Here is a 72,089-nt window from a genome sequence, read left to right on the forward strand (position 1 = left end):
GTCCTTCTTTCTACTGCTTGCTCATTGTATTCGCACCTACGCCTGCTGTCGTGACACGGCTTGAATACATTGTTTGCTTGGGATTCGACCGGGCGTGCTCTAGCCAAGCGAGCTGAAGCCAAAAGAGCAGCAGCAGCAGCAATCAACAGCGGACGCCGTTCTTGAAGAAACTCAAGTTCCTCAAGGAACTGAAGAGGGAGAGAACAGCGCAGCCTGTTCAGGCAAGTCGACATCCACACTCTCAGCTGAACCCCGCAGGTCAGATAGGCCTCATATGAAGTCCAGACGGTACGCAGGGAAAGAATGGATCACATACTTAGTTAGGCAGGACAGAACCCACTTGTAAGAATTGTGTGTTGTGCTTTAATTTAGCTCTAGTTCTGTCGGGAGAGGCGTCTGGTGGATCGTTTGAAATGTTGAACCCTAGAAGGGGCGAACCTCTTTCTTCTTCTCCAAGTTGGAATCCGGATCTGTGGCTAACTTTGGCCAGACGAAGGAAAATCTTGTGATGTTCTTGAGAGATACAAGTAGGATCGTGACAATTGGTACTCATATCTTTGACCCTTCCCTTTTTGCTTCATACGCGTGGAAAATCTCTGATCAATTGCTTGATCCCTAAAATTCCTTCATTTTTGGTGAAAACAATGTATATCTAACACCATATCATTCAAAGATCAAAACAATATATATGTAAACTATGCCATGGCTATGTCTTTTGATCAGATTATGGGCATTCATGGTTAAAATAGGAATAAAATAATATATATCTAACACATCATTCAAGGCAATGGTATAGTTCATGAACTGGAAAATAATGCATTACATTATACATTCACCAAGTATGAGTAGTTGTGTGAAGTTCTTTTCTCCCTCTAGAAGCTACTACTTTATCCATCTTATTGCTACAGTAACACTGAAAATGCAATAAGAGTTTTCTTCTCATGTTTATCTTTCATTAGGGGAATACACAGTTATTACATGAAGGTAAGCAATGTAAAGCTTGCATGTTTCATCCTTAAATATGTTTTGAGTTTCGTAAAGGCATGTTATTGTGCACGTGTGAAAATTTGATATTGTAGTGTCCAGTTCTGAATAATTGTGTCGTGAGATTATCGTTGGGCGGAAAATTTATGACGTCAGTGGTGGTAATCTTGGATAATAAAAATCAAAGATCAGACTCATGCAAAAAAAATCTATGGTAAAGAAGCATTCATTTGCCCAACTACTTTTGGTATGACAGCTGCTAACTGGATATATTTGAATTTAGCTCATGTTGATATATGGACTATTTTTGGACTTGTATTGTCTTTGACTTATGGGTTATTTAATGCATCTAATGCAATATCCTGCTACTTGTGAGTTGCGTTGGGATTTTTCCCGAATAGAAGAGGAGATGCAATACAGTAGAGATAAGAATTTCCCTCAGTGAGAACCAAGGTTTATCGAACCAATAGGAGAATCACGCAAAGCATCGTGAACAACACCTACATGCACAAAAGTAAATATTTGCACCCAACGCGGGCAAGAGGGTTGTCAATCCCCTTGAACTCGTTACTTGCAAGGATTAAATCTTGTGTAGATAGATACATAAATTGCAAAGTAAAATAAAAATAAATAAATTGGAGCAAAGTATTTTTGGATTTTATGATATGATAAAACTAGACCCGGGAGTCATAATTTTCACTAGAGGCTTCTCTCTCGAACACATAGCATACAGCGGGTGAACAAATTACTGTTGGACAATTGATAGAAAAGTGCATAATTATGACATATTCATGGCAATGATCATGTATGTAGGCATCACGTCCGAGACAAGTAGACGGACTCCTGCTTGCATCTACTATTATTACTCCACCAGTCGACCGCTATCCAGCATTCATCTATGTCATTAAGTTCATGACATGATGTAGACAAAGTAAACCCAATCAATATGAATAAACCCCATCGTTTTACCCTTAATGGCAATAATACAAGTACGTGTCTTGTCCCCTACTTTGTCACTTGATTATAGAGCACCGCAAGATTGAACCCATTACAAAGCACCTCTTCCACTAAAAATAAATCAATCTAGTTGGTCAATCCAAACGGATAGATTGGAGAGAAATACAAAGCTATAACAATCATGCATAATATAGTTCAAAAAAGACTCAATTACTTTCAATGAATATATGATCATAAATCCACAGTTTACCGGATCCCAACAAACACACCGCAAAAGAAGATTACATCGAATAAAACTCCAAAAAGATCCAGGAGAACATTGTATTGAAGATTAAAGAAAAAGAACAAGCCATCTAGCTACTAGCCATGCACCCGTAGGTTTGTGGTCAACTACTCACGCATCATCGGAAGGCAGCAAGGATGATGTAGAAGCCGCCCGTGATCGATTCCCCCTCCGGCAGAGTACCGGAAAAGGCCTCCAAATGGGATCGCAGGAAGAACAGAAGCTTGCGGCGGCGGAAAAAGTGTTTCAAATGGCTCTCTGGGGTTTCCCAATATTTGAGAATTTATAGATGTGAAAATAGGTCATACAGAGGAACATGGGGCCCACAAGGCAACAGGGCACCCCCTGGGCGTGCCTGGTTGCCTTGTCGTCTCCTTGTTTGTCCTCTGGACTCCTCCCAAATCTTTTAGGGCATCTTATGTCCAGAAAAAAGGTCAAAAAATTTCGTAGCATTTGGACTTCGTCTGGTACTGATTTTCTGGAAAACCAAAACAAACAGAAAATAGCAACTGCCACTGGGCACTAGGTTAGTCCCCAAAGATGATATAAAATAACATAAAAATTGATATAAAGTATCCAAGATTGATAATATAACAGCATGAAACAATAAAAAATTATAGATATGTTGGATACATATCACATCATCTTATTATCTTTGACTTATGAATTATGTAATGATTCCGATGCAGCACTACCTCAGTAAACATGATTCATTGTTATAGTGCTATTTTTCTATATCCCTTATATGATATAGTGTATACAAGTAAAAGATAATAATATGGAAATGTAAAATCAAATGCTTTTTCCCCTTATGATGCTGCAACATAAGGTCCATATAAGCTAGAGACAAGGAAGGTTTTTTCCCGTTGCAAGGCACATGCATGTTTACTATACTAGTGAAAGCATACAAAGCAAAATAAACCATATCTCTCACGCTCATTCACCTCCGTTGTGCTCCTCCCTCAAAAACGTATCCCATGCAATGAATGAATGGTGCACCAGATGCATCAATGACTTATGTATTGTTTGATTGAAAAGGGAGGGACAAGATCTAGGTATGGGCAGGGCTGCTGGCACACTTGCAAAACAAACCCTGTGTTGCCCCTCAATTGAACAAACTAAGCGCTTCTATCTTCACCCTGGGGCCCAAACTCAAGCGTCTCTCTTCGCCACCTTGAGAGGTAGGGTTACCAAATTTCAGCGCGGCACCTCTCTCCCTCTTCTGTACATCTGGAGCTTCCCATCCCCCCTCCTTCCCTTCAGTATCAAAGCCGGTGATCGCCGATGTTGAAGCTCCAGCAGCCCCCACCTCCGACGAGGCCGTGCACGTCAAATTCATCCTTGGTTGTGTGGAGCTCATTCATACGTGTCAACGTAGTGACGCCGCGGTTTAACCTGTGGGACTTTGATAGTACCGCTGCATAGGAGTGAGACATCTGCCGCCACTCAAGATCCAACGTATTTTCTCTTCTTCCTTTGTACATAGGTCAAGTCGTCAAGCTCATGTCTTGATTTTGTTCTCTTAGTCTGAGCATTTATTTTTTCCTTCGTTTGGAACATGTGACCAGGAAATAGCTATCATCACTGCCCTTTCTGAATTAAAATCCTGTGTAAGTATTGCTTCGATGTATTTGAAAGCTTTTTTTGCGAGGAGATGTATTTGAAAACTTACAAACAAAACATGAAAGGCTTAGCACATAGAACACACATATGTTTTTCTTGATTAGAAATACGAGGTGGACCTTGGCCGCATGATAGGGTTAGAATTTGTTGAAGTGTAAATGCATAGCCCATCATTTCCCATTAATTTGAGTTTTTGGGTGAACCGACTGATCCGTACAGTTCTGCAGATTTAGCCATTATCTTCCTCAGACAACTCCATCCATAGATGTGACTCTGACCACCTCTCCTAGGCGGTCACCAAGGCGCACTCCTCCCCTCAGACAATTCCAGGTGTGGGCTGTTCATGGAGGCTAAATTTCGTGTTTTGACACTTTTTGTAAACAAAATCGGGATCTGACCCTAGTTCGGAAAAATTTTGGGATCTGGCCCTTTTGCCTACCGCCAGGCCCCCTGGTGGTAGGGTTGCGCACCCTACCGCCGTCCCCTCCGGCGGTAGGTCCTTTGACGGCGACTGACGGCCGTTGGCAGGTGCTGACGTGGAAAAGGGCCTACCGCCATCAGATACGGCGGTAGGGTACTGAAGCCTACTGCCACACCCTCCGGCGGTAGGTTCCTGTGTTGTGGATAAGGTGGGGAGGGGCTGGTTTGTGGGCCCACCACCACTCTTCTTCCCCACTCATCTTCTTCCCCGTGCTCAGCTCCTCTTCCCCCTCTCTCCCCCTCACAAACCCCCCTAGATCCACTCCATTTGCTTGAGATTTCATCGGTGGGTCCGGAGCATTTTCATCACCCAAGGTACCTCCCCTATTCCCCCTTCTTTTGATTGGTTGAGATCTTTGTTTTGTGTTGATTTGGTCAATTTATTGCAAACCCTAGGTGTTGATGTTGTTGTGTGCATTTATGATGCATTTATGGCTAGGGTTACGGTTATGTTAGGGGTTAGGGTTAGGGTTAGGGATGTTGGGGGTTATGTTGGGGGTTAGGGTTATAGTGGTTATGTTAGGGGTTATGGTTAGGGTTAGTGGTTAATGGTTAGGTTAACTTTATTATGAATAGTAGTTATGCAAAATTTCATTCATTTGTCCATTTATGTTGGTTGGATGACATATATGGATTGATTATATTGTTTCCAATTTCATAGATGCATAAGCTCGTAAACGTTCATTATTTGGACAAGTCAACATTTATGCCTGGAAATGACGATGAAAGGGAAGAGGCTATAGTTTTTGACACAAGTCCAAGCTTTGATGATCTTGTAGTTAAAGTGAGAAGCGTCTTACATTGGAATGACCCAAATGCCGAGGTTAAGCTTATTGGGAGGTATGACGTTGGATTGGGAGTAAAGTCCCGATTAAAGAGTATGCCCATCACCTCCCAATTGCATTGGAATGTGTACAAGGAAAAAGTAGACGCATCACAAGACAAGTCTCTTGAGATCTTTGCCACAAAGGTTGATCCTCCTCCTCCCTTGCAAATTGATCTCAACCGCAATGCATCCTCCCCCATACATGATGATAGTGCCGAGGTGTATGTCCCCAATTGTTCTAGCCAACCACCAAGTAGCCAACCCAATGAAGATCATATCAATGCTAGCGCCATAGTACTCCGTCATGATGCTATTCCTCATGTTGAAGAAGATGCTATTCCTCATGTTGAAGAAGATGCTAGTGGTCATGTTGATGATGATGCTATTGTTGCTCAAGAGGATGCTTACTCGGAGAATGAAGAGATCCATTACAATCCAATTGGTAACTTGGATGTCATTGTGCGGCAACAAGACATGGACCGTACCCTCCCTTATAACCGTATGTGTGGGTATAACTCGGATGACGAGGGTCCGGAGGAAGAGTTGGATGAGGATGGGTTGACTGCGCAAGAAAATGAAATCTACAAGAAGGTGACCGGCAAGGAGAGAGGGCCGCCGTTGTTTAGGGATGTGAGTCTTGCGGACAATGCCGTCGTTGACGGTGGGCTGAGATTCTGGTTGTCTGAGCCAACGCCGTGCCCCAAATTCAGTGATCCTCGACCAGAAAATGAGGATGAGAATGCTCATTTGAAGAAAGGCATCAAGTTTGGTTCTTTGGTAGAGTTCAAGATATGGTTGTGTGACTATGCCATTAGGAACCATAGGCCGTTTGTTGTTGGTCATTCAAATCAAAAACTTCGGTACACAGTCAAATGTGACCAAGAAGGTTGCAAATGGATGGTCCGCGGTAGAAAAATCAAAGAAACCGGGCAATGGGTGTTGAAGAGTCATGTTGGCACTCACACGTGCGTACCCCCGGACAAGGCCGACCGAAGCAAAGGACACCGTCAACTCACGTCTGAGTATCTAGGATACAAATTGTTGCATCAAATAGCACATGATCCAACCGTGAAGGTCAAGTTTCTCATGTCTTCGATTGAGGAACTTTCGGATACCCGGTCAAGTATGGGAAGGCATGGATGGCGAAGGCAAACGCTATTAGGATGTTGCATGGTGATTATGAGGCCGCATATAACATTCTTCCCAAGATGTTGGCAGCCATTGCTCATCGAAACCCGGGAATGCGCCATCGGGTGGAGTCAATTGACGGAGTGTTTCGTCGTGCCTTCTGGAGCTTTGGACAATGCATTGAGGCATTCACGTATTGTCGCCCGGTCTTGTCTATAGATGGTACATTCTTGACCGGCAAATACAAGGGCACATTGATGGTGGCGATGGCCCACTCTTCAAATGATAACGTGTTGCCGGTGGCATTTGCCTTGGTGCCTTCGGAGCACGATGATAATTGGGAGTGGTTCATGGGGCATGTGAGAACCAAGGTGATAGGCAAGCGAGAGGTATGCATTATATCGGATCGCCATCATGGGATTCTCAAAGCAATAGACGTTGATATTCCCGGTCTTCCAAAGCTTCAACACCGTTGGTGCATGAGACACTTTGTTGCAAACTTTTACCGGGCATGCAAGAGCAAGGAGTTTTGCAAAGACCTTACCCTTGTTTGCGTTGCATTCAACACCGACACATTCAAAAGCCGATATGATAAACTCCTCAAGGCTTTGGAGAAGAACAAAGGGGGGAAAGAATTCTTGCTTAGGCACGAGCCGGATAAAGAAAAGTGGTCACGCGCTTACGATGAAGGAGGTATGCGATATGGGGACATGACAAGCAACATGGTGGAATGCTTCAACAATGTGTTGAAGGGTGTCCGTTCCTTGCCGGTGACCGCAATACTCAAGTACACTTTCATCAAGCTCAATGAGTACTTCCTAAAGCATTCTGAAAGCACGGACCAAGTGGATTGGCGAAAAGATGGACTATCCATTAAAGGTTCATGATTGGTTGTTGCATCAAGCGCGCAAGTCTGCCAAACAACAAGTGATCAAATATAATGAAAAAGAAATGATCTATCAAATCGATGAGCCGGGTGGGACAACAAGGGACGGTAGGTCTTATGGTGGAGTTGCTTACGAGGTGCGCCTCAAAAACCGTTGGTGCCAGTGTGAGAGGCCACACAAGTATCATTGGCCTTGCTCGCATTTGATGACCGCAACACGGGCGAGAAACATGCCGTATCCGATGGCACAACGGTGCGGTTGCACGAGTTCACATTGGAACGAACAAGGTTGACATGGGCGCCTCGGTTCAATCCTTTCCTTGATGCCTCACAGTGGCCTGAGTATGTTGGGCCAGACATTGTGCCAGATCCCGCACTCATGGTGCCTATGAGGGGAAGAAGAAGAAAGAAGAGATTCCGGAGTGACATGGATGATCTAGCTGGATACACCGGAATGAAGCAATTTGGTAGTGGTCATTTCATGGAGCCACCGGAGAACAACAATTGTGGAGAATGCAACGACACAGGACACAACGTTAGGACATGCAAGAAACCTAGAACCAACACGGGCACTAGTCAAACACGTGGACGGAGGACTAGCCTTGGAGGTGGCCGTGGCCGTGGAGGAAGGGCTAGCCTTGGAGGGGGCCGTGGCCGTGGAGGAAGGACTAGCCTTGGAGGTGGCCGTGGCCGTGGAGGAAGGACTAGCCTTGGAGGGGGCCGTGGCCGTGGATCCGGTGGTTCTAGGACACGTCGGGTTGATAGGGGAAGGCCTATCGACGTGTTGCTCAATCCGGATGGTTGAAATAATGTGAATGGTACTACTTTTAATATGTTCATGCATGTGTTGATATATTTGCCTCTTTACATGTCAATGTGTTCATATTTTGACTTAACATCTTTATTTGTTGTAGGGCATGGCTTCATCCGGTTCCATGACGAGGCCACCGTGTGCTCACCAAGAAGACATGCCACACAAGTGGAAGGACGCATCTTTGGACAAGGTGAAGGAGAAAGATGTGAAGATTCCGCCATGTTGGTGTGGAGATGTTTGCAAGGTGAAGGAGTCCACCGACCGAAGAAGTCATGGACCGAAGGAAGGAGATATTTTGTTTGCCCCAATTATGCTTACGATCGTGCGCTTCCAACTAACGCCTATGACCTTCCACCGGTATGCTAGAGAAGTAACATGTTACTCTAAAATGTGTGTCAACACTAACATCCGTTTTATATGCAGTCACCGCCTCCTCTATGCAAGTACTTCAGCTGGATAGATCATGAAGTGCCAAAAGATATCCAAAAGGACCAATTAGAAGATTGTTTTAGGCGCCAGCGGCTGTTCGAAGAAAGGTTTCAAAGAGGCTTGGAGGAAGAGCGTCGTCAGAAAGAGAGGATGGAGCGGAAGCAACGCGAGGAGGAGAGGGCACGCCAAGCGAAGCTTGCTCGTGAGGAGGAGAGGGCAAGAAAGCTTGCAAGAGCTCGCAAGGCACGTGACAGGAAGGGGAAATGGCCCCGTATGACTCAGTAAAGCCTTCGCTTCGGTGGACTCGTCATGTAACCGGATGAAGCCATGCCAAATTTATCATGAACTATGTAGTACTAAGGCAAAAAGCCATGTGTCATCAACTTGTCGTGAATGAATTTGCCATTTGTATTGAATTTGGTGTGAAGATGTTTGCAAGGTGTTGTGAATGAATTTAGTTTGTCAGTATATTCTGGGATTTGTCATGATTCTTATTGAAAAACTGTTGTGCTGGGAAGAGAACTGGGATAGAACAGAACAGAGTGCTCTGTTTTCGGAGTTACAACCCTACCGCCACAGGCCATGGCGGTAAGCTGCTGGACCCTACCGCCAGGTTGCATGGCGGTAGGGGGGGCAAAGTTTCTGTGACGAAGAAACCAAAACCGTGGGCGGTAGGATCAAACCCTACCGCCGCAGGCCATGGCGGTAGGGTGCTGGACCTTACCGCCAGATGCCATGGCGGTAGGGGGGGCAAAGTTTCTGTGACAGTAAGCGCCAGCGCCCTGGAGGTAGGGTTGACCCTACCACCATTGGCTGTGGCGGTAGGGTCCCCCCTACCGCCAGGTTGCTGGTTTTTACCGTCACAGAAACTTTGCCCCCCCTACCGCCATGGTATCTGGCGGTAAGGTCCAGCATCGTACCGCCATGGCCTGGGGCGGTAGGGTTTGGTCCCTCCTCTCCCCTGTTTTGCTCCATATGTGTCGAATGTTAGCATAATATACCCAATTCTATCAAATATTAGAATGATCATCTCGCAAGCACATACATAACTCAACTCAACATAGTTCATTACATTCACGAATAACAAATGTTCAAACTTATTAAAACATGACCCGATTCGGATGACATCGGTTCAAACTAATAACTCATGCTCAATGGCACATTTTCTAAACAGGTAACATATTTCTCATACTTATCAGACGTTCAATTTGATCGTCACGTGCTTGATTACGCTTCAGTTGAAAGTCTGTGGATCCTGCCCAATGACCCAACACACCATTCGTTTCACGAAACCAAGCCCATGCAGCACGGCGAGCGGGATTCTCTGACATGCCCTGTTTGATTGCCCATCCTATGACCTGCCCGGGTTTCCTCAAGTCCATCTCACGGAATTCTTCTTTGCTTGCAGTGAACGCAATCTCAACTGCCAAAGCGTGTCTGCAAGCATATTCCCGGTCTTGCAGCTCATCAAGCATCCTCTCTTTCTCCTTCACAAGCTTTCGGAATGCTTTTTTCTCCTTAGCATCAGAAGGTTCCTCGATAAAGTGATACTTGCTGAAATCCTTCATGGCCGCATTTGCCTCATCACAACTCTTCAACAATGCTTCACATTCCTTCTTCAAGCAACGGTGTCGCTCCGCCATGATCTTCTCACACGCTATGTTCCATCGTACATGAATATACGGGTTTAAGATGACATAAACAAAAACATAAAATAAATTAAGTAGAGTACAACACTTGGTTACTTGATATGACATACAACACCAAGTTCTTAATGAGTTCAAATGTTAAGGGTACAAGTCATAGTAGTTCAAATGACGACCAAGCATAGGGTACATGTCATTACAGTCCAAATGACAAAGATTACATAGCCTCATGCAATTCTATGCGGCGTACGGTCCCGGGTTGCAACAAATAACATCATTTCTTTCTTTGACCCATGCCCAACGAGAAGCCCGGTTCTCGTCCGACGAGAATGGTTGGCGAACTAACCAATCAATGACCTGACCATGATTGCCCATGTCTATCTCAGCATATTCTCCCGTTGTCACACACAATGCAATTTGCATTGCAAGATCACGCCTACAATTTTTTTCCGCCGTCTTGAGCTTCTTCATCTGCCTCTCCTTTTTTTTATAAAATTTTTCGGAACGGTCTTTATTGAAATAATTATATGAAAAGGCCCTACACTCCGCATTCAACGCATCAATGGCTTCGATCCACAAGTTCATCTTTTCCTCAATCAATTCGCGTTCACGGTTCGCCGCCGCCTCAGCAGAAGTTTCAAAGAAAACGAACGGTGCCATCCTACAATTCGAAAAGTTGCTATTAAAGTAACTTAGCTTTAATTGCTTTCTTAAGCCTAACCTAACCCCAATTATGTACATTAAGACTAGCACTAGATCTAGGTACACAAACTATTCTACAAGCAATTCTAAGCACATCATACATAAGGAAATCACAAACATAAACCTAAATGGATCATAGTAATTGATTTGACCACACCAAAATGATGAGCTAGGGTTTGCAATCAAATGAGCAAATGCAAAGTAAACAAAGATATCAACCAATCAAAATGAGGGGAAATGAGAGAGCCACCTTGAGTGATGAAAATGGTAAGAATCCACCGGAGAAATCTCAAACAAATGAGAGAGATTTGGGAGGCTCTTGTGCTTCAAAGAAAGAGGGGGGAGAGTTGAGCTCGGTGGAGAGGTGAAGTGGCCTGAATGAGTGGTTGAGGAGGGGGGGAATATCCAGCCCCTCCCCACCTTATCCTCAACACAGGACCCTACCGCCAGAGGGTGTGGCGGTAGGCTTCAGTAACCTACCGACGTATCTGATGGCGGTAGGCCCTTTTCCACATCAGCACCTGCCAACGGCCGTCAGTCGCCGTCAAAGGACCTACCGCCGGAGGGGACGGCGGTAGGATGCGCAACCCTACCGCCAGGAGGGCTGGCGGTAGGCAAAAGGGTCGGATCCCGAAATTTTTCCGAACTGGGGTCAGATCCCGATTTTGTTTACAAAAAGGGTCAGAACACGAAATTTGGCCGTTCATGGACGCACGTCCATTGTTGTCCATGGTAGGGTCTTTCTAGCAAATTACATATTTTTCTTTTATCCTTACAGAGTGATTTTGGGCTCGAGTGCTTCAGGTGTAGCTGATATGTTTGGTACACCATATGTAAAAAATCTTTGTTTACGTACACTATCCTCGCTCATGATATTTGTTCATATGCTGTAAAATAATCTACTATGATATTTAAGGATGTTAAAATGGACCTGGAGACATGTAAATACACTATATACCAGCTACATTCAGCCAGCAACGAAAGATCTTTGGTAATTTTATTTGCCTATCTCTATTTTTCCTTTAATCTAGGAATGATTTCATTTTGACTGGAGATTTCTGTTTTAAGATAAAAAATACAAGTTATTAGCAAATATGATTTCAATTTTGCCGATATTTATCTGCAACAATAGACCCTGAAATTGTGTAAAATCCGCTGTGGATTAATATTTCACAATGCATCAAAGTTTTTCAAGGTGCAATAAAGAAATTTTAAAGTAGAATTTTATGTCAAAGAATATACAAATTAAAAACCAACAAAAAATCAAGTTACTAATTATAAATATATAAAATAAAAAGTTTGGTATAAATACTGTAGGTTTAGGGGATAAATTTTGACCTTAAAAGATGCTGACCAACTCCGCACCACAACCTTCACCCAGTTTGGGAGATTCCTGACTGTTGAATCTCAATATATTTGTCTCTTGCCTCTTATTGGTCATTAGATATTGTTGACTACTTGTTTTTACATTCTTATTACTTCTCTGCCTGTATGATGTTAGAGTAAATCACGGCGTCTACTCCAGTTCGGACATTATGATGTAGGTATAGGATTACTAGTGCTAGGTTTGTTACTATATATACTTAGATGTACCTCTTGTAATCTTATCAACAAAAACAATAAAGCAAATAAACAGGCACGAGATGTGTTTGTGTCGATCCATCAATTTGTGTTTTGTGTCTATCCCGTTATTGCCTAGAGGTTTCGTGAGAGAGCCGATCTTGTTCGAGTATAATGTCCGGCCCTCTTTCATAGATCGGTCTTTTGGTTGCACTTGTTAGAGCATGCACTTCTATATGGTATCGAGGTCAAGAGGTCTTGAGTTCAAGACACGATTAGCGCAATTAAATTGCAGCCCACTTTCGGTCCATGCTTAGGTCAGGTGGAGCCACACGTGAGGGGGTGTTGATGTATAAATGTATTGGCTTGTCTATTCTATCAGATTGGTCTGATGGGTGGACCGGTTAGGTGCATAAACTTGCAACTAAGAGTTTTAGGGTTCAAAACCCAATAAACACAATATATAATTGCGGCCCGCCCACGTTATAAACTCCAAATGGGCATACACGTGAGGGAGAGTGTTGAGTAGAATGTCCAATCCTCTCTCATAGATCCGTCTTTTTCTTCTTTTATAATATTTTTTCGACAAAAGGGCATTTTTATTGACTCATAATGTAGCATCAAGCAATACAAGCACAATGAGCACACACCCGCACTACTAGGGAAAAGCATATACACAGAATTTTACCAGTAGCGCTGTACAAAATCAAGCGCTGCTAAGTAGCAGCGCGCGTAAATAAACCGCGCTACTGCTATGACTTTAACAGTAGCGCGTACTAGCGAAAAGCGCTGCTGCTATGTTTGAACTGGGCGCACATGGCTAGCCCAACCTAGCAGTAGCGCGTATACTGGCCCAGCGCTACTGCTAATCTCCTTAGCTGTAGCGCGCCTACATGTAAAGCGCTGCTGCTAACGGAAATAAAATAAAGTGAAAAACAAGTAAAAAAGTAAATGAAAATGAAAGAAATAGAAAAAGGAGAAAGGGAAAAAAATAAAATGTAAAGAAAAATAAAAGAAAAAAGGGAAAAAAGAAGAAAGGAATAGCAGTAGCGGGTTTCAGGAAACGTGCTATAGCTAACTTAGCTATAGCGCGTTTCCGGAAACGCGCTACCGTTATGTTTCACTTAAACAGCGGTTTTCCCCCACCCCGCCCCCCGGCCACCAGTTCTTCCCCAAATCCCTCGCCCTCGCCGCCGTCTCCTCACCGCCGCCGCCCGAGGCCGCCCGAGGCCTCATCGCCGCCGCCCGAGGCCGCCCTCCACGTCACCGTCGGCGCCCTCCACCTCACCGCCGCCCGAGCCCGCCCAGGACCGCCCCTTGCCCGTGCCCGAGCCCGCCCTCTCCGCCCCTGCCTCCGTCACCGAGCACCTCCCCGCCACCGTCTCTCCCCTCTCTGTAAGTCCCCCACTCATCTCTCACCCCTCCCCCCCCACTCATCTCTCTCTGTATTTTAGAGAAAAAATTAGATGTTAATTAGATGTTTTTCAGTTAGGGCACTAGATTTTTGCTAGGTTAATTAGGTTAGTAGTGCTGCTAGTAGTAGTGATACAGTAGGTTAATTAGGTGATGTTAAATGAATAACCTAAATGAATGAAATTAGTAGTTAACTGAATTTTTTCCTTTCATCATTATAGAGCACTAAAGTTAATTGAATTTTGTTCTATTAGTAGTTAAATGAATTTTCTTCTACACTTTGTTTTTGAACTAGCTTGCGAAATTTGGACATGTGGTTGCTCGTGTATATTTGGACACTCACTACTCCTAGCATAGCACTTCTTCGACATCTATGATCTATGCACCTGCATCATCACATGAGTCGATGATATGCAACATATATAGTTGAGCAACAAAAAGAGACAGACTTGGCAAAAATAAAAACAACATATAATAAGCATAAATAACAAAGTTCATCGTACCCCAAAATGCCCTAACTAGAGTGATTTTCGCTAGTCAAGGAGGAGGACGGTTTAATTACATCACAAATAAAATTTCACCGTGCATAACTCAAAGTTTTGTCATACAGAAAGTATGGACTAAACGGACACATTGTCATATATCGACAATCACTCCAACATGTCGTTCCATCCATCCAAGTCAGGGAGATAGTCCCCGAGCCTAGTGAAAGGCTTCAGGTCGAGACGCTGAGAGGATATCCATATTCAGACGTCTTCCCGCGACATTTGTCCTTCTCCGTAGAACATCCCTGTTTTTCCGACGACCTCCTTCATGATGATTTGGGCAAGTTCGCGCTGGATGTTATAGAACTCAGCTTGAAGTCGATAATCCTCGATATCTCCTATGTCCTTTGCCCATTGCAGAATATGGTCATTCCCGGAAGAAGGTGCCATGCGAAGGTTCTGGTGATCCAGTCTGTACTCCAGCATGTGGTGTTGGACATAGAATCCATCACTAAGAGAATTGTCGGGTTGCTGGATGCAGCAGAAGTCGGTCTTATGGCCGAAGGCGACCCTGCCGCCCCTCATCTTCTTGTCCCTGACCTCTCCACCCAGTGATTGGTAGTGATACATAGCACTATCGAGAACATCCTTGATGTGGGTGTAATCCTTTTTGTGAATGTTCTTCGACGAGTCCAAGTAAAGAGCGTGGGAGAATCGGGGGTAGAGGATGATGAGGATGGCGCACCCGCCGCTGCGCAAAATAAGTCCTCAAATTAATTAGCCTCCACCGTGCAAATGAATGATTGAAATCGAAGGAAGGATAGCAGCGCGGATGACTTACACGGGATCATAAGGCACGAGAATCGCCCCCTTGTCCTTATTGGTGAGCATGAAACTGACGATGTAATCCCTCGCGTATTCACGGTGATCTGCGCAGACTCCCAAGAAGCCCTCGTGCATGTAGTACGGGTCAGCGACACAGATATGAGATATCTGCTCAACCCCGATGATGTAGTTCATGTGCAAGGCATAAAGGCGGACAAACGTAAAATCCAGCTTCTTCACGTGAAACATGTCAAATATGTAATCGAATCGGAGGAAGAACTTATCCGCGGGGGAGCTGTCGACGTACGACATTTGCCGCGGAACGTTAACCACGTAGAGTGGGTATCCTGGATCTTTCGAGGCGATGAGTTCTTTCTCTACCCGCAGCACATCGTCATGAAGTCTCTTTAGATCGCCGAATCTGGCCCGTAGCGCTGTTGCAGGTAGGATTGGTTGACCGAGGATATGCCATTTATCTGCATCAGGGATATCTATACGGTCCTGAAGCCGAGGCTGCTGAGGCGGCTGGATCATAGAAACAGCTTTTTTGCCTTTCCTCGCTCTCTTCCTAAACTTCTTCACTACCGAAAGGTCGTCCATAATATGTTGACACGGCAATTCAGGCACCGACTCATGACGCTCAAACCCTGAGGAGGCGCCAGTATAGACATACTGTTCAGCAGCGCCATCGTCGTCCTCATCCTCATCCATGGCGACGTCATCAGCGACTAATGGAGCCTCCTCCTTACCCCGACCGCTATCACCCAACCCGACACCCGACGCTAATTGGGTAGGTGGGGTGTTGATGTTCATACCTTGCTGAGGCTGCGTGCTCGTGGGTGTGCTCCCGGCCACCTCCAGACGAAGCAGACTCTTTGGCCACAACAGGACCCACCCAGCATTGCAACAATCACCAAGCCTCCGCGGTGGTGTGTCGTCGTCATCCCCCAGTAGTACTGGAGGAGGCAAATTCTCGTGGCCCGGTTTGACACTGGCCACGGAAACCTTGAAGACGTTCGGGGGGATCGGCCGGTTGTGGAACAATGGTTCCTTCGGCTCTATTATCGTCGCCTTCCCAACGTCCACCTTCTGGTCGCCGATGGTGTACAATATGGTGCACGGGGTTTCGTCGGCCTGCAAAGAAAAGTCTGCGGCATGAGACATCCGAAAGGCAACGAAAAAGGGAGATTATACATTTATATTGAAGGGGGCCGGTGTGACAGATACCGTGAGGGCGTCGAGCTCAGCCAAAGACGAAGCACCGCCTAGCACGTCCGGTGCGGGAGCCGGTGCGGGAGCAGGTGCAGCTGCAGGTGCTGGTGCAACGCTAGTCGAGCTGCTCCCCGTCAAGAAGTCAGCAAGGGGAAAGTCCACTGCATCTTTTTCTGGATTTTGCCTGCTCCAATTGAAAACGGCCGGAACCAAGGTAGTAGAAATATCTACAGCCACCTGTTTTGCGGTAGCTACCGCTGTTGCAAATATCTCAGTTGATCTTTTCTCAACCGCAATCTCAACCCTCTTGTCGATGTTTTCTTCATTTAACCTCCATCTTTCCTTTCTCTCCTCCGTGGTCTCACAGTAGTACTTCTTCCACGTGGCGCCGTCTCCGACACCGTGCACGCGTCCATACGACGGTCGAGTATCCACCGGTTGTCGTTTCAATATGTTCAACGCCCGGTTGAATGGAGTGTCCCACTTGGGACTCGCCAATGCCTCGGACGACAAGTCGCTTTCGGCCGCAATCCTGTGCTGCTCTCTCTGCAAAAGGCACAACGATCGTTTACAAATATGACTAATGTGTGCAGTCGAATTGGTCAGAAACTAAAATTACCATCAGTCTCATGAACTCCTTAATGACCGGTGTTGTCTCGTAAACCTTGTTCACTGGGTCCCAACGGTGCCGGGCCCTGAGGACGTCATGCTCCTGCGGGACGGTGAACTCCGCCAAGGGTCTGGGATGCCCAGACTCGCGGCTTCCGCGTCCTCCTTGGCCCATTTGGACCTCTTTCCGCCGTAACCACGGCTTCCGAGGTGGTGGCTCCCAAAGTTCCTCTCTTGAAGCCCCTTCATGTACTTAGACTTTTTTGGCATCTTCGGCCTCGCAAGCCTCCTTGAATATTTGAAACTGCTCTTCCATGATTGTCGGATTATCCTTTACAATCTCGGAGTAGGGTTCCTTCTTATCGATGATCCTTGCTTTCACTCGATTTTTCCAGGCAGCCAACGCGTCGCTAAACTTGGTCATGGTGTGTTTGTTTATCTTCTTCATTGCCGGGTCCTCATCTGTATCTTTATAATCCTTCTCATTCCGGCCCGGGAACAAGAATATCTAGTGAAACTTCTTTAGGAGGGAGCTCCTCATATTTTCTATCTTCTGTAGTTTCTCATCATTGATGGTGGCGGTTGTCCGTACGATGCAGCCTATCTGATTGCCGTAGCATCGACGTGCTTCCTCGGGCGCCATTGGCTCAAATTTGTCGTCGTCCACCTCCGTGACCGCCACTCTAGTAGTCTTGAGTTTGTTAGGAACCCGTTGCCTCTTTGCTTTCGGTTCTACACCGGCTCCGCTCCCCGAGGCAGCGTCGGTCTCAGTCTCGGCGCCGGTCTCGATGCCGGTCTGAGTCTGAGCGCCGGTCTCAGTCTCAGCACCGGTATGCGTGTCGGTCTCAGTCCCCGATGCCACCGGTGGGCCCAGCAATAACATCGGTTGATCGTCGGTAAGGCTAAAAAATTCGGCTGCCGCCCGGTAGGCGTCGTCGCAATCACCAGAACCCTGTCCTTCATTGTTGCTAGCCATGTTTCCTATGATTAAATCTAGTCAATTAATTCTAGACCTAATAAAATGAATAATGACATAAAAAAGGCCTATTATTTTGCAGGAATGTTGACTCCTTCCTCGTGCAGCAAATCCCGGGCACTCGATATGTCCTAGTTTGTAGCACAAGTCATGCCGAAATTCACGGAAAATTTCGGCATGACCTTTGCTAAAAAGTGGACAAATCGAGAACCTGAAATTTGCCGGAACAGAAATGAATCAACATTCTGGCAAAACATAGGCCACTCAGCATTATTCCAACACAAGTCATATATAGTCTAAAGCTAAAAGTATTTAGCTAAAAATATTCAGGTCCATAGTCCAAATAATTCAAATTTCATTTGAATGAAATTTGGAACAAATTCAGGTCCGTAGTCCAAATATTCTTTTTATAGCTAAGTGTTTTTTGTTTATAGCCTCTGTTAATTTAAATCTAAATGCTACTATTATCTATATACCCTGTATTAGTTTAAAGCTAAATGGAATTACTGTTTAGGCATTTTCATAAAAATTGCTAATCATTTTTCCTAAATGCTATAAAATGCCTACTGCCCTAAAAAAATCTAGGGTTCATATGAACATCAACACTGTATCAACATATATATGAAATTGCCCTAGCAGAGAGAGAGAGGAGGGTAGGGGACAGTAGAGGCAGAGCCTTACGGTCGGCGGCAAGGGCAGGCTCTGGCTCGGGCGGCGGTGGTCAGGTTGAGGGCGGCGGCGGTGAGCTCGAGGGAGGCGACGGTGAGGTCGACGATGGCCTCGGGCGGCGGCTGTGAGGTCGAGGGCGGCCTCGGGCGGCGGCGGTGTGGTCGAAGGTGGCGGGCGGCGGCGGTGTGGTCGAAGGCGGCCTTGGGCGGTGGCGATGTGGTCGAAGGCGGCGCAGGGCGACGGCGATGATGGAGCAGTTGGGGGACAGGGGGGCCGGGAGTAGAGAGAGGGGGAAAGGACTTAGCGAAATTTTGAGCCCGTGCTGCCGGGATTTGAGTCAAACTAGCAGTAGCGCGTTTTTCCGAAACGCGCTATAGCTAAGAGTGCTATAGCGCGTTTCGGAAAAACGCGCTACTGCTATTCCATTCTGTTTTTACTTGTTCTTCACTTTATTTTATTTCCGTTAGCAGCAGCGCCTTACACGTAAGCACGCTACAGCTAAGGATATTAGCAGTAGCGCTGGCCTGTATACGCGCTACTGCTATGTTGGGCTAGCCATGTGTTCCCAGTTCAAACATAGCAGCAGCGCTTTTCGCTAGTACGCGCTACTGCTAAAGTCATAGCAGTAGCGCGGTTTATGGAAGCGCGCTGCTACTAAGTAGCAGTAGTGCTTGATTTTGTACGGCGCTACTGGTAAGATTCTGTGTATAGGCTTTTCCCTAGTAGTGACTGTTTGCAGGGAATGATGCTTAGTGGCCTATGTTTTGCCGGAATGTTGATTCATTTCTTTTCCGGCAAATTTCAGGTTCTCGATTTGTCCACTTTTTAGAAAAGGTCATACTGAAATTTTCCGTGAATTTCGGCATGACTTGTGCTACAAACTAGGACATATCGAGTGCCCGTGATTTGCCGCACCAGGAAGGAGTCAACATTCCTGCAAAACAATAGGCCTTTTTTATGTCATTATTCATTTTATTAGGTCTAGAATTAATTGACTAGATTTAATCATAGGAAACATGGCTAGCAACGATGAAGGACAGGGTTCTGGTGATTGCGACGACGCCTACCGGGCGGCAGACGAATATTTTAGCCTTACCGACAATCAACCGATGTTATTGCTGGGCCCACCGGTGGCATCGGGGACTGAGACCGACACGCAGACCAGTGCTGAGACTGAGACCGACGCTCAGACTCAGACCGGCATCGAGACCGGCGCTGAGACTAAGACCGGCGCTGCCTCGGGGAGCGGAGCCGGTGTAGAACCGAAAGCAAAGAGGCAACGGGTTCCTAACAAACTCAGGACTACTAGAGTGGTGGTCACGGAGGTGGACGGGGACAATTTTGAGCCAACGGCACCCGAGGAAGCACGTCGATGCTACGGCAATCAAATAGGCTGCATCGTACGGACAACCGCCACCATCAACGATGAGAAACTACAGAAGATAGAAAATATGAGGAGCTCCCTCCTAAAGAAGTTTCACTAGATATTCTTGTTCCCGGGCCGGAATAAGAAGGATTATAAAGATCCAGATGAGGACCCGGCAATGAAGAAGATAAACAAACACGCCATGACCAAGTTTAGCGACGCCTTGGCCGCCTGGAAAAATCGAGTGAAAGCAAGGATCATCGACAAGAAGGAACCCTACTCCGAGATTGTAAAGGATAATCCGACAATCACGGAAGAGCAGTTTCAAATATTCAGGGAGGCTTGCGAGGCCGAAGATGCCAAAAAAAAGTCTAAGTACATGAAGGGGCTTCAAGAGAGGAACTTTGGGAGCCACCACCTCGGAAGCCGTGGTTACGGCGGAAAGAGGTCCAAATGGGCCAAGGAGGACGCGGAAGCCGCGAGTCTGGGCATCCCAGACCCCTTGGCGGAGTTCACCGTCCCGCAGGAGCGTGACGTCCTCAGGGCCCGGCATCGTTGGGACCCAGTGAAAAAGGTTTACGAGACAACACAGGTCATTACGGAGTTCATGAGACTGCTGGTAATTTTAGTTTCTGATCAATTCGACTGCACATGTTAGTCATATTTGTAAACGATCGTTGTGCCTTTTGCAGAAAGAGCAGCACAGGATTGCGGCCGAAAGCGACTCGCCGTCTGAGGCATTGGCGAGGCCCAAGTGGGACACTCCATTCAACCGGGCGTTGAACATATTGAAACAACAACCGGTGGATACTCAACCGTCGTATGGACGCGTGCACGGTGTCGGAGACGGCGCCACGTGGAAGAAGTACTACCGTGAGACCACGGAGGAGAGAAAGGAAAGACGGAGGTTAAATGAAGAAAACATCGACAAGAGGGTTGAGATTGCGGTTGAGAAGAAATCAACTGAGACAGTCGCAACAGCGGTAGCTGCCGCAAAACAGGTGGCTTTAGATATTTCTACTACCTTGGTTCCGGCCGTTTTCAATTGGACCAGGCAAAATCCAAAAAAGATGCAGCGGACTTTCCCCTTGCTGACTTCTTGGCGGGGAGCAGCTCGACTAGCGTTGCACCTGCTCCCGCGCCGGCTCCCGCACCGGACGTGCTAGGCGGTGCTTCGTCTTTGGCTGAGCTCGACGCCCTCACGGTATCTGTCACACCGGCCCCCTTCAATATAACTGTATAATCTCCCGTTTTCGTTGCCTTTCGGATGTCTCATGTCGCAGACTTTTCTTTGCAGGCCGACGAAACCCCGTGCACCATATTGTACACCATCGGCGACCAGAAGGTGGACGTGGGGAAGGCGACGATAATGGAGCCGAAGGAACCATTGTTCCACAGCCGGCCGATCCCCCCGAACGTCTTCAAGGTTTCCGTGGCCAGTGTCAAACCGGGCCATGAGAATTTGCCTCCTCCAGTACTACTGGGGGATGACGACGAGACACCGCGGCGTCTTGATGATTGTTGCAATGCTGGGTGGGTCATGTTGTGGCCAAAGAGTCTGCTTTGTCTAGAGGCGGTCGGGAGCACACCCACGAGCACGCAGCCTCAGCAAGGTATGAACATCAACACCCCACCTACCCAATTATCGTCGGGTGTCGGGTTGGGTGATAGCGGATGGGGTAAGGAGGAGGCTCCATTAGTCGCTGATGACGTCGCCATGGATGAGGATGAGGACGACGATGGCGCTGCTGAACAGTATGTCTATACTGGCGCCTGCTCAGGGTTTGAGCGTCATGAGTTGGTGCCTGAATTGTCGTCTCAACATATTATGGACGACCTTCCGGTAGTAAAGAAGTTTAGGAAGAGAGCGAGGGAAGGCAAAAAAGCTGTTTCTATGATCCAGCCGCCTCAGCAGCCTCGGCTTTCGGACCGTATAGATATCCCCGATGCGGATAAATGGCATATCCCCGGTCAACCAATCCTACCTGCAACAGCGCTACGGGCCAGATTCGGCGATCTAAAGAGACTTCATGATGATGTGCTGCGGGTAGAGAAAGACCTTATTGCCTCGAAAGATCCAGGATACCCACTCTACGTGGTTAACGTTCCGCGGCAAATGTCGTACGTCGACAACTTCCCCGCGGATAAGTTCTTCCTCCGATTCGATTACATATTCGACATGTTTCACGTGAAGAAGCTGGATTTTATGTTTGTCCGCCTTTATGCCTTGCACATGAACTACATCATCGGGGTTGAGCAGATATCTCATATCTGTGTCGCTGACCCGTACTACATGCACGAGGGCTTCTTGGGAGTCTGCGCAAATCACCGTGAATACGCGAGGGATTACATTGTCAGTTTCATGCTCCCCAATAAGGACAAGGGGGCGATTCTCGTGCCTTATCATCCCGTGTAAGTCATCCGCGCTGCTATCCTTCCTTCGATTTCAATCATTCATTTGCACGGTGGAGGCTAATTAATTTGAGGACTTATTTTGCGTAGCAGCGGGCGCGCCGTCCTCATCATCCTCTACCCCCGATTCTCCCACGCTCTTTACTTGGACTCGTCAAAGAACATTCACAAAAAGGATTACACCCACATCAAGGATGTTCTCGACAGTGCTATGTATCACTACCAATCACTGGGTGGAGAGGTCAGGGACAAGAAGATGAGGGGCGGCAGGGTCGCCTTCGGCCATAAGACCGACTTCTGCTGCATCCAGCAACCGAACGATTCTCTTAATGATGGATTCTATGTCCTACACCACATGCTGGAGTACAGACGGGATCACCAGAACCTTCGCATGGCACCTTCTTCCGGTGATGCCCATATTCTGCAATGGGCAAAGGACATAGGAGATATCGAGGATCATCGACTTCGAGCTGAGTTTTATAACATCAGCACGAACTTGCCCAAATCATCATGAAGGAGGTCGTCGGAAAAACAGGGATGTTCTACGGAGAAGGACAAATGTCGCGGGAAGACGTCCGAACATGGATAGCCTCTCAGCGTCTCGACGTGAAGCCTTTCACTAGGCTCGGGGACTATCTCCCTGACTTGGATGGATGGAACGACATGTTGGAGTGATTGTCGATATATGACAATGTGTCCGTTTAGTCCATACTTTCTGTATGACAAAACTTTGAGTTATGCATGGTGAAACTTTATTTGTGATGTAATTAAACCGTCCTCCTCCTCGACTAGCGAAAATCACTCTAGTTAGGGCATTTTGGGGTACGATGAACTTTGTTATTTATGCTTATGATATGTTGTTTCTATTTTTGCCAAGTCTGTCTCTTTCTGTTGCTCAACTATATATGTTGCATATCATCGACTAATGTGATGATGCAGGTGCATAGATCATAGATGACGAAGAAGTGCTATGCCAAGAGTATATATACGACAAGTGGCCGGAGTGTCAGGCCCAGGTGTACCGGTTTCCGGTTTCCGAGCAACAGGCAGTAGTTAGTTTAGAGGTTCACGCTAATGCGAGAGAGGGATACGAACTCATGTTCTCAAAGTGATAGCTCTTCTCGCGTATATCATTGTTTAGATGGATGACGATGTATTTGCATATCATTCGAGACTTGTATCGCTATTTTCGAGATGATGACGAGAGACCACTTTGTGTTGGATGATGATTATGATGATGACATGATTTGATAAGACTAATTGTATGTATATGCTATATGATTACATTTGTATGTTTATGATATGCTAAAGATTATTGTATAAAGCCTATTCAAATACAAAACAAATATACAGGAAAAAAACTAATAAATAAACTAGTAGTAGCGAGGGGGGGGGGGAATTTAGCAGTAGCGCCGCATTATCAGCAGCGCTTCCTAGCGGTAGCGCGGGACAACATGCGCTACTGCTATACGTTAGCTGTAGCGCCTTATTAGTAGCGCCGGTGCCCGCGCTACTGAGAAGTCCAAAACCCTCGCTGCTGCTAGGCTTTTCCCTAGTAGTGCCGGCCTTTGCATAACTAAAATGCACACAACCAACACTACGCAAGCACACAAGGATCACACTGGCAAAAAGCAAAGTCATGTAAGACCGAAGCTATGCCTAAGGAAAGAAAAAGCAAAAAAAGACCAGAAGCGATCAAAACAACGGTTGATGATGTACAACAACGATCATCGACACCAATCATATTTTGACAAACATAATGACTACGGTGAAGGTTCTCCAGAAGCAACGCCTTCAAGAAGAAAAAAGACGTATATACATCATCATCGCCAGATCCACCATCGAAGGCCGGATTCTGGGTTTTCACTCTGAAGATCCAATCCGAACAAACTCCAAGCAATGCAAAAAGCGCCGCCATTGTCAGGTATAACCAAGTAAGGTCAGACCTAGGATTTTACCACGGAGGTCGAGACCAGATACTTGGGAAGCACCACCCAATCAAAGCCATCCTTTGTTATCTTCTCCACCTCTTTGATAATCTGGGTGCTGTTTTTGGTGGTGGTGAGAGTGCTGCTAATGCTAGTGATTGATCATCGGAGGGAGTCTTTTTCTTCTGTTTGTTTTGGGAGTGTGTATTCTTGGTGCGTTTGAGACATCTTGTCGTCAATAGAGAGGCCAGGTGTATTAATATATTCCCTATATGTAATAAAAGAGAAAAATGAAAAGACAGCACGGGCACGGATTAGATCTTCATCCCCACGGTGTGGGCTGCCTACTCTGCTCACTCCGACATGCCCGGCGACCTGCGCCAGCAGAGTAGCCGGGGCGGCGGCCATGCCTGGTCCGTCGTCCGGACGCAGCCGCGGGGGAGCACGAAGGAGGCGCGTCGCGGGGAGTTCTTCCACAGGATCCGCTCGACGGCGTCTCCGGCCTCGTCACCGGCGCCGCCAGCCTCCAGATCGCAAGGTCGCCTCCTTCCACATTCCCCTCCCCCATTCAACTTCAGTATTCTTGTGGTCGTCGGAGGGAGATGGACGGGATTGGGTTCGCCGTCCCAAATATTGAGATTTTTCTTGGATCGGATTTCTTTCTTTCACATCAATCTTTAATCTGGGCCCAACATGGGGTGGTGGGATCAACGGAATTCACCACTTATTTTGTAGGAATTCTTAGAATATTTACATTCTATTTTCATTCCCAACAATTCATGGTCCTTGGACAGTACAGTACCTGGACCCCCTCCACTCCAGCAGCGACTTCCGTTAGATTCCAAGCCCCAAAGTCATGATTGGACCCTCAAGCAGACTAGTTGTGGAAAAAACTGCGCTCAGCTCCACTCTCGAGCGCCTTCCATGAAATTCCTAGCCCCAAAGTCCTCATTGGTCTCCTATCGCAAGAAGAACATATAACTGACCCGGGAGAAAAGAAGACCATATGTTCATGCCAAAATCTCCAATGGACACACTTCACTTCTCCTGCATCCAAATAGCCATAGCCTTGCTCTTGTTCACTCATGCCAATAGCACCACAGAGGGCAGCACATCTGCCCTGCATCCAAACGATGCGATTCCCAGCTGTGTTGCCGGTGAGAAGTCTGCCCTTCTTGCCTTCAGGGCAGGCCTATCAGACCCTGCCAACCTCCTTTCATCATGGAAGGGCGATGACTGCTGCCGATGGAAGGGCGTCTACTGCAGCAACAGAACCGGCCATGTTGTCAAGCTCGATCTCCGAGGCGATGAGAGTAGGCAGATGCTAGCAGGCAACATAAGTTCCTCGTTGCTTGGTTTAGATCATCTTCGATATCTCGACCTTAGCTGCAATAGCTTCGACAAGATACAGATGCCGGAGTTCATGGGTTCTCTCCATCAGCTGAGATATCTCGACCTATCAGCCTCACTGTTCATTGGAAGGATACCGCCGCAGCTGGGTAATCTCTCCAACTTATGGTACTTAAATCTTGGGAGTGACGAGTGACGACACATACTCCACTGATATCACCTGGTTATCACGGTTAACTTCCCTTGAGCACCCAGATATGTCTGGGGTGAACCTCAGCACAATTGTTCACTGGCTTCCATCGGTGAACATGCTTCCAACTCTGAAAGTTCTTCGTGTTACTAATTGCCTGCTTAAAAGTAGCCCTGATTCTCTTCTGCTCTCAAATCTGACATCTCTAGAAACTCTCGACCTTTCGGAAAACCACCTCCATAAGCATAGCAGGCCCAACTGGTTCTGGGATTTAACTAGCCTCACGTATCTAGGTATCTCGGGCAATGGTTTCTATGGCCCATTTCCAGATGGGATAGGTAATATGACCTCCATTGTGGAGCTTGATTTATCAGATAATAACCTTGTGGGCATGATACCATCCAACATGAAGAACCTATGTAAGTTGGAGAGGTTGGTATCTTTCAGTAACAATATCAATGGGAGTAAGGCAGAGTTATTCCATCGATTACCCAGCGGTTCACGGAATAAACTACAATGGTTGTCTCTACAGTACAACAATCTGACTGGAAGCCTGCCAACTGCACCAGTAGAATCCTTGAGCAACCTTAGCTGGCTGTATCTCGCTCATAACAGCCTAACTGGTCATGTCCCAGTGTGGATAGGAGAGCTCAAACAGCTAATAATTCTGGACCTTCGTTCTAACAACCTGAATGGGGTCATACATGAAGGTCATTTATCACGTCTAGGTAGGTTGGAGGAATTGAGATTATCAGACAACTCCATAGCCATCACAGTGAGCCCAGCTTGGGTTCCTCCTTTCAGTCTAAAATGGATTCATCTTCGGTCCTGTCAGCTAGGGCCTAAATTCCCAATGTGGCTTAGATGGCAAACACAGGTATGGAGTCTTGATATATCAAACACAAGCATAAATGACATGGTACCAGGTTGGTTTTGGATAGCAGCTTCCTCAGCAGAGTTTCTGAACATTCGAAATAATCAGATTACAGGAGTGCTCCCATCAACAATGGAATTTATGAGAGCAACAAATATGGATTGCAGTTCTAACCAGCTTACTGGTCCAATACCCAAACTTCCCATCACTCTGACCGACCTGGATCTCAGTCGGAACAACCTAGTTGGGCCACTACCATTAGACTTTGGAGCTCCAGGGCTTGAAACACTTGTTCTATATAACAACATGATCTCTGGGGCCATTCCATCTTCTTTGTGCAGATTGCGATCATTGTGGTTGTTAGATCTATCAAGTAATAACCTCAATGGATCAATTACCGATTGCCTAGTCAACAAGTCTAGCACAAACATGACAGATCTGACTCTAAGCATCGTTAACCTAAGCTTGAGAAACAACAACCTCTGGTGAATTTCCTTCACTTCTCCAGAAATGTCCACAACTCATCTTTCTTGATCTCGGACATAATCAATTCTCTGGGGCTTTACCAGCATGGATTGGGGAGAAGCTATCATCTTTGTCATTCTTACGACTGAGATCCAATATGTTTTGTGGTCACATTCCAGACGAGCTTACGGAGCTTGTTAATCTTCAATACTTGGACCTTGGCTACAACAATATTTCAGGGAGCATACCGAGATCTATTATTAATTGTACAGGCATGACACAAACAAGAGACAATGATGATCTTCGGGATGCATTCACTTCTGGAGTATATTCTGCTGGCAATGAACTAGTTGACTATACTGAGAATTTAACAGTACTCACAAAAGGTCAAGAGAGATTATATACAGGAGAAATCATATATATGGTGAATCTTGATTTATCCTGTAATAGTCTCATGGGAGAGATCCCTGAAGAAATCAGCGCTCTTGTAGCATTGAAGAGCCTGAACTTATCATGGAACAACTTCAATGGAAAACTCCCTGAGAATATTGGCGCCTTAATGCAGGTGGAGTCACTTGACCTATCGCACAATGATTTGTCCGGTGAAATCCCTTCAAGCTTATCGACTCTCACATCATTGAGTCGCCTGAACCTGTCCTACAACAATCTGAGGGGGGAAATACCGACTGGAAATCAATTGCAAACACTCGAAGACCCGGCCTATATTTATATTGGCAACCCCGGCCTCTGCGGTCCACCTCTCTCTGTAAATTGTTCGTCAATTCCAGGAGAAAACCACGGAGATGCAAGCAATGACTTGGTTTCGTTTTTCCTCGCCATGGGCTCTGGATATGTGATGGGTCTCTGGGTGGTCTTCTGTACCTTGTTGTTCAAGAGGAGATGGAGAGTTTCATGGTACTCGCTCTGTGACAGCCTGTATGATTGGGTTTATGTGCAACTGGCTGTTACCTGGACTTCCGTGAGAGCTAAAATTAATGGGTAGAAGCTTGAGATGAGATGACTATCACTGGTTCTTGGTTTTCTATCATGTAATGCTTTTGAGATTTATCATGAATGTATCAATCAATGTTTAGGTATTGTACTAGAACTAGTCAGTATATGTATTCAAGGCGCATTCCATCGACTGAGATTGGTATGCTGTTTTTCATATTGTACTGGAACCAGCATTGATTCTTGGTTTGATCTAGACATGTAATTTGATATACTCTGGAGATTTATCATGAATGTATCAATCAATATTCCAGTGTATTGTACTGGAACAAGTCATGCACATGTATGTATTCTAGGTCCACTGTATTGGAACTAGCCATGCACATGTATGAATTCTAGTCATGTACATGTTCTTCAGCTCTCTTCGATTATTTGGTTTTGGCCTGACCATTATCGAATTGTCGAACTGTATCCCCCTTGTGGTAATGACCGTTTTAGTTGTCTGCCTCTGCTTTATAGTAGTATAAATCAGCATATTTACTTCCCAAGTGCTGTTGTGCATCCTTCTCTGTGTGTGTTTGTTGGGTTTTGGGAGTACATTTTGGCCACATAAGCTGAAGATTTAAGTGTCATGTTTAGTTTGTTATACATGTATGGTTTCAGTTAATTTAAGCTGACCCACATCTAGCACAGGTTCCTTCACTTGCATTATTGCATAAGCACACATGTTATATATTGCATATGTGCAGGGAAAATGTGAGTTAATAAGAATTAAGATAATGCTTGTATCTTGTAGATATTCGCTCTGTTAATTTCTTTAATTCAGTCCTAGAAATAATTTATTTCATTCAGTCCTAGAAACTAATGCATATTGTGCGAGTTAGGGTCCATGATTAGAGGTGGGATCCAATATTGTGCTACTGCTACGGCTATCTTACTGTGCGTGTCAGTATGCAGAACCTGAAAAATGCTCTGGAAGCTTTGTTGGTAGATAATGATGCATCTGCTTCTGAAGCAAAGGGGGCTCACCAAATCTGATCTAGAAAAGAGAAGTTATCAAGTACGTACACTGCTGGTCTCTCCCGTTTCCAACCCGAGCGAATTTTTTTAAGTTTTCGTGTGTGCTTCTCTGAACTTACATCTTCTCTAGTAATGCCAGTTAGCAGTTACGTACTAAATTTCTTCCTGAAGTTTAATCCTTCTCCTGTTCCACGGACAAAGGCATATGCGTTCATGCAGTCCCCACCTTTTCCTCTCCAGCATTTCAGCTCGTTAATGGCGTTAACTGGAAAAGGGGAAAATAGTATGCCATGGCGTTCTGTTGGTCCTTGTCAGATAGCCATGGAAGAGTTGACAAGGAATCGTTCAGAGAAGAGAGACCGACACCGCACTGCTATGCTCGCATAGCACGGGCACGGATTACAGATCTTCATCCCCACTGACGCAGCTTCTCTTCTCCTCCCTCTCTCTGTTCTCCCAAGCCAAAAACTCTCCTGTTCTGCCTGCTCTGTTCACTCCCACATGCCCGGCGACCTGCGGGGAGCAGGAAAGAGGCGCTGAGTGGCTGCGCGCCGCGGGGAGTTCTTCCAGATTGGGTTCACTACTTTTAGTAACTATAAAAAACATTATAAACATATGTTCTAGTATTAGCAACAGAATTCACTACATATTATCTAAGAATTCTTAGACTTAAAATAGATGGTAGGATCTCTTAGCAACAGATTTCACCAGTTATGATCTAAGAATTCTTAAACTTACATTTATGATTACTACTTTAGTAACTATAGAAAAACATTATAAACATATGTTCTATTTTCATTCCAACAAATTCATGGTCCTTGCCTCCTTGGATAGTAGTACCTGGACCCTCCTCAAGCCAAGTAGTAGTTGTGAAAACCTGCGCTCAGCTCCACTCTCCAGGGCCTTTCGTTCATTAAATTCCTAGCCCGAAAGTCCTTGCTGGTCTGCTATCTCAAATCCCAGAGTATAACAGAGAAAACATCGTGAAATGGACATAATATAATGGCCACCAGCGACCCCCATGCAAATCTATGGTGTTGAAGTTCACACGTAACGCTGGTCTCAGGTACCTGCATATGAGTGACAATCAACCAGAAGAAATGTGGCCCACAGTGTCACTGTAAGCAGTTAAACATTGCAGAAAATTCAACAGCCAGGACACCAACTGTTGGATTACATATACTATATCATTTTGCATACTAATGGACCAAGAAGAACAAGACCATATATGTCCATGGTAAAGTATCCAATGGACACACTTCAGTTCTCCTGCATCCAAATAGCCATAGCCTTGCTCTTGTTCACTCAAGCCAAGAGCACCACAGAGGACACACCTGCGGTGCATCTGAATGACGCGATCCCCAGCTGTGTTGCTAGTGAGAGGTCCGCCCTTCTTGCCTTCAGGGCAGGTCTATCAGACCCTGCCAACCTCCTTTCATCATGGAAGGGTGACGACTGCTGCTGGTGGAAGGGCGTCTATTGCAGCAACACAACCGGCCATGTTGTCGAGCTGGATCTCCAAGGCACTTATTGCAAAACTGCAGATTGGAGTACGCCGGTGCTAGCGGGCAACATAAGCTCCTCGTTGCTTGGTTTAAAACATATACAGTATCTCGATCTCAGCTGCAACAGATTCGACAAGATACAGATACCAGACTTCATCGGTTCTCTCGATAAGTTGAGATATCTCGACCTATCAGACTCAATGTTCATTGGGAAGATACCACCACAGCTTGGTAACCTCTCCAACTTACAATACTTATTTCTTGCGTCCTCACGCTGGAATGTTGGTTATTATTCTTTCTATAATGGCACATACTCCACAGATATCACCTGGTTGTCACAGTTAACTATCCTGGAGTACCTGGATATGACCTTGGTGAACCTCAGTACAATTATTCACTGGCTTCCGGTGGTGAACATGCTTCCTACTCTGAAATTTCTTCGTCTTTTCGCTTGCCAACTTAGAACCTGCCCTGATTCTCTTCAGCTCTCAAATCTGACATCTATTGAAACACTCGACCTTTCGGAAAACGACTTCCATAAGCGTAGCAGGCCCAACTGGTTCTGGGATTTAACTAGCCTCAAGTATCTAGATATCTCGGAAAATGGTTTCTATGGCCCGTTTCCAGACGAGATAGGTAATATGACCGCCATTGTGGAGCTTGATTTCATAGAGAATAACCTTGTGGGCATGATACCTTCCAGTATGAAGAACCTATGTAATTTGGAGAAACTGTCTTCTGCTGGCAACAATATGAACGGGAGTATAACAAAATTATTCCATCGATTACCCAATTGTTCATGGAATAAACTACAAGGTTTGTTTCTAGGGGAGAGTAATCTAACTGGAAGCCTGCCATCTGCACCGGTACAAAGATTAAGCAACCTGAGCCAGCTGTATCTCGCTCACAACAGCCTCACTGGTCACGTGCCACTGTGGATAGGAGAGCTCACAAAACTAAAAAGTTTGGTCCTTATCTCCAACAACCTGGATGGCGTCATCCATGAAGGCCATTTATCACGTCTTGAGAATTTAAAGGAACTTGTATTGTCAGACAATTCCATAGCCATCAGAGTGAGTCCAAAATGGGTTCCTCCTTTTAGTCTGGAATATATTCACCTTCGTTCCTGTCAGCTAGGGCCCAAGTTTCCAACGTGGCTTAGATGGCAAACACATGCAAGTAGTCTTGATATATCAAACACAAGCATAAGTGACATGATACCGGATTGGTTTTGGATATCAGCTTCCTCAGTAAAGTTTCTGAATATCCAAAATAATCAGATCACAGGAGCCCTACCATCAACAATGGAATTTATATCCGGAAAAGAAATGGATTTCAGTTCTAACCAGCTTGGTGGTCCAATACCTAAGCTTCCCATCAATATAACCGGCCTAGATCTCAGTCAAAACAATTTAGTTGGCCCACTACCATTAGACTTTGGAGCACCAAGACTTGAAACACTTCTTCTATATAACAATATGATCTCCGGCGCCATTCCATCTTCTTTTTGCAAGTTGCGATCATTGCAGTTGTTAGATCTATCAGGAAATAATCTCAATGGGTCAATTACTAATTGCCTAGTCAATGAGTCCAACACAAACATGACAGGTCTGAGTATCACTAATCTAAGCTTAAGAAACAACAACCTCTCAGGTGCATTTCCTTTGCTGCTGCAGAAATGTACACGACTCATCTTTCTTGATCTCAGCAATAATCAGTTCTCTGGGACTTTACCAGCATGGATTGGGGAGAAGCTATTGTCTTTGTCATTCTTACGGTTGAGATCCAATATGTTTTATGGTCACATTCCAGTTGAGCTTACAAAGCTTGTTACTCTGCAATATTTGGACCTTGCATACAACAATATATCAGGGAGCATACCGAGATCTATTAGTAATTGCACAGGCATGGCACAAACAAGAGGCAACTCTGATAATCTTCGGTATGCCTTCAATTATATATCTGGGGTTAATGACAATGTACTAGTTGTCTACAGTGAGAATTTCACAGTACTCACGAAAGGTCAAGAGAGACTATATACAGGAGAAATCATATATATGGTGAATCTTGATTTATCTTGTAATAGTATTACCGGAGAGATCCCTGCAGAAATTGGCGCTCTTGTAGCATTGAAGAACCTGAACTTATCATGGAACAACTTCATCAGAAAAATCCCTGGGAATATTGGCGCCTTAATTCAAGTGGAGTCACTTGACCTATCACACAATGATTTGTCTGGTGAAATCCCTTCGAACTTATCAGCTCTCACGTCACTGAGTCGCTTGAACCTATCCTACAACAATCTGAGAGGAAAGATACCAACAGGAAATCAACTGCAAACACTCGAAGACCCAGAATCTATTTATATCGGCAACCCGGGCCTTTGTGGCCCTCCACTATCGTGGAATTGTCCAGAGCCTGAGCTAGTTCCATCTACTCGAGACCGAGAGCACCAGGAAGATGGAAGCAGTGACATGGTTTTGCTTTTGTTTGTCATAGGTTCTGGATATGTGATGGGTCTATGGGTGGTCTTCTGCACCTTCTTGTTCAAGAGAAGATGGAGTGCTGCTTGGTACTTGCTCTGTGATAGCCTGTATGACCGGGTTTATCTGCAAGTGGCTGTTACCTGGGCTTCCTTGAGAGGTAAAATTAATGGATAGAAGCTGAGATGAGATGATCATCAACTGGTTATTGGTTTGCTCTCATGTAATGCTTTTGAGATTTATCATGAATGTATCAATCAATGTTTAGGTATTGTACTAGAACTAGTCAGTATATGTATTCAAGGCGCATTCCATCGACTGAGATTGGTATGCTGTTTTCCGTATTGTACTAGAACCAGCATTGGTTCTTTGTTTGATCTAGACATGTAATTTGATATACTCTGGAGATTTATCATGAATGTATCAATCGATATTCCAGTGTATTGTACTGGAACAAGTCATGCGCATGTATGTATTCTAGGTGCACTGTATTGGAACTAGCCATGCACATGTATGAATTCTAGCCGTGCACATGTTCTTTAGCTCTCTTCGATTAATTGGTTTTGGCCTGACCGTTGTCGAATTGTCGAACTGTATACCCCCCTGTGGTAATGACCGTGTCAGTTGTCTGCCTCTGCTTTATAGTAGTATAAATCAGCATATTTTCTTCGCAAGTGCTGTTGTGCATCCTTCTGAGCTTATGTTTATTGGGTTTGGGGGGTAAATTTTAGCCACGTAAGCTGAAGATCGAAGTGTCATGTTTAATTTGTTATACATGTATGGTTTCTGTTAATTTGAGCTGACCCACATCTAGCACAGGTTCCTTCACTTGCATTATTGCATAAGCGCATATGTTATTGCATATGTGCAGGGAAAATGTGAGTTAAGATACTGCTTGTATCTTGTAGATATTCGCTCTGTTAGTTTCTTTAATTCAGTCCTGGAAATAATTTATCTCTTTAAGTCCAAGAAACTTGTGCATATTGTGCGAGTTGGGGTCCATGATTAGAGGTGGGATCCAATATTGTGCTACAGCTATCTTACTATGCGAGTCAGTATGCAGAACCTGAAAAATATTCTGGAAGCTTTGTTGGTTGATAATGATGCGTCTGCTTCTGAAGCAAGGGACGTCAGGAAATCTGATCTGGAAAAGGTACACTGCTGGTCTCTCCCGGTTCCAACGCGAGCGATTTTTTTTTTTAGTTTTCGTGTCTCCTTTTGTGAACTTACTTCTCTGGTAATGTCAGTTACCAAATTTCTTCCTGAAGTTTAATCCTCCTTGTGTTCCTCGGACAAAGGCATATGCGTTCCTGCACCATCAGGCCAACTCCAACGGGCACCACCAAACGGTCCGCGGTTGTCTGTTTGAACCAAAACGGACAAAGCAGCCGTCCAATGACGCGGCCGCATCCGTAAATTTTGTCTGTTTGGCGTCTGGCCCGCCTCATTTCCAGTGCAAACATGCACTCGGTTTGCGTCCACACAGACGCTGAACGGACGGGCACGCGCTTGCGGGTTGTCCGCCTCGGAGACGCGTGGCGGCCGCCCAACTACCTTCACTGCTCAAACTAAATGCGCACGCGCGACAGGCCCCGATTGTCAGCCACACATCCTGCGGTTGTCGTCCTTAAATTGGAAGCCGTGGATTGGCTCGTTTCACTTCCCGGACCGCCTGCCTTCTCGAGCATCGACAAGAGCGAACCCTAGGCAGCGCCGCCGCACCCCTACTCACCAACCTCCCCGCCGGCGCCATGGGCTGACATTGGATCGAGGGGAAGCACGACCACGAGGCCGGCTCCTCCTCTGGCCGCCGCAGCCTGCAACACCTGCTCCGCCCGCTTTCCTGATCGCGCCGCCGGTGGCCGGGCATCGGGATCGGCCGTACATCCACGTCGACGTCTACCAGCGCTACTGGGAGACGGCGACGCCATTGCCATGGGGAGATGTCCACTTGCCAAAGAACTGGCATCACTCCGCCGACCAGGTGCCCATCCCTCTGGTGCCCGTCAGCGGCCGCACCCGCCGCCTGGAGATCAACCGACGCCTCTCCCACCTGCCACCGGATCTGCTGGACGACCCCAGGTACGCCGTAGGTTCGCCGTTGTGGGACACGTGGTTCCGTGGCGAGCACGACCTGCGGTGGCAATCCTTTTTTGCTGGTCTTCCTCTGAGCCCGCGGCGATTCGTTCTCCTCGTACTGGTAGCCCTCCCAAAATGCGGGGTCGTAGGCGTGTGCGCGGCATCACGCCCACGCCTTCTCCTTCTCCGTTACCATCCCCGCCACCGCAGCCGCCCATGACCGAGGAGGAGGCCAGGCTCGTGAGGCGTGTCATGGAGGACTCCATGAACATGCACGACGAGCGAGAGGGACTGGAAACCGCGCTGGCCCTCTTTGCGGCCGGCGACGTGGGCATCCCGGAGCTGGACCTCGCCATCAAGGAGGAGGTGCAGGGGAGGTCCAGGAGGAGCCGCCCGTTGCCGCGTGGTACCCTCGCCTGGTGGGCCAGCGGTGGAGCTGGGAGTGCAAAGCGCCGGAGATGGCCATCGCGGTGGGTGGCGGCCCATGGGCAGCCATGCCCCGGTCACCAGAGCAGGAGCCGCAGGTGCCGCCGTCGCATTTGGTCTACCAGGGGCCGCCTGCCCACCTTTGGCAGCCACCTGCGTACGTCGACCTCACCAGCGATAACGACGCGTTGAAGGGAGTTTCTTGGAGACGACGGTGGCCTCACCGGTGACGGCGGCGGCCATTTTTATCTAGTTTTTTAAAGTCTTTTATTAATTTTAGTTTAGTTATGAACTACGGTGAACGTGGGTACTGCGGCCATGTGGCCTTTTAATGTCTATATTTATGGTTTCATATTATTTGCAAGTATATTTGGGTTTTCTTTTGGGCACAAATGCAAGTCCAAAACACGTGGACGTTTTGGGGTTGCCGTGCCGGATAGGCGCATCGCTGGGTTGCAGGACCGCAAACGGACGGTCGTATCCGTTTTCCTACCTCAAACGGGCGAAAAGCGGATGAACCGGACGTTCGTTTGAAATCGCGCGTTGGAGTTGGGCTCAGTCTGCCCAACATGCAGCCGGCTTGGTGCAGTCTCCACCTTTTCCTCTCCAGCTTTTCAGCTCGTTAATGGAGCAAACTGGAAAAGGGGAAATAGTATGTCATGGTGTTCTGCTTGTCTTTGTCAGATAACCAGGGAAGAGTTGGCAAGAAATCATTCACAGAAGAGAGTCAGCACGGGAAGACTAGTCTTCTCGCGAGAGCCCGCGAAAAACAGATCGCTCCGGCGATGTGCCCCGCGCGCGTCACCGGAGGTAAACCAGTCGCTGCCGCCGGGATCCACCTCCTCTTCTCTCCCCTCCCTCGTTGCCGCCAGAATGCGCAGCCAGGCGAAGCCCAGTCGGCGCCGGCGACAGTGGGATGGTCTCGTCTCCTCGCGCGGGACCTCTGGCGCGGGCCGAGGCGGACGGGCCTGGATGCAGCGCCCATGGCGCGCCGGAGCTCGTCAGCAACGGCAGCATGATGGCGGCGTGTCACACGTCGAGGTGGTGTACTGCTGGGCGGTCGGAGTAGTCGGACAGTGGACGCGCCGATCTGGCTGCTCGAGGCTGCTCGAGCGAAGTGCGCTGAGGGCGGCGTGGGTCGCGGGCGGCCGGCTCCGCCGTGGCCGTTGGCTGGTGGAGTTAGTGGCGCGATAGTGGTGGTTTGGCCCTATCGCTCTTCTTCTGCAAGTCCTCTTTCTATCGGAGGTTGACCTCTTGTATCTGGCTGCTGACGAGTTCCGATCTTTCCGTCGAAGATTCATACAGATTGGCATATGTTGTCGTTGAATATCTAGATTGAAAAAGTTTTGGTCGTGCGCGCTCATATTATCAGTCAGCACAGCCCCAAAAGGGCGGGTGAAGCTTCACTTTTTACCAGTGTCATAGGACATGTCTAAGTTAAGATTTCTAAGACACTGATAGAGGTGGAGAAAGTCATGGCGGTTGCGATTGAAGGTCTTGAAGCTTTGGTGGAAGGATGTATTGGATGCGATGAAAACTGTGTGCTAGATGTCTGGTGACTTGCATCATCAGCCTCGGCAAGTGGGGGCGACAACACTCGAGGACTATATTTTTTGGTGGTGCTCCTCAAATGCCGAGTCTCGATTCCCATCATGAAAATTCAAGGTCTGTCTTTTATTGGTTGTACTTGGTATTGATCTTGTTGAAAGCATTGTTTTTTTTGTGAATTCGGGCTTTCTTCAGGGTGAAAATCTAAGATCTTCGATCGGGCAATCTGGGTGTTGTGCATTGTATTCTTCTTGAAGGCGTTGTTTTGGAACCTCTTTTGTAATCTGGATGTTGCCTTCGGTGGTGATTAGAATACTGCTGATGCTAGTGATTGATCACCGACAGTGGCGATTCTACTAGGTGGCTTCAATATGCTTAAGCCTACACTCCACAAATCTTATTTCAGCTAACAATTTTGCTAAGTCTCAGTTAACTGAGTCTTCGTCATGTCTCAGTAGATGCTATATTCCTTTGATCCTCCAAGAAGATTCGTATACAAATTTTCTTTTCAGTTTTGTTTTCTTCTTATAGCACTACCTCCGTCCTGGTTTATAAGTCCTATTTGTATTTTGTGCCAAATTTTGACTAGAGATTTAACTAATAAAATATTAATGCATGTACCAAATATTATATCGCTGGATTTGTATTTGAACATTGTTTCCAATTATATTATGTTTTATGGCATGCATAACATTTTGATAGTTAAATTTAAAGTCAAATTTTAACACAGAATACAAAGAGGTCAAATAAACCAGGACGGTGGAAGTATATCACTTGACCGAGACTTAGGCAGTCGACTAAGACCTCACCTCACCCTTCAGCTAAACATATTACTTGACAATTATACTGAGGTGTTTAACATGTAAATTGTAATGCATTTGCTAATTACACTTAGAAACTTGATGTTTTGAGCATATCCTTCATTTCCCTAGATTCGTCAATCACCGGGATGAAGTGTTTTTTCTTCTGTTTTTTGGCTGTGTATATTTGTATGTCTTTGAGACATTTTGTTGATACAGATGACATGTGTAATTAATATCTTTGTGATATTAATACATTACCGAAAAACGGTGAACACAGAAAACCGGCATTACTCAAAACAGAAAAATTAGCATGTAAAGCACACTGTTCCAAAATTCTGATCAGTTCAGTACTAAGTAAGCAATCACATAATAACTACCACGTCACTTGAAATGCAAATCGTGTTCAGGACTGCATGGTGATTTTTATGAAGATGACAGAATGATAACACCCACAAAGCACATGATAGAAGCAGTGTCTATCCAAATTGTACACATGATGTCAGTCCCTGTACCACCCAACTATCATTTTAACTACAAGCTTTGGATCTTCAGTTGGATAAATCACAAGGATTTGGTTTTAATTAGATTTAAAAACTTTGGACCTTCAGACAACAAAATGTACCAGCAATCGAATGTACCTTCTGCCCACGACCTGGGCGTCGAGGTTGGGGGTGGCGGCGACCTGGGCATCGGGATTGATGCTGCCCGTGATCTTGGAGTCGGGCTAGGGGCTAGCGGCGATCTGGCCATCACGTCCTACTGCAGTAAAGAGTAACAGGTTTTCAAAATTGTAACAAGCATCTGCAAAAGAAGTGCAACTATATGTAGAATAGTAGAACAAGCATCTGCATTGGGTTATGAATTATGATAAAATTAAGGACCACATCCATTGATCAGATGGAGCAAGACCTCCTCAATGCTAGCATCAGGACAAGCTAGCACTTTTTTAAGCCACTGAATATTTGTTACGTATAAACAAAAAGCTGGCCAATAATTCTGGCATACACTTAAGAAGTAAGCACCCTGGTGAATATTCAGACCGATGTGCAAAGATTCTTATAGTATAATTGCGAGAGAATCATATTTTCCAACTCAAGCATAGCCCCTACATGTGGACTACATGATACTCATCTGTTTGTTTATCAGCATTTCTAGCTTTACATCACCTTCCCCATCACATCAACCACTACAAGAATTTGGCAAAACTTTAGCCCTAAGAAGTTGCCTAAGAATTTGGCAAGAATCTGAATCCTTTGGCTAACAAGTTGAACAAAAAAGAGAAAGAATGGATGGAGGGGGAGAGGACGTTGGAGGAGAGTTTATACCTGTAGAGGCGGATCTCAGGTCGGCGGGTGAGGGAGTCCTGGATTAGGGGGTGTCCGGATGGCCGGACTATAGCCTTTGGCCGGACTCCTGGACTATGAAGATACAAGATTGAAGACTTCGTCCCATGTCCGGATGGGACTTTCCTTGGCGTGGAAGGCAAGCTTGGCGATACGGATACATAGATCTCCTACCATTGTAACCAACTTTGTGTAACCCTAACCCTCTTCGGTGCCTATATAAACCGGAGGGTTTTAGTCCGTAGGACGAACAACAATCATACCATAGGCTAGCTTCCAGGGTTTTGCCTCTTTGATCTCGTGGTAGATCTACTCTTGTACTACCCATATCATCAATATTAATCAAGCAGGAGTAGGGTTTTACCTCCATCGAGAGGGACCGAACCTGGGTAAAAACATCGTGTCCCTTGTCTCCTGTTACCATCCACCTAGACGCACAGTTCGGGACCCCCTACCCGAGATCCGCCGGTTTTGACACCGACATTGGTGCTTTCATTGAGAGTTCCTCTGTGCCGTCGCCATCAGGAAGGATGCCTGATGTCTACTACACAACCTTCTTCTTGTAGACGTTGTTGGGCCTGCAAGTGCACAGGTTTGTAGGACAGTAGCAAATTTCCCTCAAGTGGATGACCTAAGGTTTATCAATCCGTGGGAGGCGTAGGATGAAGATGGTCTCTCTCAAGCAACCCTGCAACCAAATAACAAAGAGTCTCTTGTGTCCCCAACATACCCAATACAATGGTAAATTGTATAGGTGCACTAGTTCGGCGAAGAGATGGTGATACAAGTGCAAAATAGATAGTAGATAAAGGTTTTTGTAATCTAAAATAATAAAAATAGCAAGGTAGAGAGCAGTAAAAGTGAGCGTAAACGGTATTGCAATGGTAGGAAACAAGGCCTAGGGTTCATACTTTCACTAGTGTAAGTTCTCTCAACAATAATAACATAGATAGAACATATGATAAGCCCTCAACATGCAACAAAGAGTCACTCCAAAGACACTAATAGCGGAGAACAAACGTAGAGATTATGGTCGGGTACGAAACCACCACAAAGCTATTCTTTCGGATCAATCTATAAAAGAGTTCGTACTGGAATAACACCTTAAGATACAAATCAACCAAAACCCTAATTTCACCTAGATACTCCATTGTCACCTCAGGTATCCGTGGGCATGATTATACGATATGCATCACACAATCTCAGATTCATCCAACCAACATAAAAGTACTTCAAAGAGTGCCCCAAAGTTTCTACCGGAGAGTCAAGAACGTGTGCCAACCCCTATGCATAGGTTCCCAATGTCACGAAACCCGCAAGTTGATCACCAAGACATACATCAAGTGTTCTCATAAAAGACTCAATCCGATAAGATAACTTCAAAGGGGAAACTCAATTCATCACAAGAGAGTAGAGGGGGAGAAACATCATAAGATCCAACTACAATAGCAAAGCTCGGGATACATCAAGATCGTGCCATAGAGGAACACGAGAGAGAGAGAGAGAGAGATCAAACACATAGCTACTGGTACATACCCTCAGCCCCGAGGGTGAACTACTCCCTCCTCGTCATGGAGAGCACCGGGATGATGAAGATGGCCACCGGAGATGGATCCCCCCTCCGGCAGGGTGCCGGAAAGGGGTCCCGATTGGTTTTTGGTGGTTCTGGAGGCTTGCGGCGGCGGAACTCTCAATCTAATCTTATGTTCTGGAAGTTTTAGGGTACGACGGTATATATGGGTGAAAGGAGAACGTCGGTGGAGCTACGGGGGCCTCACGAGGCAGGGGGCGCGCCCAGGGGGGAGGGGCGCGCCCCCCACCCTCGTGACCAGCCCGAGGATCCCCTGACGTGCACTCCAAGCCCATCTGGTTGGTTTCCTTCCAAAATTAACTTCTCCAGTTGATTTCGTTCCGTTTTGACTCCGTCTGATATTCCTTTTCCTCGAAACACTGAAATAGGTATAAAACAACAAATCTGGGCTGGGCCTCCGGTTAATAGGTTAGTCCCAAAAGTAATATAAAAGTGGATAATAAAGCCCAATATTGCCTAAAATAGTAGATAGAGTAGCATGGAGCAATCAAAAATTATAGATACGTTGGAGACGTATCAAGCATCCCCAAGCTTAATTCCTGCTCGTCCTCGAGTAGGTAAATGATAAAAAAGAATTTTTGATGCGGAGTGATACTTTGGAATAATTTCAATGTAATTCTTCTTACTTGTGATATCAATATTCAGATCCGAAAGATTCAAGACAAAAGTTCATATTGACATAAAAATAATAATACTTCAAGCATACTAATCAAAGTAATCATGTCTTCTCAAAATAACATGGCCAAAGAAAGTTCATCCCTACAAAATCATATGGTTAGGCTATGCTTCATTTTCGTCACACAAAGATGTTCCCAACTTCTATACCCCCGATGACAAGCCAAGCAATTGTTTCATACTTTTTGACGCGCTTCAGCTTTTTCAACCCTCACGCAATACATGAGCGCAAGCCATGGATATAGCACTATAGGTGGAATAGAATATAATGATGGAGGTTATGTGGAGAAGACAAAAAAGGAGAAAGTCTCACATCAACGCGGCTAATCAACGGGCTATGGAGATGCCCATCAATTGATGTCAATGCGAGGAGTAGGGATTGCCATGCAATGGATGCACTAGAGCTATAAGTATATGAAAGCTCTACAAAAGAAAACTAGTGGGTGTGCATCCAACTTGCTTACTCATGTAGACCTAGGGCATTTGAGGAAGCCCATCGTAGGAATATACAAGCCAAGTTCTATAATGAAAAATTCCCACCAGTATATGAAAGTGACAAAATGAGAGACTCTCTATCATGAAGATCTTAGTGCTACTTTGAAGCACAATATACGAGACTCACTACATGAAGAACAAGGTGCTACTTTGAAGCGCAAGTGTGGTAAAAGGATAGTAGCATTGTCCCTTCTCTCTTTTTCTCTCATTTTTTGGGCCTTTCTTTTTTTTGGCCTTTCTCTTTTTTTCGTCCGGAGTCTCATCCCGACTTATGGGGGAATCATAGTCTCCATCATCCTTTCCTCACTTGGGACAATGCTCTAATAATGATGATCATCACACTTTTATTTTTCTTACAACTCAACAATTACAACTCGAAACTCAGAACAAAATATGACTCTATATGAATGCCTCCGGCGGTGTACCGGGATGGTGCAATGAATCAAGAGTGACATGTATGGAAAATAATGCATGGTGGCTTTGCCACAAATACGATGTCAACTACATGATCATGCAATGGCAATATGACAAAAGTAATGTATGTCATAATAATGATGATGGAAGTTGCATGGCAATATATCTCGGAATGGCTATGGAAATGCCATGATAGGTAGGTATGGTGGCTGTTTTGAGGAAGATATAAGGAGGTTTATGTGTGATAGAGCGTATCGTATCACGGGGTTTGGATGCACCGGCGAAGTTTGCACCAACTCTCAAGGTGAGAAAGGGCAATGCACGGTACCGAAGAGGCTAGCAAATGTGGAAAGGTAAAAGTGCGTATAATCCATGGACTCACATTAGTCATAAAGAACTCATATATTTATTGCAAAAGTTTATTAGCCCTCGAAGCAAAGTACTACTACGCATGCTCCTAGGGGGATAGATTGGTAGGAAAAGACCATCGCTCGTCCCCGACCGCCACTCATAAGGATGCACAAGCCAGGTACACTTCATGTTTCAAATTTGTTACACAACTTTACCCATACGTGCATGCTACGGGACTTGCAAACTTCAACACAAATATTTCTCAAATTCACAATTATCAACTAGCACGACTTTGATATTATTACCTCCATATCTCAAAACAATTATCAAGCATTAAATTTATCTTAGTATTCAATTCACTCAAAAGAAAGTTTCACATATCTTGAACACTAAGTATATTAACATTAAGCAAATTACCATGCTATTAACGACTCTCAAAATAATATACGTGAAGCATGAGAGATCAAGTTTCTTTAAAACAAATCCACCACCGTGCTCTAAAAGATCTAAGTGAAGCACTAGAGCAAATATTATCATGCTCAAAAGATATAAGTGAAGCACATAGAGTATTCTAACAAATTCAAATTTATGTATGGCTCTCTCATTTAATAATTTCAGATCTTGATACTTTATTCAAACAGCAAGCAAAGCTAAAGAAAATGACATGACGCTCCAAGCAAAACACATATCATGTGGTGAATAAAAATATAGCTCCAAGTAAATTTACCGATGAACGAAGACGAAGGAGGGGATGCCTTCCGGGGCATCCCCAAGCTTAGGCTCTTGGTTATCCTTGAATATTACCTTAGGGTGCCTTGGGCATCCCCAAGCTTAGGCTCTTGCCACTCCTTATTCCGTAGTCCATCGAATCTTTACCCAAAACTTGAAAACTTCACAACACAAAACTTAATAGAAAACTTCAGAAACATCATAAGATCCAACTACAATAGCAAAGCTCGGGATACATCAAGATCGTGCCATAGAGGAACACGAGAGAGAGAGAGAGAGAGAGAGAGAGAGAGAGAGAGAGATCAAACACATAGCTACTGGTACATACCCTCAGCCCCGAGGGTGAACTACTCCCTCCTCGTCATGGAGAGCGCCGGGATGATGAAGATGGCCACCGGAGATGGATCCCCCCTCCGGCAGGGTGCCGGAAAGGGGTCCCGATTGGTTTTTGGTGGTTCTGGAGGCTTGCGGCGGCGGAACTCTCGATCTAATCTTCTATTCTGGAAGTTTTAGGGTACGACGGTATATATGGGTGAAAGGAGAACGTCGGTGGAGCTACAGGGGCCCCACGAGGCAGGGGGCGCGCCCCCCACCCTCGTGAGCAGCCCGAGGATCCCCTGACATGCACTCCAAGCCCATCTGGTTGGTTTCCTTCCAAAATTAACTTCTCCAGTTGATTTCGTTCCGTTTTGACAGGGCTGGGCCTCCGGTTAATAGGTTAGTCCCAAAAGTAATATAATAGTGGATAATAAAGCCCAATATTGCCTAAAACAGTAGATAAAGTAGCATGGAGCAATCAAAAATTATAGATACGTTGGAGACGTATCAATGCCTCATCCCGTCTTTAAAGATGGCACTGTTGCTAAAGAAGCTTTGGCCATCGGCCAAACTCTCCGGCTAGGCGGTTTTCTTATGACCGCCTGTTCAGCCGCCGCGCCGACGATGACTTCTCGGGTCATCGAAAGCAATCTTCACGTCAACTCGGAACTCGCCGAGCAGTTAGATCCGATGGAGCTCTCTTTTTTAAACGAGCTCTTGGATCGCATCGCCGCCCTGGGAGTCGCTACAGACTACGATCAGATTGGGCCTAATCCCGATCTAAGAGAGATCAACTCTTCCCAGGTTACCCACCACGTTGCTGTGGTAGAGGAACAATACGGCGACCCTTCTTCTATATTAAGGACTAACTATGTCCGGATTCCTGATCCCTCCATGCCGGATCCCCGCGGAGGGGAGGGCGTCACTCAAGCCCTGAACCTAAAGTCAGGCAGCGGGCTAGATTCATTGGACAACGTCCAAGAACCCAAGCTTCCAAGTTCGGAAACTTCTTGGCCCCTGAGTCTTAAGTTGGACGGGGTTCCGAGTTTAGTTCCCCCCGCCCACCCAAACATAAGCGATCTATCCCAAATTCGGCAAGAGCCCGCAGAAACAGTGCACCATTACTGGGCCAGATTCCTCCTGGTCAGGAACCGGATAAAGGACTACCGCGAAGAGGACGCAATTTCATTCTTCTGCAATAATTGCACGGATGAGGGAATCCTCAACACCGTAAGTCGTCGTGAAATTACACGCTTCGCTGACTTGGCGTCCATAGTACAAAAGTACTGTGCGATGGAAAGTGCCTGGAAAACCGAAATCAAATTTTGGGATAATCCGGCCTTGAATACAAGCCCGGTCCGAAATAAAAGGGTGCATCATCGTCAGGCACCTGGGTTAAATACCAAAAAGCAAAAACCCTCTACAGGGCATGGAACCGTACTGGAAGGATGGCTTAATGGACCTTGTAAGATTCATAGTACAGAGGGTGCCACACCAACTCACAGCCTTAGAGCATGTTGGATAATCCGACAGGTGGCCAAAATTGGCGAAGATCTTCTGATTCCAGAAGCCGCAGAAAGCCACCCCAGGGACACCAGTACGGTATTAACAGTCTTCGAGACTTTCGCATCAAATAACATGCGAAAAAGAACACTCCACAGCCTTGCCGAAGTCTACCAAGTAGCAAGAATAAACCCATGGAGTGGCACAGCCATTACTTTTAATGCCAGTGATGAACCTAAATTCCGAATAGCCCGAGCACCAGCCGCATTGGTCCTCAGTCCAATAGTGGACGGCTTTCTCCTTACTAAGGTACTCATGGATGGCAGCAGCGGATTGAACCTCATTTATGAGGAAACCCTTCAAAAAATAGAAATAAACTGGAACCGCATTGAGCAATGCAGCACAACCTTTAGAGGAATAATTCCCAGTCGGGAAGCGCGCTGCACAGGAAAAATCACACTAGATGTGGTGTTCGGCACGCTGGATAATTACAGGTCCGAAGAGGACACGTTCCAAGTGGCCCCGTTCAGTAGCGGATACCACACTCTGCTAGGGCGGGAAGCGTTTACAATCTTCCAAGCAATACCCCATTACGGGTAAATGAAGCTCAAGATGCCCGGGCCTAACGGAATCATCACTCTCGCTAGTGATCCGGACATAGCACTCCGCGCCGAAAACAAGACAGCTGCACTGGCCCTCGAGGCGCTATCCGAAGCCCTAGCGGCTGAGAAACTGACTGCGCTGCGCTCCACGGTGAATAGGGACGATGTGATACTCGACAAAAGATCCAAGTCCACCTCCTTTAAACCGGCGGACGAAATAGTCAAATTCCAGGTCCATCCAACGGACCCCAATAAAACAGCTTCCATCGGGAGACAGTTAAACCCTGATGTAGACGCCGCACTGCGAGAGTTCCTACGTGAGAACTGGGACATTTTCGCCTGGCACCCTTCAGACATGCCAGGAATCCCACCAGGCTGGCCGAACACAGCTTAAATATCCTAAAAGGATTCAAGCCAGTCAAACAGGCTCTTCGGCGTTTTTCCGAACCTAAGAGACAGGCCATGGGAGAGGAACTAGCCAAGCTATTGGAGGCCGGATTCATCAGAGATATAAAACATCCGGACTGGCTAGCAAATCTAGTGACGGTACCAAAGAAGGACAAATCCTGGCGCCTGTGCGTTGATTTTAAAGACCTTAACAAGGCCTGCCCAAAGGATCCCTTCCCCCTCCCCCGCATCGATCAAATTATCGGCGCTACCGCAGGACACGATTCATTGTGTTTCCTCGACGCATACTCCGGCTACCATCAAATCAAGATGGCAGAGTCAGACCAAGCCGCAATGGCATTCATCACACCATACGGCCCATTCTGCTTCAACACAATGCCCTTCGGGCTCAAGAACGCCGGCGCAACATATCAGCGCATGATTCAGACATGTCTGGCAAACCAGATCGGCAAAACGGTGGAGGCATACGTAGATGATATGGTCGTCAAAACCAAGCATGTCGAAACTCTAGTAGATGACTTGAGGCTCACATTCAACAACCTCCGTACATATGACATCAAGCTTAACCTGGAAAAATGCGTTTTCGGCGTACCAGCCGGAAAGCTCCTGGGCTTCATTGTATCCGGTAGAGGAATTGAAGCAAATCCAGCCAAGATCCGAGCTCTGTCACAATTGGACATCCCAAAGGACCTCAAACAAATACAAAAATTGACTGGATGCATGGCAGCTCTGAGCCGCTTTATCTCCCGTTTGGGAGAAAAGGCATTACCCCTTTATCGCCTCCTTCGGCGCACCGAACACTTCGAGTGGGCGGATGCTGCCACGGCCGGACTCGAAGAAATAAAAGCCATATTGGAAACAAACCCGGTCCTGGCCGCGCCCAACCTGGGCGAACCAATGCTATTATATATCGCGGCAACTCATCAAGTTGTAAGCGCGGAGCTCGTTGTCGAACGAGAAACGGACGGACACAAGTTGCCCCTTCAGAAACCAGTTTATTACGTGTCTACTGTCCTAACTCCATGCAAGTCACGGTACCCGCATTATCAAAAGATAGCATACGAGGTGTTCATGGCATCCCAGAAGCTGTGAAACTACTTTCAAGAGTGTTCGATAACAGTAGCCTCCGAAGTACCTCTTAATGACATTATAAACAACCGCGACGCGACGGGCCGGATTGCCAAATGGGCCATTGAGCTCCTCCTGTTCGACATAACCTATAAGCCATGGTGAGCTATTAAGTCGCAAGTTTTGGCCGACTTCGTCGCCGAATGGACTGAAGCCGAACTCCCAAAAGAGTACGCCGCATATTCCAACTGGATTATGCACTTCGACGGCTCCAAGATGTTGGCGGGCCTGGGGGCTGGCGTCGTTCTGACGTCCCCAACCGGCGATACGGTTCAATACGTACTCCAGATAATGTATACGGACTCCAACAACGCAGCCGAATACGAGGCCCTTCTACATGGTCTCCGGATGGCAGTCTGATAACCCACAAGTATAGGGGATCGCAACAGTTTTCGAGGGTAGAGTATTCAACCCAAATTTGTTGATTCGACACAAGGGGAGCCAAAGAATATTCTCAAGTATTAGCAGCTGAGTTGTCAATTCAACCACACCTGGAAACTTAGTATCTGCAGCAAAGTGTTTAGTAGCAAAGTAATATGATAGTGGTGGTAACGGTAACAAAGTAAAGACAGCAAAAGTAATGTTTTGGTATTTTTGTAGTGATTGTAACAGTAGCAACGGAAAAGTAAATAAGCGTAAACCAGTATATGGAAAACTCGTAGGCACCGGATCAATGATGGAGAATGATGTCGGATGTGGTTCATCATGTAACAGTCATAACATAGGGTGGCACAGAACTAGCTCCAGTTCATCAATATAATGTAGGCATGTATTCCGAATATAGTCATACGTGCTTATGGAAAAGAACTTGCATGACATCTTTTGTCCTACCCTCCCGTGGCAGCGGGGTCCTATTGGAAACTAAGGGATATTAAGGCCTCCTTTTAATAGAGAACCGGAACAAAGCATTAGCACATAGTGAATACATGAACTCCTCAAACTATGGTCATCACCGGGAGTGGTCCCGATTATTGTCACTTCGGGGTTGCCGGATCATAACACATAGTAGGTGACTATAGACTTGCAAGATAGGATCTAGAACTCACATATATTCATGAAAACATAATAGGTTCAGATCTGAAATCATGGCACTCGGGCCCTAGTGACAAGCATTAAGCATAGCAAAGTCATAGCAACATCAATCTCAGACATAGTGGATACTAGGGATCAAACCCTAACAAAACTAACTCGATTACATGATAAATCTCATCCAACCCATCACCGTCCAGCAAGCCTACGATGCAATTACTCACGCACGGCGGTGAGCATCATGAAATTGGTGATGGAGGATGGTTGATGATGATGACGGCGACGAATCCCCCTCTCCGGAGCCCCGAACGGACTCCAGATCAGCCCTCCCGAGAAAGATTAGGGCTTGGCGGTGGCTCCGTATCGTAAAACGCGATGAAACTTTCTCTCTGATTTTTTTCTCCTCGAAAGCCAATATATGGAGTTGGAGTTGGCGTCGGAGGGCCACCAGGGGGCCCACGAGGTAGGGGGCGCGCCTAGGGGGGAGGGGCGCGCCCCCACGCTCGTGGACAGGGTGTGGCCCCCCTGGTCTTCATCTTTGGCGAGGATTTTTTATTATTTATTCTAAGATATTCCGTGGAGTTTCAGGTCATTCCGAGAACTTTTGTTTTCTGCACATAAAACAACACCATGGCAATTCTGCTGAAAACAACGTCAGTCCGGGTTAGTTCCATTCAAATCATACAAGTTAGAGTCCAAAACAAGGGCAAAAGTGTTTGGAAAAGTAGATACGACGGAGACGTATCAACTCCCCCGAGCTTAAACCCTTGCTTGTCCTCAAGCAATTCAGTTGACAAACTGAAAGAGAAAAAGAAAAAAATTTACAAACTCTGTTTGCTCTTGTTGTTGTAAACATGAAAAGCCAGCATTCAAGTTTCAGCAATTATTATCAACTAACCATACTCACAATAACACGTAGGTCTCACAATTACTCATATCAATAGCATAATCAGCTAGCGAGCCATAATAATAAAACTCAGATGACAACACTTTCTCAAAATAATCATAACATGATATAACAAAATGGTATCTCGCTAGCCCTTTCTGAGACCGCAAAACATAAATGCAGAGCACCTTTAAAGATCAAGGACTGACTAAACATTGTAATTCATGGTAAAAGAGATCCAGTCAAGTCATACCCAATATAAACCAATCATAATGAATGCAAACGACAGTGTGCTCTCCAGCGGGTGCTTTTTAATAAGAAGGGTGATGACTCAACATAAAAGTAAATAGATAGGCCCTTCGCAGAGGGAAGCAAGGATTTGTAGAGGTGCCAGAGCTCGATTTTTGAAATAGAGATAAATAATATTTTGAGCGGCATACTTTCATTGTCAATGCAACAACTATGAGATGGCCGTATCTTCCATACTACATGCATTATAGGCAGTTCCCAAACAGAATGGTAAAGGTTTATACTCCCCCTCCTCCACAAGCATCAATCCATGCCTTGCTCGAAACAACGAGTGCCTCCAACATTCAACGGGTCCCAGGGGGAGTTTTGTTTAATTATTTTGATTTGCTTTGGTCTTTTTGGATCATGGGACTGGGCATCCCGGTTACCGGCCCTTTCTCGTGAATGAGGAGCGGAGTCCACTCCTCTTGAGAATAACCCACCTAGCAGGGAAGATATAGGCAGCCATAGTTGCACATGAGCTGCTCGAGCATACAAAATAGAATTTGATTTGAAGGTTTGGAGTTTGGCACATACAAATTTACTTGGAACGGCAGGTAGATACCGCATATAGGAAGGTATAGTGGACTCATATGGAACAACTTTGGGGTTTAAGGAGTTTGGATGCACAAGCAGTATTCCCGCTTAGTACAGGTGAAGGCTAGCAAAAGACTGGGAAGCGACCAACTGAGAGAGCGACAACAGTCATAAACATGCATTAAAATTAATTCACACCGAATATAAGCATGAGTAGGATATAATCCACCATGAACATAAATATCATGAAGGCTATGTTGATTTGATTCAACTACATGCGTGAACATGTGCCAAGTCGAGTCGAGTCACTCAATTCATTTAAAGGAGGATACCATCCTATCATACCACATCATAATCATCTCAATAGCATGTTGGCACGCAAGGTTAACCATTATAACTCATAGCTAATCAAGCATGACACAAGCAACTATAATCTCTAAATGTCATTGCAAATATGTTTACTTCATAGTAGCTGAATCAGGAACGATGAATCATCATATTTACAAAAACAAGAGAGGTCAAGTTCATACCAGCTTTTCTCATCCCAATGAGTCCATCATATATCATCATTATTGCCTTTCACTTGCATGACCGAACGGTGTGTATAATAATAAGAGTGCACGTGCATTGGACTAAGCTGGAATCTGCAAGCATTCAACTCAAGAGAGAAGACAAGTAATATGGGCTCTAAGTTAAATAAACAATCATGCATATAAGAGCCACTAAGCAGTTTCAATATAGTCTTCTCGACCCCCAAAGAAAGGAAAAGAAGAAAAAAAAACTATTTACACGGGAAAGCTCCCAACAAGCAAAAGAAGGACGGGGAATATTTTTGGGTTCTCTTTTTAATTCTACTACAAGCTTGGGTTCCTCCTTTCAGTCTAAAATGGATTCATCTTCGGTCCTGTCAGCTAGGGCCTAAATTCCCAATGTGGCTTAGATGGCAAACACAGGTATGGAGTCTTGATATATCAAACACAAGCATAAATGACATGGTACCAGGTTGGTTTTGGATAGCAGCTTCCTCAGCAGAGTTTCTGAACATTCGAAATAATCAGATTACAGGAGTGCTCCCATCAACAATGGAATTTATGAGAGCAACAAATATGGATTGCAGTTCTAACCAGCTTACTGGTCCAATACCCAAACTTCCCATCACTCTGACCGACCTGGATCTCAGTCGGAACAACCTAGTTGGGCCACTACCATTAGACTTTGGAGCTCCAGGGCTTGAAACACTTGTTCTATATAACAACATGATCTCTGGGGCCATTCCATCTTCTTTGTGCAGATTGCGATCATTGTGGTTGTTAGATCTATCAAGTAATAACCTCAATGGATCAATTACCGATTGCCTAGTCAACAAGTCTAGCACAAACATGACAGATCTGACTCTAAGCATCGTTAACCTAAGCTTGAGAAACAACAACCTCTGGTGAATTTCCTTCACTTCTCCAGAAATGTCCACAACTCATCTTTCTTGATCTCGGACATAATCAATTCTCTGGGGCTTTACCAGCATGGATTGGGGAGAAGCTATCATCTTTGTCATTCTTACGACTGAGATCCAATATGTTTTGTGGTCACATTCCAGACGAGCTTACGGAGCTTGTTAATCTTCAATACTTGGACCTTGGCTACAACAATATTTCAGGGAGCATACCGAGATCTATTATTAATTGTACAGGCATGACACAAACAAGAGACAATGATGATCTTCGGGATGCATTCACTTCTGGAGTATATTCTGCTGGCAATGAACTAGTTGACTATACTGAGAATTTAACAGTACTCACAAAAGGTCAAGAGAGATTATATACAGGAGAAATCATATATATGGTGAATCTTGATTTATCCTGTAATAGTCTCATGGGAGAGATCCCTGAAGAAATCAGCGCTCTTGTAGCATTGAAGAGCCTGAACTTATCATGGAACAACTTCAATGGAAAACTCCCTGAGAATATTGGCGCCTTAATGCAGGTGGAGTCACTTGACCTATCGCACAATGATTTGTCCGGTGAAATCCCTTCAAGCTTATCGACTCTCACATCATTGAGTCGCCTGAACCTGTCCTACAACAATCTGAGGGGGGAAATACCGACTGGAAATCAATTGCAAACACTCGAAGACCCGGCCTATATTTATATTGGCAACCCCGGCCTCTGCGGTCCACCTCTCTCTGTAAATTGTTCGTCAATTCCAGGAGAAAACCACGGAGATGCAAGCAATGACTTGGTTTCGTTTTTCCTCGCCATGGGCTCTGGATATGTGATGGGTCTCTGGGTGGTCTTCTGTACCTTGTTGTTCAAGAGGAGATGGAGAGTTTCATGGTACTCGCTCTGTGACAGCCTGTATGATTGGGTTTATGTGCAACTGGCTGTTACCTGGACTTCCGTGAGAGCTAAAATTAATGGGTAGAAGCTTGAGATGAGATGACTATCACTGGTTCTTGGTTTTCTATCATGTAATGCTTTTGAGATTTATCATGAATGTATCAATCAATGTTTAGGTATTGTACTAGAACTAGTCAGTATATGTATTCAAGGCGCATTCCATCGACTGAGATTGGTATGCTGTTTTTCATATTGTACTGGAACCAGCATTGATTCTTGGTTTGATCTAGACATGTAATTTGATATACTCTGGAGATTTATCATGAATGTATCAATCAATATTCCAGTGTATTGTACTGGAACAAGTCATGCACATGTATGTATTCTAGGTCCACTGTATTGGAACTAGCCATGCACATGTATGAATTCTAGTCATGTACATGTTCTTCAGCTCTCTTCGATTATTTGGTTTTGGCCTGACCATTATCGAATTGTCGAACTGTATCCCCCTTGTGGTAATGACCGTTTTAGTTGTCTGCCTCTGCTTTATAGTAGTATAAATCAGCATATTTACTTCCCAAGTGCTGTTGTGCATCCTTCTCTGTGTGTGTTTGTTGGGTTTTGGGAGTACATTTTGGCCACATAAGCTGAAGATTTAAGTGTCATGTTTAGTTTGTTATACATGTATGGTTTCAGTTAATTTAAGCTGACCCACATCTAGCACAGGTTCCTTCACTTGCATTATTGCATAAGCACACATGTTATATATTGCATATGTGCAGGGAAAATGTGAGTTAATAAGAATTAAGATAATGCTTGTATCTTGTAGATATTCGCTCTGTTAATTTCTTTAATTCAGTCCTAGAAATAATTTATTTCATTCAGTCCTAGAAACTAATGCATATTGTGCGAGTTAGGGTCCATGATTAGAGGTGGGATCCAATATTGTGCTACTGCTACGGCTATCTTACTGTGCGTGTCAGTATGCAGAACCTGAAAAATGCTCTGGAAGCTTTGTTGGTAGATAATGATGCATCTGCTTCTGAAGCAAAGGGGGCTCACCAAATCTGATCTAGAAAAGAGAAGTTATCAAGTACGTACACTGCTGGTCTCTCCCGTTTCCAACCCGAGCGAATTTTTTTAAGTTTTCGTGTGTGCTTCTCTGAACTTACATCTTCTCTAGTAATGCCAGTTAGCAGTTACGTACTAAATTTCTTCCTGAAGTTTAATCCTTCTCCTGTTCCACGGACAAAGGCATATGCGTTCATGCAGTCCCCACCTTTTCCTCTCCAGCATTTCAGCTCGTTAATGGCGTTAACTGGAAAAGGGGAAAATAGTATGCCATGGCGTTCTGTTGGTCCTTGTCAGATAGCCATGGAAGAGTTGACAAGGAATCGTTCAGAGAAGAGAGACCGACACCGCACTGCTATGCTCGCATAGCACGGGCACGGATTACAGATCTTCATCCCCACTGACGCAGCTTCTCTTCTCCTCCCTCTCTCTGTTCTCCCAAGCCAAAAACTCTCCTGTTCTGCCTGCTCTGTTCACTCCCACATGCCCGGCGACCTGCGGGGAGCAGGAAAGAGGCGCTGAGTGGCTGCGCGCCGCGGGGAGTTCTTCCAGATTGGGTTCACTACTTTTAGTAACTATAAAAAACATTATAAACATATGTTCTAGTATTAGCAACAGAATTCACTACATATTATCTAAGAATTCTTAGACTTAAAATAGATGGTAGGATCTCTTAGCAACAGATTTCACCAGTTATGATCTAAGAATTCTTAAACTTACATTTATGATTACTACTTTAGTAACTATAGAAAAACATTATAAACATATGTTCTATTTTCATTCCAACAAATTCATGGTCCTTGCCTCCTTGGATAGTAGTACCTGGACCCTCCTCAAGCCAAGTAGTAGTTGTGAAAACCTGCGCTCAGCTCCACTCTCCAGGGCCTTTCGTTCATTAAATTCCTAGCCCGAAAGTCCTTGCTGGTCTGCTATCTCAAATCCCAGAGTATAACAGAGAAAACATCGTGAAATGGACATAATATAATGGCCACCAGCGACCCCCATGCAAATCTATGGTGTTGAAGTTCACACGTAACGCTGGTCTCAGGTACCTGCATATGAGTGACAATCAACCAGAAGAAATGTGGCCCACAGTGTCACTGTAAGCAGTTAAACATTGCAGAAAATTCAACAGCCAGGACACCAACTGTTGGATTACATATACTATATCATTTTGCATACTAATGGACCAAGAAGAACAAGACCATATATGTCCATGGTAAAGTATCCAATGGACACACTTCAGTTCTCCTGCATCCAAATAGCCATAGCCTTGCTCTTGTTCACTCAAGCCAAGAGCACCACAGAGGACACACCTGCGGTGCATCTGAATGACGCGATCCCCAGCTGTGTTGCTAGTGAGAGGTCCGCCCTTCTTGCCTTCAGGGCAGGTCTATCAGACCCTGCCAACCTCCTTTCATCATGGAAGGGTGACGACTGCTGCTGGTGGAAGGGCGTCTATTGCAGCAACACAACCGGCCATGTTGTCGAGCTGGATCTCCAAGGCACTTATTGCAAAACTGCAGATTGGAGTACGCCGGTGCTAGCGGGCAACATAAGCTCCTCGTTGCTTGGTTTAAAACATATACAGTATCTCGATCTCAGCTGCAACAGATTCGACAAGATACAGATACCAGACTTCATCGGTTCTCTCGATAAGTTGAGATATCTCGACCTATCAGACTCAATGTTCATTGGGAAGATACCACCACAGCTTGGTAACCTCTCCAACTTACAATACTTATTTCTTGCGTCCTCACGCTGGAATGTTGGTTATTATTCTTTCTATAATGGCACATACTCCACAGATATCACCTGGTTGTCACAGTTAACTATCCTGGAGTACCTGGATATGACCTTGGTGAACCTCAGTACAATTATTCACTGGCTTCCGGTGGTGAACATGCTTCCTACTCTGAAATTTCTTCGTCTTTTCGCTTGCCAACTTAGAACCTGCCCTGATTCTCTTCAGCTCTCAAATCTGACATCTATTGAAACACTCGACCTTTCGGAAAACGACTTCCATAAGCGTAGCAGGCCCAACTGGTTCTGGGATTTAACTAGCCTCAAGTATCTAGATATCTCGGAAAATGGTTTCTATGGCCCGTTTCCAGACGAGATAGGTAATATGACCGCCATTGTGGAGCTTGATTTCATAGAGAATAACCTTGTGGGCATGATACCTTCCAGTATGAAGAACCTATGTAATTTGGAGAAACTGTCTTCTGCTGGCAACAATATGAACGGGAGTATAACAAAATTATTCCATCGATTACCCAATTGTTCATGGAATAAACTACAAGGTTTGTTTCTAGGGGAGAGTAATCTAACTGGAAGCCTGCCATCTGCACCGGTACAAAGATTAAGCAACCTGAGCCAGCTGTATCTCGCTCACAACAGCCTCACTGGTCACGTGCCACTGTGGATAGGAGAGCTCACAAAACTAAAAAGTTTGGTCCTTATCTCCAACAACCTGGATGGCGTCATCCATGAAGGCCATTTATCACGTCTTGAGAATTTAAAGGAACTTGTATTGTCAGACAATTCCATAGCCATCAGAGTGAGTCCAAAATGGGTTCCTCCTTTTAGTCTGGAATATATTCACCTTCGTTCCTGTCAGCTAGGGCCCAAGTTTCCAACGTGGCTTAGATGGCAAACACATGCAAGTAGTCTTGATATATCAAACACAAGCATAAGTGACATGATACCGGATTGGTTTTGGATATCAGCTTCCTCAGTAAAGTTTCTGAATATCCAAAATAATCAGATCACAGGAGCCCTACCATCAACAATGGAATTTATATCCGGAAAAGAAATGGATTTCAGTTCTAACCAGCTTGGTGGTCCAATACCTAAGCTTCCCATCAATATAACCGGCCTAGATCTCAGTCAAAACAATTTAGTTGGCCCACTACCATTAGACTTTGGAGCACCAAGACTTGAAACACTTCTTCTATATAACAATATGATCTCCGGCGCCATTCCATCTTCTTTTTGCAAGTTGCGATCATTGCAGTTGTTAGATCTATCAGGAAATAATCTCAATGGGTCAATTACTAATTGCCTAGTCAATGAGTCCAACACAAACATGACAGGTCTGAGTATCACTAATCTAAGCTTAAGAAACAACAACCTCTCAGGTGCATTTCCTTTGCTGCTGCAGAAATGTACACGACTCATCTTTCTTGATCTCAGCAATAATCAGTTCTCTGGGACTTTACCAGCATGGATTGGGGAGAAGCTATTGTCTTTGTCATTCTTACGGTTGAGATCCAATATGTTTTATGGTCACATTCCAGTTGAGCTTACAAAGCTTGTTACTCTGCAATATTTGGACCTTGCATACAACAATATATCAGGGAGCATACCGAGATCTATTAGTAATTGCACAGGCATGGCACAAACAAGAGGCAACTCTGATAATCTTCGGTATGCCTTCAATTATATATCTGGGGTTAATGACAATGTACTAGTTGTCTACAGTGAGAATTTCACAGTACTCACGAAAGGTCAAGAGAGACTATATACAGGAGAAATCATATATATGGTGAATCTTGATTTATCTTGTAATAGTATTACCGGAGAGATCCCTGCAGAAATTGGCGCTCTTGTAGCATTGAAGAACCTGAACTTATCATGGAACAACTTCATCAGAAAAATCCCTGGGAATATTGGCGCCTTAATTCAAGTGGAGTCACTTGACCTATCACACAATGATTTGTCTGGTGAAATCCCTTCGAACTTATCAGCTCTCACGTCACTGAGTCGCTTGAACCTATCCTACAACAATCTGAGAGGAAAGATACCAACAGGAAATCAACTGCAAACACTCGAAGACCCAGAATCTATTTATATCGGCAACCCGGGCCTTTGTGGCCCTCCACTATCGTGGAATTGTCCAGAGCCTGAGCTAGTTCCATCTACTCGAGACCGAGAGCACCAGGAAGATGGAAGCAGTGACATGGTTTTGCTTTTGTTTGTCATAGGTTCTGGATATGTGATGGGTCTATGGGTGGTCTTCTGCACCTTCTTGTTCAAGAGAAGATGGAGTGCTGCTTGGTACTTGCTCTGTGATAGCCTGTATGACCGGGTTTATCTGCAAGTGGCTGTTACCTGGGCTTCCTTGAGAGGTAAAATTAATGGATAGAAGCTGAGATGAGATGATCATCAACTGGTTATTGGTTTGCTCTCATGTAATGCTTTTGAGATTTATCATGAATGTATCAATCAATGTTTAGGTATTGTACTAGAACTAGTCAGTATATGTATTCAAGGCGCATTCCATCGACTGAGATTGGTATGCTGTTTTCCGTATTGTACTAGAACCAGCATTGGTTCTTTGTTTGATCTAGACATGTAATTTGATATACTCTGGAGATTTATCATGAATGTATCAATCGATATTCCAGTGTATTGTACTGGAACAAGTCATGCGCATGTATGTATTCTAGGTGCACTGTATTGGAACTAGCCATGCACATGTATGAATTCTAGCCGTGCACATGTTCTTTAGCTCTCTTCGATTAATTGGTTTTGGCCTGACCGTTGTCGAATTGTCGAACTGTATACCCCCCTGTGGTAATGACCGTGTCAGTTGTCTGCCTCTGCTTTATAGTAGTATAAATCAGCATATTTTCTTCGCAAGTGCTGTTGTGCATCCTTCTGAGCTTATGTTTATTGGGTTTGGGGGGTAAATTTTAGCCACGTAAGCTGAAGATCGAAGTGTCATGTTTAATTTGTTATACATGTATGGTTTCTGTTAATTTGAGCTGACCCACATCTAGCACAGGTTCCTTCACTTGCATTATTGCATAAGCGCATATGTTATTGCATATGTGCAGGGAAAATGTGAGTTAAGATACTGCTTGTATCTTGTAGATATTCGCTCTGTTAGTTTCTTTAATTCAGTCCTGGAAATAATTTATCTCTTTAAGTCCAAGAAACTTGTGCATATTGTGCGAGTTGGGGTCCATGATTAGAGGTGGGATCCAATATTGTGCTACAGCTATCTTACTATGCGAGTCAGTATGCAGAACCTGAAAAATATTCTGGAAGCTTTGTTGGTTGATAATGATGCGTCTGCTTCTGAAGCAAGGGACGTCAGGAAATCTGATCTGGAAAAGGTACACTGCTGGTCTCTCCCGGTTCCAACGCGAGCGATTTTTTTTTTTAGTTTTCGTGTCTCCTTTTGTGAACTTACTTCTCTGGTAATGTCAGTTACCAAATTTCTTCCTGAAGTTTAATCCTCCTTGTGTTCCTCGGACAAAGGCATATGCGTTCCTGCACCATCAGGCCAACTCCAACGGGCACCACCAAACGGTCCGCGGTTGTCTGTTTGAACCAAAACGGACAAAGCAGCCGTCCAATGACGCGGCCGCATCCGTAAATTTTGTCTGTTTGGCGTCTGGCCCGCCTCATTTCCAGTGCAAACATGCACTCGGTTTGCGTCCACACAGACGCTGAACGGACGGGCACGCGCTTGCGGGTTGTCCGCCTCGGAGACGCGTGGCGGCCGCCCAACTACCTTCACTGCTCAAACTAAATGCGCACGCGCGACAGGCCCCGATTGTCAGCCACACATCCTGCGGTTGTCGTCCTTAAATTGGAAGCCGTGGATTGGCTCGTTTCACTTCCCGGACCGCCTGCCTTCTCGAGCATCGACAAGAGCGAACCCTAGGCAGCGCCGCCGCACCCCTACTCACCAACCTCCCCGCCGGCGCCATGGGCTGACATTGGATCGAGGGGAAGCACGACCACGAGGCCGGCTCCTCCTCTGGCCGCCGCAGCCTGCAACACCTGCTCCGCCCGCTTTCCTGATCGCGCCGCCGGTGGCCGGGCATCGGGATCGGCCGTACATCCACGTCGACGTCTACCAGCGCTACTGGGAGACGGCGACGCCATTGCCATGGGGAGATGTCCACTTGCCAAAGAACTGGCATCACTCCGCCGACCAGGTGCCCATCCCTCTGGTGCCCGTCAGCGGCCGCACCCGCCGCCTGGAGATCAACCGACGCCTCTCCCACCTGCCACCGGATCTGCTGGACGACCCCAGGTACGCCGTAGGTTCGCCGTTGTGGGACACGTGGTTCCGTGGCGAGCACGACCTGCGGTGGCAATCCTTTTTTGCTGGTCTTCCTCTGAGCCCGCGGCGATTCGTTCTCCTCGTACTGGTAGCCCTCCCAAAATGCGGGGTCGTAGGCGTGTGCGCGGCATCACGCCCACGCCTTCTCCTTCTCCGTTACCATCCCCGCCACCGCAGCCGCCCATGACCGAGGAGGAGGCCAGGCTCGTGAGGCGTGTCATGGAGGACTCCATGAACATGCACGACGAGCGAGAGGGACTGGAAACCGCGCTGGCCCTCTTTGCGGCCGGCGACGTGGGCATCCCGGAGCTGGACCTCGCCATCAAGGAGGAGGTGCAGGGGAGGTCCAGGAGGAGCCGCCCGTTGCCGCGTGGTACCCTCGCCTGGTGGGCCAGCGGTGGAGCTGGGAGTGCAAAGCGCCGGAGATGGCCATCGCGGTGGGTGGCGGCCCATGGGCAGCCATGCCCCGGTCACCAGAGCAGGAGCCGCAGGTGCCGCCGTCGCATTTGGTCTACCAGGGGCCGCCTGCCCACCTTTGGCAGCCACCTGCGTACGTCGACCTCACCAGCGATAACGACGCGTTGAAGGGAGTTTCTTGGAGACGACGGTGGCCTCACCGGTGACGGCGGCGGCCATTTTTATCTAGTTTTTTAAAGTCTTTTATTAATTTTAGTTTAGTTATGAACTACGGTGAACGTGGGTACTGCGGCCATGTGGCCTTTTAATGTCTATATTTATGGTTTCATATTATTTGCAAGTATATTTGGGTTTTCTTTTGGGCACAAATGCAAGTCCAAAACACGTGGACGTTTTGGGGTTGCCGTGCCGGATAGGCGCATCGCTGGGTTGCAGGACCGCAAACGGACGGTCGTATCCGTTTTCCTACCTCAAACGGGCGAAAAGCGGATGAACCGGACGTTCGTTTGAAATCGCGCGTTGGAGTTGGGCTCAGTCTGCCCAACATGCAGCCGGCTTGGTGCAGTCTCCACCTTTTCCTCTCCAGCTTTTCAGCTCGTTAATGGAGCAAACTGGAAAAGGGGAAATAGTATGTCATGGTGTTCTGCTTGTCTTTGTCAGATAACCAGGGAAGAGTTGGCAAGAAATCATTCACAGAAGAGAGTCAGCACGGGAAGACTAGTCTTCTCGCGAGAGCCCGCGAAAAACAGATCGCTCCGGCGATGTGCCCCGCGCGCGTCACCGGAGGTAAACCAGTCGCTGCCGCCGGGATCCACCTCCTCTTCTCTCCCCTCCCTCGTTGCCGCCAGAATGCGCAGCCAGGCGAAGCCCAGTCGGCGCCGGCGACAGTGGGATGGTCTCGTCTCCTCGCGCGGGACCTCTGGCGCGGGCCGAGGCGGACGGGCCTGGATGCAGCGCCCATGGCGCGCCGGAGCTCGTCAGCAACGGCAGCATGATGGCGGCGTGTCACACGTCGAGGTGGTGTACTGCTGGGCGGTCGGAGTAGTCGGACAGTGGACGCGCCGATCTGGCTGCTCGAGGCTGCTCGAGCGAAGTGCGCTGAGGGCGGCGTGGGTCGCGGGCGGCCGGCTCCGCCGTGGCCGTTGGCTGGTGGAGTTAGTGGCGCGATAGTGGTGGTTTGGCCCTATCGCTCTTCTTCTGCAAGTCCTCTTTCTATCGGAGGTTGACCTCTTGTATCTGGCTGCTGACGAGTTCCGATCTTTCCGTCGAAGATTCATACAGATTGGCATATGTTGTCGTTGAATATCTAGATTGAAAAAGTTTTGGTCGTGCGCGCTCATATTATCAGTCAGCACAGCCCCAAAAGGGCGGGTGAAGCTTCACTTTTTACCAGTGTCATAGGACATGTCTAAGTTAAGATTTCTAAGACACTGATAGAGGTGGAGAAAGTCATGGCGGTTGCGATTGAAGGTCTTGAAGCTTTGGTGGAAGGATGTATTGGATGCGATGAAAACTGTGTGCTAGATGTCTGGTGACTTGCATCATCAGCCTCGGCAAGTGGGGGCGACAACACTCGAGGACTATATTTTTTGGTGGTGCTCCTCAAATGCCGAGTCTCGATTCCCATCATGAAAATTCAAGGTCTGTCTTTTATTGGTTGTACTTGGTATTGATCTTGTTGAAAGCATTGTTTTTTTTGTGAATTCGGGCTTTCTTCAGGGTGAAAATCTAAGATCTTCGATCGGGCAATCTGGGTGTTGTGCATTGTATTCTTCTTGAAGGCGTTGTTTTGGAACCTCTTTTGTAATCTGGATGTTGCCTTCGGTGGTGATTAGAATACTGCTGATGCTAGTGATTGATCACCGACAGTGGCGATTCTACTAGGTGGCTTCAATATGCTTAAGCCTACACTCCACAAATCTTATTTCAGCTAACAATTTTGCTAAGTCTCAGTTAACTGAGTCTTCGTCATGTCTCAGTAGATGCTATATTCCTTTGATCCTCCAAGAAGATTCGTATACAAATTTTCTTTTCAGTTTTGTTTTCTTCTTATAGCACTACCTCCGTCCTGGTTTATAAGTCCTATTTGTATTTTGTGCCAAATTTTGACTAGAGATTTAACTAATAAAATATTAATGCATGTACCAAATATTATATCGCTGGATTTGTATTTGAACATTGTTTCCAATTATATTATGTTTTATGGCATGCATAACATTTTGATAGTTAAATTTAAAGTCAAATTTTAACACAGAATACAAAGAGGTCAAATAAACCAGGACGGTGGAAGTATATCACTTGACCGAGACTTAGGCAGTCGACTAAGACCTCACCTCACCCTTCAGCTAAACATATTACTTGACAATTATACTGAGGTGTTTAACATGTAAATTGTAATGCATTTGCTAATTACACTTAGAAACTTGATGTTTTGAGCATATCCTTCATTTCCCTAGATTCGTCAATCACCGGGATGAAGTGTTTTTTCTTCTGTTTTTTGGCTGTGTATATTTGTATGTCTTTGAGACATTTTGTTGATACAGATGACATGTGTAATTAATATCTTTGTGATATTAATACATTACCGAAAAACGGTGAACACAGAAAACCGGCATTACTCAAAACAGAAAAATTAGCATGTAAAGCACACTGTTCCAAAATTCTGATCAGTTCAGTACTAAGTAAGCAATCACATAATAACTACCACGTCACTTGAAATGCAAATCGTGTTCAGGACTGCATGGTGATTTTTATGAAGATGACAGAATGATAACACCCACAAAGCACATGATAGAAGCAGTGTCTATCCAAATTGTACACATGATGTCAGTCCCTGTACCACCCAACTATCATTTTAACTACAAGCTTTGGATCTTCAGTTGGATAAATCACAAGGATTTGGTTTTAATTAGATTTAAAAACTTTGGACCTTCAGACAACAAAATGTACCAGCAATCGAATGTACCTTCTGCCCACGACCTGGGCGTCGAGGTTGGGGGTGGCGGCGACCTGGGCATCGGGATTGATGCTGCCCGTGATCTTGGAGTCGGGCTAGGGGCTAGCGGCGATCTGGCCATCACGTCCTACTGCAGTAAAGAGTAACAGGTTTTCAAAATTGTAACAAGCATCTGCAAAAGAAGTGCAACTATATGTAGAATAGTAGAACAAGCATCTGCATTGGGTTATGAATTATGATAAAATTAAGGACCACATCCATTGATCAGATGGAGCAAGACCTCCTCAATGCTAGCATCAGGACAAGCTAGCACTTTTTTAAGCCACTGAATATTTGTTACGTATAAACAAAAAGCTGGCCAATAATTCTGGCATACACTTAAGAAGTAAGCACCCTGGTGAATATTCAGACCGATGTGCAAAGATTCTTATAGTATAATTGCGAGAGAATCATATTTTCCAACTCAAGCATAGCCCCTACATGTGGACTACATGATACTCATCTGTTTGTTTATCAGCATTTCTAGCTTTACATCACCTTCCCCATCACATCAACCACTACAAGAATTTGGCAAAACTTTAGCCCTAAGAAGTTGCCTAAGAATTTGGCAAGAATCTGAATCCTTTGGCTAACAAGTTGAACAAAAAAGAGAAAGAATGGATGGAGGGGGAGAGGACGTTGGAGGAGAGTTTATACCTGTAGAGGCGGATCTCAGGTCGGCGGGTGAGGGAGTCCTGGATTAGGGGGTGTCCGGATGGCCGGACTATAGCCTTTGGCCGGACTCCTGGACTATGAAGATACAAGATTGAAGACTTCGTCCCATGTCCGGATGGGACTTTCCTTGGCGTGGAAGGCAAGCTTGGCGATACGGATACATAGATCTCCTACCATTGTAACCAACTTTGTGTAACCCTAACCCTCTTCGGTGCCTATATAAACCGGAGGGTTTTAGTCCGTAGGACGAACAACAATCATACCATAGGCTAGCTTCCAGGGTTTTGCCTCTTTGATCTCGTGGTAGATCTACTCTTGTACTACCCATATCATCAATATTAATCAAGCAGGAGTAGGGTTTTACCTCCATCGAGAGGGACCGAACCTGGGTAAAAACATCGTGTCCCTTGTCTCCTGTTACCATCCACCTAGACGCACAGTTCGGGACCCCCTACCCGAGATCCGCCGGTTTTGACACCGACATTGGTGCTTTCATTGAGAGTTCCTCTGTGCCGTCGCCATCAGGAAGGATGCCTGATGTCTACTACACAACCTTCTTCTTGTAGACGTTGTTGGGCCTGCAAGTGCACAGGTTTGTAGGACAGTAGCAAATTTCCCTCAAGTGGATGACCTAAGGTTTATCAATCCGTGGGAGGCGTAGGATGAAGATGGTCTCTCTCAAGCAACCCTGCAACCAAATAACAAAGAGTCTCTTGTGTCCCCAACATACCCAATACAATGGTAAATTGTATAGGTGCACTAGTTCGGCGAAGAGATGGTGATACAAGTGCAAAATAGATAGTAGATAAAGGTTTTTGTAATCTAAAATAATAAAAATAGCAAGGTAGAGAGCAGTAAAAGTGAGCGTAAACGGTATTGCAATGGTAGGAAACAAGGCCTAGGGTTCATACTTTCACTAGTGTAAGTTCTCTCAACAATAATAACATAGATAGAACATATGATAAGCCCTCAACATGCAACAAAGAGTCACTCCAAAGACACTAATAGCGGAGAACAAACGTAGAGATTATGGTCGGGTACGAAACCACCACAAAGCTATTCTTTCGGATCAATCTATAAAAGAGTTCGTACTGGAATAACACCTTAAGATACAAATCAACCAAAACCCTAATTTCACCTAGATACTCCATTGTCACCTCAGGTATCCGTGGGCATGATTATACGATATGCATCACACAATCTCAGATTCATCCAACCAACATAAAAGTACTTCAAAGAGTGCCCCAAAGTTTCTACCGGAGAGTCAAGAACGTGTGCCAACCCCTATGCATAGGTTCCCAATGTCACGAAACCCGCAAGTTGATCACCAAGACATACATCAAGTGTTCTCATAAAAGACTCAATCCGATAAGATAACTTCAAAGGGGAAACTCAATTCATCACAAGAGAGTAGAGGGGAGAAACATCATAAGATCCAACTACAATAGCAAAGCTCGGGATACATCAAGATCGTGCCATAGAGGAACACGAGAGAGAGAGAGAGAGAGAGATCAAACACATAGCTACTGGTACATACCCTCAGCCCCGAGGGTGAACTACTCCCTCCTCGTCATGGAGAGCACCGGGATGATGAAGATGGCCACCGGAGATGGATCCCCCCTCCGGCAGGGTGCCGGAAAGGGGTCCCGATTGGTTTTTGGTGGTTCTGGAGGCTTGCGGCGGCGGAACTCTCAATCTAATCTTATGTTCTGGAAGTTTTAGGGTACGACGGTATATATGGGTGAAAGGAGAACGTCGGTGGAGCTACGGGGGCCTCACGAGGCAGGGGGCGCGCCCAGGGGGGAGGGGCGCGCCCCCCACCCTCGTGACCAGCCCGAGGATCCCCTGACGTGCACTCCAAGCCCATCTGGTTGGTTTCCTTCCAAAATTAACTTCTCCAGTTGATTTCGTTCCGTTTTGACTCCGTCTGATATTCCTTTTCCTCGAAACACTGAAATAGGTATAAAACAACAAATCTGGGCTGGGCCTCCGGTTAATAGGTTAGTCCCAAAAGTAATATAAAAGTGGATAATAAAGCCCAATATTGCCTAAAATAGTAGATAGAGTAGCATGGAGCAATCAAAAATTATAGATACGTTGGAGACGTATCAAGCATCCCCAAGCTTAATTCCTGCTCGTCCTCGAGTAGGTAAATGATAAAAAAGAATTTTTGATGCGGAGTGATACTTTGGAATAATTTCAATGTAATTCTTCTTACTTGTGATATCAATATTCAGATCCGAAAGATTCAAGACAAAAGTTCATATTGACATAAAAATAATAATACTTCAAGCATACTAATCAAAGTAATCATGTCTTCTCAAAATAACATGGCCAAAGAAAGTTCATCCCTACAAAATCATATGGTTAGGCTATGCTTCATTTTCGTCACACAAAGATGTTCCCAACTTCTATACCCCCGATGACAAGCCAAGCAATTGTTTCATACTTTTTGACGCGCTTCAGCTTTTTCAACCCTCACGCAATACATGAGCGCAAGCCATGGATATAGCACTATAGGTGGAATAGAATATAATGATGGAGGTTATGTGGAGAAGACAAAAAAGGAGAAAGTCTCACATCAACGCGGCTAATCAACGGGCTATGGAGATGCCCATCAATTGATGTCAATGCGAGGAGTAGGGATTGCCATGCAATGGATGCACTAGAGCTATAAGTATATGAAAGCTCTACAAAAGAAAACTAGTGGGTGTGCATCCAACTTGCTTACTCATGTAGACCTAGGGCATTTGAGGAAGCCCATCGTAGGAATATACAAGCCAAGTTCTATAATGAAAAATTCCCACCAGTATATGAAAGTGACAAAATGAGAGACTCTCTATCATGAAGATCTTAGTGCTACTTTGAAGCACAATATACGAGACTCACTACATGAAGAACAAGGTGCTACTTTGAAGCGCAAGTGTGGTAAAAGGATAGTAGCATTGTCCCTTCTCTCTTTTTCTCTCATTTTTTGGGCCTTTCTTTTTTTTGGCCTTTCTCTTTTTTTTCGTCCGGAGTCTCATCCCGACTTATGGGGGAATCATAGTCTCCATCATCCTTTCCTCACTTGGGACAATGCTCTAATAATGATGATCATCACACTTTTATTTTTCTTACAACTCAACAATTACAACTCGAAACTCAGAACAAAATATGACTCTATATGAATGCCTCCGGCGGTGTACCGGGATGGTGCAATGAATCAAGAGTGACATGTATGGAAAATAATGCATGGTGGCTTTGCCACAAATACGATGTCAACTACATGATCATGCAATGGCAATATGACAAAAGTAATGTATGTCATAATAATGATGATGGAAGTTGCATGGCAATATATCTCGGAATGGCTATGGAAATGCCATGATAGGTAGGTATGGTGGCTGTTTTGAGGAAGATATAAGGAGGTTTATGTGTGATAGAGCGTATCGTATCACGGGGTTTGGATGCACCGGCGAAGTTTGCACCAACTCTCAAGGTGAGAAAGGGCAATGCACGGTACCGAAGAGGCTAGCAAATGTGGAAAGGTAAAAGTGCGTATAATCCATGGACTCACATTAGTCATAAAGAACTCATATACTTATTGCAAAAGTTTATTAGCCCTCGAAGCAAAGTACTACTACGCATGCTCCTAGGGGGATAGATTGGTAGGAAAAGACCATCGCTCGTCCCCGACCGCCACTCATAAGGATGCACAAGCCAGGTACACTTCATGTTTCAAATTTGTTACACAACTTTACCCATACGTGCATGCTACGGGACTTGCAAACTTCAACACAAATATTTCTCAAATTCACAATTATCAACTAGCACGACTTTGATATTATTACCTCCATATCTCAAAACAATTATCAAGCATTAAATTTATCTTAGTATTCAATTCACTCAAAAGGAAGTTTCACATATCTTGAACACTAAGTATATTAACATTAAGCAAATTACCATGCTATTAACGACTCTCAAAATAATATACGTGAAGCATGAGAGATCAAGTTTCTTTAAAACAAATCCACCACCGTGCTCTAAAAGATCTAAGTGAAGCACTAGAGCAAATATTATCATGCTCAAAAGATATAAGTGAAGCACATAGAGTATTCTAACAAATTCAAATTTATGTATGGCTCTCTCATTTAATAATTTCAGATCTTGATACTTTATTCAAACAGCAAGCAAAGCTAAAGAAAATGACATGACGCTCCAAGCAAAACACATATCATGTGGTGAATAAAAATATAGCTCCAAGTAAATTTACCGATGAACGAAGACGAAGGAGGGGATGCCTTCCGGGGCATCCCCAAGCTTAGGCTCTTGGTTATCCTTGAATATTACCTTAGGGTGCCTTGGGCATCCCCAAGCTTAGGCTCTTGCCACTCCTTATTCCGTAGTCCATCGAATCTTTACCCAAAACTTGAAAACTTCACAACACAAAACTTAATAGAAAACTCGTAAGCTCCGTTACCGAAAGAAAACAAAAGACTACTTCAAGGTACTGTAATGAACTCATTCTTTATTTATATTGGTGTTAAACCTACTGTATTCCAACTTCTCTATGGTTTATAAACTATTTTACTAGCCATAGATTCATCAAAATAAGCAAACAACACAATGAAAACAGAATCTGTCAAAAACAGAACAGTCTGTAGTAATCTGTAACTAACGCAAACTTCTGAAACTCCAAAAATTCTAAAATAAATTGGTGGACCTGAGGAATTTATCTAGTAATCATCTGCAAAAAGAATCAACTAAATAGCACTCTGGAGTAAAAAGTTCTAGCTAATCCCGTGAGCGCTAACGTTTCTGTTTTGTACAGCATGATCATAAAGACTTCACCCAAGTCTTCCCAAAGGTTCTACTTGGAACAAACACTAACTAAAACATAAAACCACATCTAAACAGAAGCTAGATGGATTATTTATTACTAAACAGAACCAAAAAGTAAGAAACTAAAATAAAATTGGGTTGCCTCACAACAAGCGCTATCGTTTAACGCCCCTAGCTAGGCATGATGATTCCAATGATGCTCACATAAAAGATAAGAATTGAAACATAACGGGAGCATCATGAAGCATATGACTAGAACATTTAAGTCTAACCCACTTCCTATGCATAGGGATTTTGTGAGCAAACAACTTATGGGAACAATAATCATCTTGCATAGGAAGGTAAAACAAGCATAACTTCAAAACTTTAAGCACATAGAGAGGAAACTTGATATTATTGCAATATGTAGAAGCATATGATCCTCTCTCATAATTATTTTCAGTAGCATCATGAATGAATTCAACAATATAACCAGCACCTAAAGCATTCTTTTCATGATCTAGAAGCATAGAATTTTTACTACTCTCCACATAAGCAAATGTATTATCATCAATAGTAGTGGGAGCAAACTCAACAAAATAACTACCATGTGATTGAAAATTAAGATCAAGATGACAAGTTTCATGGTTATCATTATTCTTTAAAGCATATGTGTCATCACAATAATCATCATAGATAGGAGGCATGCTTTCATCATAGTAAATTTGCTCATCAAAGCTTGGGGGACAAAAGATATCATCTTCATACTAGAATAACACCTTAAGATACAAATCAACCAAAACCCTAATTTCACCTAGATACTCCATTGTCACCTCAGGTATCCGTGGGCATGATTATACGATATGCATCACACAATCTCAGATTCATCCAACCAACATAAAAGTACTTCAAAGAGTGCCCCAAAGTTTCTACCGGAGAGTCAAGAACGTGTGCCAACCCCTATGCATAGGTTCCCAATGTCACGAAACCCGCAAGTTGATCACCAAGACATACATCAAGTGTTCTCATAAAAGACTCAATCCGATAAGATAACTTCAAAGGGGAAACTCAATTCATCACAAGAGAGTAGAGGGGGAGAAACATCATAAGATCCAACTACAATAGCAAAGCTCGGGATACATCAAGATCGTGCCATAGAGGAACACGAGAGAGAGAGAGAGAGAGAGAGAGAGAGAGAGATCAAACACATAGCTACTGGTACATACCCTCAGCCCCGAGGGTGAACTACTCCCTCCTCGTCATGGAGAGCGCCGGGATGATGAAGATGGCCACCGGAGATGGATCCCCCCTCCGGCAGGGTGCCGGAAAGGGGTCCCGATTGGTTTTTGGTGGTTCTGGAGGCTTGCGGCGGCGGAACTCTCGATCTAATCTTCTATTCTGGAAGTTTTAGGGTACGACGGTATATATGGGTGAAAGGAGAACGTCGGTGGAGCTACAGGGGCCCCACGAGGCAGGGGGCGCGCCCCCCACCCTCGTGAGCAGCCCGAGGATCCCCTGACATGCACTCCAAGCCCATCTGGTTGGTTTCCTTCCAAAATTAACTTCTCCAGTTGATTTCGTTCCGTTTTGACAGGGCTGGGCCTCCGGTTAATAGGTTAGTCCCAAAAGTAATATAATAGTGGATAATAAAGCCCAATATTGCCTAAAACAGTAGATAAAGTAGCATGGAGCAATCAAAAATTATAGATACGTTGGAGACGTATCAATGCCTCATCCCGTCTTTAAAGATGGCACTGTTGCTAAAGAAGCTTTGGCCATCGGCCAAACTCTCCGGCTAGGCGGTTTTCTTATGACCGCCTGTTCAGCCGCCGCGCCGACGATGACTTCTCGGGTCATCGAAAGCAATCTTCACGTCAACTCGGAACTCGCCGAGCAGTTAGATCCGATGGAGCTCTCTTTTTTAAACGAGCTCTTGGATCGCATCGCCGCCCTGGGAGTCGCTACAGACTACGATCAGATTGGGCCTAATCCCGATCTAAGAGAGATCAACTCTTCCCAGGTTACCCACCACGTTGCTGTGGTAGAGGAACAATACGGCGACCCTTCTTCTATATTAAGGACTAACTATGTCCGGATTCCTGATCCCTCCATGCCGGATCCCCGCGGAGGGGAGGGCGTCACTCAAGCCCTGAACCTAAAGTCAGGCAGCGGGCTAGATTCATTGGACAACGTCCAAGAACCCAAGCTTCCAAGTTCGGAAACTTCTTGGCCCCTGAGTCTTAAGTTGGACGGGGTTCCGAGTTTAGTTCCCCCCGCCCACCCAAACATAAGCGATCTATCCCAAATTCGGCAAGAGCCCGCAGAAACAGTGCACCATTACTGGGCCAGATTCCTCCTGGTCAGGAACCGGATAAAGGACTACCGCGAAGAGGACGCAATTTCATTCTTCTGCAATAATTGCACGGATGAGGGAATCCTCAACACCGTAAGTCGTCGTGAAATTACACGCTTCGCTGACTTGGCGTCCATAGTACAAAAGTACTGTGCGATGGAAAGTGCCTGGAAAACCGAAATCAAATTTTGGGATAATCCGGCCTTGAATACAAGCCCGGTCCGAAATAAAAGGGTGCATCATCGTCAGGCACCTGGGTTAAATACCAAAAAGCAAAAACCCTCTACAGGGCATGGAACCGTACTGGAAGGATGGCTTAATGGACCTTGTAAGATTCATAGTACAGAGGGTGCCACACCAACTCACAGCCTTAGAGCATGTTGGATAATCCGACAGGTGGCCAAAATTGGCGAAGATCTTCTGATTCCAGAAGCCGCAGAAAGCCACCCCAGGGACACCAGTACGGTATTAACAGTCTTCGAGACTTTTGCATCAAATAACATGCGAAAAAGAACACTCCACAGCCTTGCCGAAGTCTACCAAGTAGCAAGAATAAACCCATGGAGTGGCACAGCCATTACTTTTAATGCCAGTGATGAACCTAAATTCCGAATAGCCCGAGCACCAGCCGCATTGGTCCTCAGTCCAATAGTGGACGGCTTTCTCCTTACTAAGGTACTCATGGATGGCGGCAGCGGATTGAACCTCATTTATGAGGAAACCCTTCAAAAAATAGAAATAAACTGGAACCGCATTGAGCAATGCAGCACAACCTTTAGAGGAATAATTCCCAGTCGGGAAGCGCGCTGCACAGGAAAAATCACACTAGATGTGGTGTTCGGCACGCTGGATAATTACAGGTCCGAAGAGGACACGTTCCAAGTGGCCCCGTTCAGTAGCGGATACCACACTCTGCTAGGGCGGGAAGCGTTTACAATCTTCCAAGCAATACCCCATTACGGGTACATGAAGCTCAAGATGCCCGGGCCTAACGGAATCATCACTCTCGCTAGTGATCCGGACATAGCACTCCGCGCCGAAAACAAGACAGCTGCACTGGCCCTCGAGGCGCTATCCGAAGCCCTAGCGGCTGAGGAACTGACTGCGCTGCGCTCCACGGTGAATAGGGACGATGTGATACTCGACAAAAGATCCA

General features: G+C 45.5%; 2 protein-coding genes and 2 pseudogenes across 2 annotated transcripts; all 4 read left to right on the forward strand.

The window, feature by feature from the left end:
- The first annotated feature begins 24,518 nt into the window (after positions 1-24,518).
- Positions 24,519-28,315, forward strand: LOC123131757 (receptor-like protein EIX2; annotated as a pseudogene).
- An 816-nt stretch (positions 28,316-29,131) lies between these two features.
- Positions 29,132-33,484, forward strand: LOC123131756 (receptor-like protein EIX2). The gene has a single exon (XM_044551433.1). The coding sequence runs from the start codon at positions 30,292-30,294 to the stop codon at positions 33,226-33,228; it is 2,937 nt and encodes a 978-aa protein (XP_044407368.1). The 5' UTR covers positions 29,132-30,291; the 3' UTR covers positions 33,229-33,484.
- Positions 33,485-34,108: 624 nt separating this feature from the next.
- On the forward strand, positions 34,109-58,011 carry LOC123129351 (receptor-like protein EIX2; annotated as a pseudogene).
- Positions 53,614-58,011, forward strand: LOC123131755 (receptor-like protein EIX2). Its single transcript, XM_044551432.1, has one exon. The coding sequence runs from the start codon at positions 54,819-54,821 to the stop codon at positions 57,753-57,755; it is 2,937 nt and encodes a 978-aa protein (XP_044407367.1). The 5' UTR covers positions 53,614-54,818; the 3' UTR covers positions 57,756-58,011.
- Positions 58,012-72,089: the final 14,078 nt, after the last annotated feature.

The sequence above is a fragment of the Triticum aestivum genome, chromosome 6A (assembly GCF_018294505.1).
Source record: "Triticum aestivum cultivar Chinese Spring chromosome 6A, IWGSC CS RefSeq v2.1, whole genome shotgun sequence".
In the NCBI taxonomy this organism is placed as follows: Eukaryota; Viridiplantae; Streptophyta; class Magnoliopsida; order Poales; family Poaceae; genus Triticum; species Triticum aestivum.

What these genes read in the sequence shown, in the direction of transcription:
- LOC123131756 (XM_044551433.1), top strand. Translation starts at nt 30,292, where the DNA reads ATGTCCATGGTAAAGTATCCAATGGACACACTTCAGTTCTCCTGCATC.
- LOC123131755 (XM_044551432.1), top strand. Translation starts at nt 54,819, where the DNA reads ATGTCCATGGTAAAGTATCCAATGGACACACTTCAGTTCTCCTGCATC.